General features: G+C 39.1%; 1 protein-coding gene across 1 annotated transcript; it reads right to left on the reverse strand.

Annotated features, from left to right (window-relative positions):
• Positions 1-15,902: 15,902 nt before the first annotated feature.
• On the reverse strand, positions 15,903-35,492 carry LOC124254593 (transcription cofactor vestigial-like protein 2). Its single transcript, XM_046688426.1, has 4 exons — positions 35,354-35,492; positions 34,811-35,069; positions 17,498-17,920; positions 15,903-16,364 (listed from the first exon to the last, which is right to left on the reverse strand). Exons 1-4 carry the CDS (start codon positions 35,426-35,428, stop codon positions 16,318-16,320), a joined length of 804 nt encoding a protein of 267 aa, XP_046544382.1. The 5' UTR covers positions 35,429-35,492; the 3' UTR covers positions 15,903-16,317.
• Positions 35,493-72,089: the final 36,597 nt, after the last annotated feature.

Genomic DNA, 72,089 nt, shown 5'->3' on the forward strand with positions numbered 1-72,089 from the left:
AATGTGTTATGGTGGGCTGGTACCATATAACTGATACTAGTCCAGACTAGTGTTTGTTTGTTTGTTTGTTTGTTTGTTTGTTTGTTTGTTTGTTTGTTTGTTTGTTTAACGCTGCACTGAACAATATTCCATATATATGACGATGGTGTGTGATTAACATGACAAACAGTGAATCACCAGATCCCGTTGGTCGAATCTTTCGAGGAGTTGTTGAAGATTAATTCTCACCCGGGTCTCCAGACACAATCTGAAACATAATGTCAATAACACAGCAATCATGTCAACATTGTAACCATACACAACGTGGCAAGTCCGAATCTTATATCCCTGCTGCAGTTGATGGAAAAGCGTGGTCGGAAAACGGAAACGAAAAGAAACATTAAAACACAACAGTGTTCACCACTGATACCATCACGTTCGTTTTTCTCTAACACGCTAGTTTTGACATATCCTGGCACTTAGTTTGTTTTTCCTATGATCTTTTCTGATAAGGGTCATACAACGAGTGGTCGGTTGGACGGGATCTTCACAATTACTGTAAACAATCTTTTCTGCTAATGAACTCTAATTGAAACGGTAGGCAAGCTTATATTCACAGCTTCGCAGTTTTTACGAAAGGAAACTGAAAATCATGTTAAAAACTTATCCATCACACTAAAACGAATCGGGATTATATTTTCTTTGTTTCTTGTTTTTACAGTCACCGATATCAGTTGTTCCGGCTTATTTACTCCAGAGACCCCGAAGAGACGACTGGGCGTTCTGTCATCGATAGAGACATCCATACTATCATAACAAGCTAAGTCTGTAATGTTGAAATAATTACCAAAGTTAGCTGTTTATGTGGAGACGAATAGAAAAACCACAGCCACTCAGGGAAATGCACGTGCGCAGAATCGATCCGTGTGAGCTGTAGTTTACTTGAAAGATATGATGATGTTTCTGTTTTAATTACGTATATGCTGTATGTTGATTTATGTTTTGCAGATTGATTATATGTTTTGCATTATAAGTTATGTTTTGCATGTTGATTGTACGTTTTGCATGTTGCAATTGATTGTACGTTTTGCATGTTGATTGTATGTTTTGCATGTTGATTACGTTTTGCATGTTGATTGTACGTTTTGCGTGTTGATTGTATGTTTTGCATGTTGATTATGTTTGCATGTTGATTGTACGTTTTGCGTGTTGATTGTATGTTTTGCATGTTGATTATATGTTTTGCATTATAATTTATGTTTTGCATGTTGATTGTACGTTTTGCATGTTGCAATTGATTGTATGTTTTGCATGTTGATTGTATGTTTTGCATGTTGATTATGTTTTGCATGTTTATGCATGTTGATTTGATTGTACGTTTTGCATGTTGATTGTATGTTTTGCATGTTGTTATTGTACGTTTTGCATGTTGCAATTGATTGTACGTTTTGCATGTTGATTGTATGTTTTGCATGTTGATTATGTTTTGCATGTTGATTGTACGTTTTGCGTGTTGATTGTATGTTTTGCATGTTGATTATGTTTTGCATGTCTATTGTACGTTTTGCATGTTGATTGTATGTTTTTCTTGTTGATTGTATTTTTTGCATGTTGATTATGTTTGCCATGTTGATTGTACGTTTTGCGTGTTGATTGTATGTTTTGCATGTTGATTACGTTTTGCATGTTGATTGTACGTTTTGCGTGTTGATTGTATATTTTGCATGTTGATTATGTTTGGCATGTTGATTGTACGTTTTGCATGTTGATTGTATGTTTTTCTTGTTGATTGCATTTTTTGCATGTTGATTATATGTTTTGAATGACAATTGTATGTTTTGCATGTTGATTGTATTTAGAATGTAAGGAGAGGCAGAATGGGGCTTGATGTCCGATCTAACTCGATATATTTATTATGCATATGAAATGAGAGTAAAGCTAAAAAAAAATAGAAAATATTATTGAAATTTGTTGTTTGGGTAGACAATAATCCATGCAAATAGACAGGTAAATTCTGTACATATGGAGTTATCGTTTCCTTTTAGGTTGACACACGATAGATTGTCGATAATACCTGTTTGGAGTATGTATATTTTTAGGTATATAGGCTTATGTCCTCCATACGATGTCGCGTTCAACTTATATAACGTCGTGTGTCTGTATGTAAGTTTGTGACTGTATGTGGGAGAATGTATGTGTCTGTATGTCCGTCTGTCTGTGTCTGTAGGCTCCTCCGGACTTACCGCAGTGCTAGTTTGTTTTGTTTTGTTTTGTTTTGTTTTGTTTGTTGTTTAACGCTGTATGGCAGTGGTCTGTAATAATCCAATCTGGACCAGACAATCTAGTGATCAACATCATGAACATCGACCTACACAAATGGGATATGATATCCTGTTAGTCACCACTTACGACAAGCATGGGTTGCTGAAGACCAATTCTACCCCGGGTCTTCACGGGTGTATAGTGCTAGTCTATCGAAATGCCTTGTCCCAGCTTAACACGGATACTCCACTCCAAGCCTACCATTTCTTTCACCCACTTTATACCATGTGCCAGGAAGGTAAACAACAAGTACCATCTTTTAACATATTGTGATAGGCTCGACCCCTTCCTTTAGCTGTCCAGGCAAACGCTGTATCCACTTAACCATGGACAAGTTTATCCAAACATTTGCCAAAGGTTCTTGTATTTAATTGACCTTGTGCATGCTTTTGAGTTTCATTTATTTAAATACCAGTAAAAGTCCAGATCAGAATTTATCTTCAGCAACCCATGCGACTGACGGGATCGGGTGGTCAGTCTCGCTGACTTGGTTGACACTTGTCATCAGAGATCGATCGATCGATCGTCATTGCGAAGATCGATGCACGTGATGTTGTCACTGGATTGTCTGATCCAGATTATTATTCAAAGACAGGCGCCATATAGATGGAACAATAAACAAACAAAACAAAACATCCAAAGCGCCCTGGGTTCACTCTAAGACCCTAGTGCTATAAAACCGTTATAAATACGGACTAGTACTAGCAGCCACACACACACACACACATGCAAGCATATCGGCATATAACGTTACATTAAGACCCATTAACATCGCCAGAGACCATATAACGATATTGTCTCTGACCTCGCCTTGTACCATAACATTGTCAGTTACAAGATCATAAGACAACATACTCATTTCACGAAGTCAAATCGACATTTCATTCCATCTGAGTATAACTTGTTATTTTTATTCTTCGTGATGCCAAGCCCAACAAACTTGATCTCCATTTAATCTACAAACGCGCAACCTATAATTCAAGTAAAACACAAACGTGTATCAAGCCCGATTTCAAAATGACAATTTCGGCCATAATGGACCTGCAAAAAGGCATTATGAAAATTCAAAGACGTTTAGCACCGCTCTGTTATTGTAAACATCTCACAGTGTATTAGCACGGAAACCAACCCTGTTTTTGTTTTCAGACATAATTTCTCTTCAAAAATTTGCTTCTTGACCCTTTCAGTTTCCAGCCTTTAATGTCTTTCCCCTTAAGCCAGAGGAATGTGTAATTTCAACATATGGTTTGTTTAATCTCACAAACCGCTATGTCTATGGCTCCTAAAGACTAGGTGTATTTATTGTTGAACAGTCGGCTCAGGAAATTTGAATTTCCCCTAATATATAACATTGTGTATTACTTTGTATGGTGATAGCCGAGCTTAACAGATATTTGAACATAAATGTTTCTGTTGGCTGGAAAATGTATTTGTATTAATATTTGAAAGACGTAATGTTGTTTGGAACAACATGATTGTAAAATGACATTCCTGGTTCGGATTAAAATTTAATACTCTCCTTTTTGTTACAACCCTCAGTGTCAGTTACACCAAAAATGGACATGGATCTAAACTCAGTGCACCTGCCTCACTATAACACCAACAAACTTCGGTACACTGTGTAAGCTTCAGGTTCCTCGTTGTTCCTTCTGTTGTTCCTTTTGGTTTTATTATTTTGTCTGCTTTGTTTGTTGCTTCACGTCACACTCAGCATTATTGCAGCTATATGGAAGGTTTGAAATTTATATAGACTTAACAATCCAGTGATTGAAAATTATGACCACCCATCTACGCAACTTCAATGACATACACCCGATCCCCGACCACCTCTTTCATGAAGCGACCCGTGAAGATCCGGGCTAGAATTGGTCTTCAGTAACCCATGCTTGTCGTAAGAGGCGACTAACGGGATCGGGTGGTCAGGCTTGCTGACTTGTCTGACACATGTCATCGTATCCCAATTACGTAAATCAATGGTCATGCTGTTGATCACTGGTTCAGACACGATTATTTACAGACCGCCGCCAAAACGCTGGAAGACCGTTAAGTGCTAACAAATCTTTCATGAAGCACATTGCTGTAAACCTATTCTAATACAGATCTTGGAGGCGTATGTCTCTCACATATACCTAAAGATATTAAACATCGCATACATACCAGTCCAATGCATTTAAGGTGAGTAATACTAGGCCAAGGATCTAAGTAAAATGAAATCATCCGTCACTTTCATTGCATCGAGTGTACTGAGATTGCATTTTATCATTAGCCGAAAAGGTATTTCCCATGATGCAGTCGAGACTTCCGCTGAATATTAAATCATCTTTGTTTAGCATCTTTCACCCAAATTAGCAAATGCATAACAAATCTTCAACTAGTGTCAATGACACTGGGTGTATTGAGTCTAAATCTCTGTACTGGACACCACCTGTTCCTTGCCAACCTCAAGATGCGGTGATTTGAGCTGATCTCTCTGGTAAAGACCACATAAAACCAGCATGACACTTGCACCCATGAAAGCATGAAAACCCCAACTTCGACAAGGCTCTCATCTACCAATATTGGCTAATTCCAACAACGCAACAAGTTCATTACAGTGTTTTGCCACACATCAAGACGTGAGGTCACGGCTGAGATAAGTTCAATGTAAAGTGCAAAGAGCTACTCTTTCTAAATGTCCTCTAGACCTGTTTTATTGAGCGGAAAATTCACAGAAATAATTAGAATTTATATCTCTAATTACACCAGGGTGGTAGAACGTGAACGGCTGACGGCGGGGGTCACGTCTTGCCACCTGTCCCCCCTGCGAGATTTGATGGTTTGTACAAAACACATGGTGGGAGGGATAGATTGGTCCCCCACCGAGTTAAGAGCAAAGGAACTCGCGAGACGAATGACAAAATAATGACATTGAAATCTGTTCACTTCAATTTCCACCTTGAAATATTTTAAGGGTGGGGATCTCTTACTATCGCAGATGTGGATGCAAGGATTTTCTGTTCAAGTATAATGTGTTATGGGTGTGTTTGACATAAAGACAAGCAGGCACTTAAGACGGGAATAGTTAACTAATTTCACTGTCAATGTTAATGTCATACTGGCAGGCGTATGTAAGAGCATTATGGTTAAAACATGACATGATAATACTGCTGATAGTGAGTCTGGTTTATGCTGATAGTGAGTCTGGTATATGCTGATAGTGAGTCTAGTATATACTGATGGTGAGTTTGGTATATGCTGACAGTGAGTCTAGTAAATGCTGATAGTGAGTCTGATATATGCTGATAGTGAGTCTGGTATATGCTGATAGTGAGTCTAGTATATGCTGATAGTGAGTCTGGTATATGCTGATAGTGAGTCTAGTATATGCTGATAGTGAGTCTGGTATATGCTGATAGTGAGTCTGGTATATGCTGATAGTGAGTCTAGTATATACTGATAGTAGTATATGCTGATAGTGAGTCTAGTATATGCTGATAGTGAGTCTAGTATATGCTGATAGTGAGTCTAGTATATGCTGATAGTGAGTCTGGTATATGCTGATAGTGAGTCTAGTATATGCTGATAGTGAGTCTAGTATATACCGATAGTGAGTCTGGTATATGCTGATAGTGAGCCTGGTATATGCTGATAGTGAGTCTAGTATATGCTGATAGTGAGTCTGGTATATGCTGATAGTGAGTCTAGTATATGCTGATAGTGAGTCTAGTATATGCTGATAGTGAGTCTAGTATATGCTGATAGTGAGTCTGGTATATGCTGATAGTGAGTCTGGTATATGCTGATAGTGAGTCTAGTATATGCAGATAGTGAGTCTGGTATATGCTATGCTGATAGTAGTGAGTCTGGTATATGCTGATAGTAAGTCTGGTATGCTATGATATGCTGCTGGTATATGCTGATAGTGAGTCTAGATATGCTGATAGTGAGTCTGGTATATGCTGATAGTGAGTCTGGTATATGCTGATAGTGAGTCTGGTATATTCTGATAGTGAGTCTAGTATATGCTGATAGTGAGTCTGGTATATTCTGATAGTGAGTCTGGTATATGCTGATAGTGAGTCTGGTATATGCTGATAGTGAGTCTGGTATATGCTGATAGTGAGTCTGTATATGCTGATAGTGAGTCTGGTATAGGCTGATATTCTGATAGTAAGTCTGGTATATGCTGATAGTGAGTCTAGTATATGCTGATAGTGAGTAGTATATGCTGATAGTGAGTCTGGTATATTCTGATAGTGAGTCTGGTATATTCTGATAGTGAGTCTGGTATATTCTGATAGTGAGTCTGGTATATTCTGATAGTGAGTCTGGTATATGCTGATAGTGATGGTTGTAATGATGACGTGGATTGTATGTGGATAGTGACTGTTGTGAGTGAGTGAGTGAGTTGGCTTTTACGCCCCTTTAGCAATATTTCAGCAATATCACGACGGGGAACAACAGGAATGGGCTCCACATGTTGTACCCATGTGGGGAATCGGACCCGGGTCTTCGGCGTGACGAGCGAACGCTTTAACCACTAGGATACCCCACCGCCCGTGTTGTTGTTGTAGATGGCAGTGACCACAGTAGTTGCTGTATCAGCAATAGTAGCATCAGTAGTAGTAGTAGTAGTAGTAGTAGTAGTAGTAGTAGTAGTAGTTTAGTAGTGTAGTAGCAGTGACGCTTTCGAGTGATTACAGTGTAGAAGTAGAGGCTGTAGTAAAAGTAGTAGCAGCAGCACCAATAGTAATAATCATAGTAGCAGTAGTAGTAGTCGTAGTAGTCGTAGTAGTAGTAGTAGTAGTAGTAGTAGTAGTACTGGTAGTAGAAGCAGTGGTGGTGGTGGTAGTAGTAGTAGTAATAGTAGTAGAAGTAGTGGTGGTGGTGGTGGTGGTAGTAATAGTAGTAGTCGTGGTAGCAGCAGCAGCAGTAGCAGTAGTAGCAGTAGTAGCAGCAGCAGCAGTAGTAGTAGTAGTAGTAAGTAGTAGTAGTAGTGGTAGTAGAAGTAGTGGTGGTGGTGGTGGTGGTAGTAATAGTAGTAGTCAGTAGTAGTGGTGGTGGTGGTAGTAATAGTAGTAGTCGTGGTAGCAGTAGTAGTAGTAGTAGCAGCAGTAGCAGTAGCAGTAATAGTAGTAGCAGCAGTAGTAGTAGTAGTAGTAGTAGTAGTAGTGGTAGTAGAAGTAGTGGTGGTGGTGGTAGTAATAGTAGTAGTCGTGGTAGCAGCAGTAGCAGTAGTAGTAGCAGTAGTAGTAGTAGTAGTAGTAGTAGTAGTAGTAGTAGTGGTAGTAGTAGTAGTGGTAGTGGTGGTAGTAGTAGTAGTAGCAGCAGCAGCAGTAGCAGTAGTAGTAGTCGCAGTAGTAGTAGTAGTAGTAGTAGTGAAGTTTTGTAGTAATCACAATAGTTGCCGTGTAGTGGTAGAAGGAGTACCGTTAGTATTTTTTCCATTTCAATTTGTACATTCCCATACGCCTTCGTGTCATTATTTGTCGTTTTTCTTCGCTGTTCGTGTTAAAAAAGTGTGTGAGGTCGTGAACCGCCATTCGTCAAGGGATTTACTGCCAAATTGGAAAATGAGCCATGTAAAAAGTAAATTATGGGCAAGTAGCCTACATGTCTTGAGTGGAAATCTGACAAAGGTTTTGTTGGGAAGGTAACCAAGCCTCACACCTTTTTTTGTCAGAAAAACAACAAAAGCATCGTTACTTCCTCCAAAATATGTTTTGCAATTTGCTTGAGTGGAAGCGGTTTGCAAAAGCTTTCCTTTCTTATGCCGTTTGGCTCATCACCCGGCTTCAAGACTTAAGCTATGCTTCATTTTTATAAAATGCGTTCATGTATTTCAACACGTAGTTTCAAAACAATGATGATCTTATATGTTAATAACCAGATACTTTTTCTGTGAGAGGCAGAGCTACAACCTTCCATAAAAATAAATTCGGTTATCTTGGTAACCTACACATCAAACCTACACTGCCCCAAACAGCTGAGGGTTTACAGTGCGATTTCATTTCACTAAATGACCGTTGCACCCGTGAAGATCCGGGTTAGAACTGATCTTCAGCAACGGGTTCGGGTGGTCAGTCTCGCTAACTTGGTTTACACACGCATCGCATCTCAATTACGTAAATCGATGCTGATGATGTTAATTAGTGAAATGTCTGGTTCAGACTCGATTACTTACAGTCATATAGCTGGAATATTACTGAGTGCGGCGGTAAACATGTCCGCTGCACGTTATAGACTAATGTGCAACTATGTCGACGTGGACGTTTAATGAATCAATTAGTAATTTTGGAGAAATTGTTTGGAAACAATGTCCCTTTACACAAATTAATTAATTATAATCTCGGACCATTGACATATATATCTGTAGAAGCTGGGTAACAACGTTTGGCCAACAAATACAAAGAAAAGCAAACACAGCATTCTTGCAGAAGATATTCAGCACAGCAACTTTCCACGCACTCTAACATCCTCTATATTCCCATCCTGCCCCCACAACACGACGGACAATTCATCTTCATCAAAACCCACAAAAATCAGCTTCGCACGTAAAACGGCAGAAAAGACATGGTCCATTTCCATAACATGGCAGTTCATTTGCAGAACACGGAAATGACTGTTCTGCTGCGATGTTCCAGGCTGGGAACAACAGTCTTTGTACGGAAACGTGTAGGTGGTTTGTGTGAGATGGGTATCGCGACTTCTCCCAGGAATTCTAAACAATGAATCAAAACTTTCATTTGGTTTCATAACAGCCCGAATCCAAAGACAATTAAAGCCAAACGTCACCCAGGGCTGAATTCAATGTCTTCGCTGCTCCTCGCTTCCTGGCCGGAAAGATGGCGCCGCTCACGTGACTGGCAGCGAAAACGACCCGGATGTAAGCAAACGTGTAAAACGTGTGAACAATACAGTAACTCTTTTGTATTTTATATATCTATTGAATCTAACTGTTGTTATATTAGTGGCGACATGCTTGATAAATTCAGATCGAAGGCGTTTTAAAAGAAAATATTTACGTTTATATATTATGTTCAAGAATATCTGACAGTGTAATGTTAATTGCTGTTTTATATACATATTTACTGTATTTAATCCAGTTTCCAGTATTGGACGGTCATGTGCCCGCTCAGCTCTTTGGCGCTTTTCGCAGTGCGTATAAGTGACGTTCCTTCGTCGTTCCAGAATCCGGCGATCCATTCTTCGAATCCAGAATCACATTGCCATAATCATAAGGGGTGGCGTATGGTCTCTCTAAGACGTGGTTCCATTACCCGTATAGACGCTTGCTCACACCGCCATGATATGGAAAGGAAATTAATTAAATCGGATCTAAACAACAGAATGATTAACCAACGATAACGTGGTGTTTTGAAAGGCATTTAACTGAACACCTTGTGCCTTGGATGTCTTCAGCTTACGACAAATGAACCACATACAAAACGTTGCAATGTATTAGAAGCAGGGGGAGCAGGAAAGATAGTTAAGTGGGTCAGTTGGTGTTGAAAATTCTGGTTCGAGCCAAACAGGATCCGTCTGTTGTCATCATTTGAGTGAGTGAGTTTAGTTTTACGCCGCACTCAGCAATATTAAAGCTATATGGCGGCGGTCTGTAAATAATCAAATCTGGACCAGACAATCCAGTGATCAACAGCATAAGCATCGATCTGCGCTATTGGGAACCGATGACATGTGTCAACCAAGCCAGCGAGCCTGACCACCCGATCCCGTTAGTCGCCTCTTACGACAAGCATGGGTTAGTGAAGGCTCATTCTAACCCGGACCTTCTCGGGTCTATCATCATTTGAAGTGATAGGGCAGTGTTGGTTCTGAAATATTGAGCTCTTGTAGAAAGTATGTAGTGCTAGTTTCTATCTGAAATAACCTAGTTGTTTGACAGCCCGTTATCGACAGATGTTATGAATTAACTTTATTTATTACTAATGTACAGTGTAAGCTGTCTAAACAGCACTCGTCGGGACTAAAGAAATAATCCGGTTTAGGCAGATTAAAATGTCTTTGTCGGCAACCATGTAGTTTCAACGCAAGATTAATTGGTGACAATACACATCCGGATTAGACAGCGCTGCCGGATTGCAGAGCTTTTAAATGATGATAATTGCACTAGCCACGGACGGGTTTGAGATTTTATGCCGGTGTTGACAACTTGCCGGATTTGACAACGGCCGGTTTTGACAGCTTCCACTGTATATTTTGTTTTAGTCACGATATAGCTGAAATATTGCCGATGTGACTCTGAATCTTAACTCACTCACTCACTCATTTTGGTGGGGTGGTATTGTTGTTGTTTTAGTGTTAGTGTTAATGTGGGTGGGGTGGGGGTGGGTGTGCTTTTGTTATAATCAATCTATAATCAGCAATGTTACAATGACGTACAACACCTTTGCGAATGATATCACAGAATCAGCCAGATCAACATTGTAACCACCTAATCCTCTTAAATCGGCTCATATGACAGGCATTGTGAACTAGGAACCCGTTCTATCACGAATACCCCAATCAACCAGAGGTTATGCAGTCCACAAAGACAAAAATGTGTGCAGTATATCTCTCGTCATACAACATCAGCTTTATATCTAATGTCCCTGACACCTCGATGGAACAGTGTGCATATCGCAATTTATTGGAAATGCTTTACCCTTGACAACTTGATTGTCAGTGACAAACGTATGTTGGGGAATTTTATCAAGTTGTTCCGTGAAGACTCTATGAACTCTGAAGTGTTTTTATTCCGGAATCCCACTCCTGAAGTATATGGGATGTGCACACTCAAACAAATATCTTCCGAGCTTTGGCTGTAAAAAGGACATTGCTGCTTAATGTATCGGAAGTGTTCATCTGTGGATTGACAAACGAATAGAAGAGAACAGGTCCCGAGATAAAATGTATGTAAAAATAAAGGATTTTTGGCCTTATGTTTAACATGCCAGTATAATAATAATCAGTATCACGATAACAGACTCACGCAAACCTCCGCATAAAAAAACACAAAAACATTTGTCATTTATCATGACCCCGCACAGTGTTCATGCTGGAAAGTCATGGCGCCTCTTTTTCAAACTAGAGGATTGTTGGGTCCCCTTTTTAAAAAGTATCTTATGTAGATATTGCGCAGTGCATTTAAGTTTCACACTTCAATCTGAAACAAAAGTGATGACGCATGTTGTTATTTCTGCTGTACTTGATATCTCCCCCCCCACACCTCCCTCCTCCCCAAGTGTACGTTGTTTGTCATGATATCCTATCCTAGTAGTTAGTCAACGGTTATGTTTCAGTGAAGAACCATCAACGGTAAACTGACGGTAAGCCCAAGAAATAAAGTTATCAAAACTATTATTATCAAAAAATATATTTATGTATTGCATAAATCCAAGTTGAGCCCAGAACAATCGTTAATTTCTGGCCTTAAGCTGAGGCATTCCAGACTAGCCAAATCATTCTTGTTCCAAATGGCGATTGGGTGAGTGAGTTTAGTTTTACGCCGCACTCAGCAATATTCCAACTATAAGGCAGCGGTCTGTAAATAATCGAGTCTGGACCAGACAATCCGGTGATCGGTACCATGAGCATCTGTCTACGCAAGTGGGATACTATGGCATGTGTCTGACAATCTGATCACCTCTTACGACAAGCATGGGTTGTTGAAGACCAAATCTAGCCCGGATATCTTCACAGGTATAAATGGCGAATGATCATAGTCGTCTATCACAACGTGTTGCCCGGCTGGTTGTGAACTGGTGGTCATGTTGTCAACCTCTGACTGCCTGATATAGATTCGATTATTCACAGACGCCATGACAAAAATATTGATGACTTTGGCGTAAAACGACATTCACCCATACCAAATCAGTGATAATGAATACTGATCTATGAGGTTTGAAAGAACAAGTCTATGTGAAACCGTTTCATCATCATGCTGGCTCAGTGGTAGGGTAGCGGTTACAGCATTAGTTCGTCACGCCAAAGGCCCATGTTCGAATCCACACATGGTTCAAATGTATGTGGGGGCGGGGGCGTAGCCTTGTGGTTAAAGCGTTCGCCGAAGACCCGGGTTCGATTCTCACATGAGTTCAATGTGGGAAGCCCATTTCTGGTGTCCCCGCCGTGGTGTTGTTGGAATATTGCTAAAAGCGGCGTAAAACCATACTCACTAAAATGTATGAAGCCTATTTTAAGGTGTCCACGCTGTGATGTTGCTGGAATATTGCTAAAAGCGGCGTAAAACCATACTCACTAAAATGTATGAAGCCTATTTCAGGTGTCCACGCTGTGATGTTGCTGGAATCTTGGCGTAAAACTCGGCAACTCACTCTTCGGAGCTAGAGGAGCGTATCTGATTTCTTTGAATATTTTATATTTTAAACCAGTATGTATTGTTGCGTACGTTTTGATTCGTCAAGTATTGTTTAGTTCATTTCATTTGGTCTGTTTTCATATGTAGTCGAAATTATAGAAGAATATGAGCGAAAAGTGGCGAAATTACTTGAGAAGTCCCGAGTAAACTGCAGGTGGTTCCTCGCCTGTTCCCTCGCCCTATAAAACCAGCTCGTTTTCTCTTTAGCAAACATTTAGTTTGTTCTCCATGGGGAATCCACGACATAAGTTTTATTCCATCCGTAGACTTTGTACAATATTTTCTATTACCCGTAAATGTTGTTTTATTTCACTCCAGCAAGAGAGTCCCACACTGAATACGCCGTTTAAAGAGAGCTTGTTTGTTTATTTTCATCTGTGAAGCATATAATGACACGTATGCAAAAAAACACAGGAAACAAACTTCATATTCTTAATCAATTTCACAACTGCCTAGCCCCTGACCTGCCGTTTGTGAGGCGGTGATAAATTCCGGCTCTGAAACAGCGTCGGTTCAGAGTGTGGTGCGAGGAGTTTGACTTATGGGCAGCAACTGCCGCGAGTCGTACAATGATTTAGTTGATAATTTGAGAAATTGTCATCGAATCTTGGTGTAAGAAAAAGGGTTGTGTACTTTTCAACAACTGGTGCCTTGATTGTTCAGATAGCAGAGAGACTGTCGCTAAAAGTTGTGGGAAACAGAGAGTTGTGGGTAGTTTAAAGCTCCGAACTGGCGACAGTGTCGGGAGCCTGAGACAGGACTTGAATTGCGTGAGCTTCCAGTTCTCATACTCCTGAGGACTCGCGTCTGCTTGTTCCATCGAAGTTCCATTGGGTGAAATTTTAGCTAAAAACACCCATATGTTAACATAAGTTGCATCAACAGTGAAATGTTTAAATCAGTATTACGCAACGAAACGACAGCCGGGACTCACGATCCGTCAGCGCCATATCGGAACATAAAGCTATTAGCGTAATATTACGGCTGTGATTTTGGAGTGACACCCGCTGATACACATGTACCACCGTTGACGATCACGTTCCCTTTTTGTTGATGTTCACTGCGCATGTCTAAAAATGCTCCGTCGTATGACTATATCTCAGTAACGTTAATGTGACAAGGAGTGAGTGAGTGAGTATGGTTTTAGGTCGTTTTTAGCAATGTTCCAGCAATATCACGGCGGGGTACGCCAGAAATGGGCTTCACACATTGTAACCATGTGAGGAATCGAACCCGGGCCTTCGGCGTGACGAGTGAACGCTTTAATCACTAAAAACGTCATATGGCGTTATTATGACGATAAACGTCATAATGCCCAGAGTTGAAGACGATTACATTTCAGTATATAACTTTATTTACACATGGCCAGCTTTTTATGCAGTAAACAACCGTTATAACGAACTCAAAGGGAACACTGATTTTAGTTCGTTATAACCGTAGTGATATGCATTTCGACTAAAATATATATAGTTTCATCTGGACACACAACACAGGGGTCCGTTTTTCCTAGAACAGGGGAGGTCCATAGATTCAACATTGAGCCCAAACCGCGTTCTTTACAAATTTGTTACAGGAAAAATATATCCACAACCAATGGAGATCAAAACTAAAATTTATCACCGAAGACGCTTTTGGATGGAAACATTTTCTGAATTGTTAATTTTGAAATCTTATGAATATGGTAAGGGACCATGTACCTCCTCTGCAATGAGACAGACTCGAATCGCTCAAGTTACTGTGTGTTAATGCTTTCCATCGACAAAAAAGTAATTGTTTTAAAATGTTTTGCTTGTTTCGTTAAGTTGTGTACTTAAGACCGTCTGTTGTTGCTGTTTGTGATTATTTCTAGGCGTCTCCTATACACATCTCCGGTAATTGTTGTAGGAGGATGAGGTTTGTATTTTTCTGCCCTTGTCAGCTTCCCATGGGAGGGAGGTATTCTTGGTTTAAGGCCTCTTCAACCAGTATCTCAGCGAAAGTGAGTGAGTGAGTTTAGTTTTACGCCGGTGTTAGCAATATTCCATCAGAATCACGGCGGCGGACACCAGCAATGGGCTTCACTCATTGTACCCAAGTAGAGAATCGAACCTGGGTCTTTGACGTGACGAGCGAAGGCCTTAACCACAAGGCTACCCACGGTCTCTCAGCGAGACTGAGACAATGAATTCATGGAGTAAGAAAGCCCATTCGATAATCCCCGTTTTGCTAAAATGGCACAAGTAAAGGAATTTGATATTTCGCAGTTTATAAAGTTGTTTATTGTTGCCGTGGCAAACGAGCTTGAGTGAGTGAGTGAGTGAGTTTGGGTAAACTTCGCTTTGAGCAGTATTCCTGTTATATCGGCGTGTCAGCTTACGTGGGAGGGAGGCCAAAGTGATGCAAGTCTTTGAGGTGAGGTGAGGTGAAATTGGGTTTTACGTCGTGCTTGAGAATATTTCGCTCATATGACGACGTGCATGCGTGTGTATGTGTATGTGCGGCTGCTTGTACTAGCCCAGACTTATGCTGGTTTTATAGTGCTAGCCCACTGAGATACCACGCCGCAGTGAAGCATGAATACCCCACTCAGACTTATCCGAGCCGACCAGTCCTTGTTGTACCCATTAATGCCGAGCGCCAGGCAGGGACCAACAAGTACCATATTTTAACATCTTTTGGTATGACGCGGCCGGGGATCGAACCCGCGACCTTCCGCTCTCCGGGCGGACGCTCTAACCACTACACCACAGAGGCGGTCGCAAGTCTTTGAGGATAGGCTTTGATGGAACCCAGCTCGGGATGGTATCAACAGGCATAGAAACATAAATGAGGAGAATCAGGATTCGACCCCACGATCAAACCCACCATCAGCGCATCCTGGAACACATAGGGGGCACAACTCTTTAAACCCGATGTCAAACCGTGTCCAATGAAAGGCTTGAAAGGTCAAACCTGGGCTTAATATTAAACGTGTGAAAACGCGTAATTCCTTTGTTTGGTATTTGCAAACACGACCAACCCTGACTGTACATTCTTCACATAAAAACACACGGACAGTGTGATGGTAGTGGCATTTCACAATACGACATGTTTGTGCACTATGAGCTGACGCTCACACCTTAAAGGCTGGTTTGTCCCGGAAGTTTAAGACCCCGGACCTTGCATCAATCACGGCTGTGGCATAAATATTGCAAATGTTAACAGAATTAACCAAAAGAGCAAATGTCGACCAAACAAACATATTACGATACCACACACGTAGTAATGAATAAAAATAAACCCGGGCGTTTATTCTCAATTGTTCAGCAGTTTATACAAGTGCCCATTCATACAATAAGTGGAGCATATATACATATATAACATGCGCCCTTTAGGCCTCGGGCGCTCTGTGATGTAAGTCATTAAAATCCCTGCACGTGCGGAGCAATCTTTGTTGGTGCAGGTTGTCTGCATGAGGATCAGGGCGTCCGTCACTGTCGCGTGAATTATTTCAAATGCCATTCGAACCACTGATTTGGCGCGGAGCTAGTCGCTGGTGTCACGTGTCTTATAAAGGGAAATAACCCCGACTGCTTCTTCCTGCAGACCACAAATCAATCTGTCACTGCCGTGAAGATTTGTTCATCGGATGGCGTTGGCAAGTCATTGATCGGTATGAGCTGATTACGTCATCATTGTCACCAATACATCTCCTTCTTTGTCTGTTGTAGTGGCAGATCCAAACCTGCAAACAAATAGCCAGATAAAATATTAAACTGGACGATACACAAACATCAGCAGTATTTACACGGTACCAACTAGACTAAGGCTTAGTCTCTGAATATATATAATTTTGATAGTAACAAACAATCCCATTTATATTGAAAAGGAGCCCTAGGGAGACAAGAGATCCTGAACCTGAGGAAATCTAGACTTACTTTATTTAGGGCTTTAGCACTGCAGAGAGAGCTTGGCAGTAGGGAAATTAATGTGGTTCAGGGACTGTGAGACAGACTAGGTACCAACGTTCCCAGGTCGTTTTAAGGTGGCGCAATTCTTTCTGCGTATCTTTGGGTGAGTGAGTTAGTTTTACGTCGCACTCAGCAATATTAAAGCTCTATGGCGGCGGTCTCTAAATAATCGAGTCTGGACCAGACAATCCAGTGATCATCAGCATGAGCATCAATCTGCAGCTATTGGGAACCGATGACATGTGTCAACCAAGCCAGCGAGCCTGACCGCCCGATCCCGTTAGTCGCCTCTTACGACAAGCATGGGTTACTGAAGATCAATATTCTAACCCGGACCTTCACGGGTGCGTATCTTTGGAATCAACCGTTGCTTATTATGGGTTCGAATCCCGATTCGCTCTGATTATATTCAGAGGTTTGTCAGCACCTTAGTGTGCTCTTGGGTTTCACGAAACATGGGAGACCTGCATCACTTCAGGCGTTCCTCCAACATCAAGTTGACAGGCACATACCCTTGGAATACTGTTCAAAGGGAACTCCCTCGTTTACACGTATTTGTAGGGTTTTGTTCCGAATCCACAGTGATCGGTATTTCTTTCGTTAACGATTGGGCAATGTTTATCAGAATTATAAAGATCGTTATTTGCATTCATACCAAAATAATTAACCACTCATACCGGCCTGTCTGTTGAAATGTTGACATTAAGACAATGAAATCGTCGAGATATGTTGAAAGGGCAAGGTATTGTGTGGCATTACACACACTTCAACCCACAAGAACATTCCAGCTTCCTGTCTCAGATACGCAAGATTTTATACACAGACGGATATGAGTTTACAAACAATAGACAAACACAAAATATAATTGTAGGCAACCCTGGTAACATTTACGAGACGCTACACCAACCTGAGATCCCCGAGTCGACGCCAACAGTTGAAGCAATGTCTGACCCGAAGCGCCCCATTGAATAGTAACCTGCGGCTGTGAAGGCGTCCGAGCTCTTGCCAAGATCGTACTGCGCATGTCTGGAATCCATGCGTCCACCGATTGAGGGGTTTTGCATCATAAGGGAGTTATAATGTGAATTAAGACGACTTGCAGAATCCATGCTTGAATAGGAAAAGGCATGAGGTCCCTGGTGTCCGTACGTATGGGCTTGTGTCGTATAATACGGCCAGTTCTTATGAAGCCCGTACAGTGATGACGAAAAGTAGGAGTCCGCACTGAGTGGGAAATTGCTGTGAGCGGAACCGGAAGCTGATGGCGGCGGTTGATATGAACTATTCCAAAATGACGGTGGTAACTTCCGATTGCACATTAAAGATGTATCTGAAAAAGAAACAATGGGAATAATTCTTTGATGTTTTGATAAAGATGTATCTATTATATCTGTATAGTCCTGCACTCGGCAATATTCCAGTTGCCTGAAGGCGGTATGTATATAATCAAGTCTGGCTCACACAAACCAATGAATAATACTGCGTATAAGGTCCCCGGCTAGCTGGGCACGACCTTACTGAAACCACCAAAAACGCGAGTTCGATTATCCGATGCAACCTCGCCTCTGAAGATCAACACACGTCAATGGGGGACATCCAACTTATGTGTGTCAACTTAGAAATATACCTGTATTCACTTAAATCAAAAAGCGTAACTCCACCAAAATTATAGAAGTTAACGAATTCTGGGTTACAAGGATAAACGCAAAGTGTTTGCAGAAAGACAAATTTACATCCATCCAGCATTTGTTTATTACGTGTGCATTGGAACCCTTGTATAAAAACAACAACTTTGCAACCCTTCCCGAAATTTTGGTCAAAACGCTGTATCCGCGGATGCAGTTAAGAACATGCAGATGCCTTACCTCATGGTCATGACCCTTGTTGCAAGGTATCTCAGAGTGGTCAAGCCATATTTTTCTCGATAAAACGACATATACGTGTACAAGACACCTATCAAAAGGTCGTTGGTTCATTTTAACAAAATTGAAAGGCAATAATTTAAAGGAAACGACCCGTCAGAAGAAGGTATACACACATGTATAACATGAAACAAACACGAAATGATAATTTGACCGTGACACGGCATAGTAGTTTTGGGACCTTAAGTGTTTTGATAACGTTTTATAAGTGCAGTTATTCTTTGCCAGGTATAGGAACCTAGACCCAGAAGTTTACAAAGACATCAGACTTTGGACTATGTAGACAAGATGTGCGCTATGAACAAGAGCAATGCAGTATGTGTCGTCTTGGATTACATAAAAGTGACGATCCTACATACAATCTGGGCGGTATTCATCACCTGCTCTTGAAACTACTGTTTCACATCGAGGTGGCATGATAACGCTATGATTTCTTCGGCATCTGTTTTCACATTGGGCGACATTATTTGACATGACCAATATTCACTTCTTTAAATAATTGACCTTTAGAGCTCGACTCTCCTTTCCCATAGAGAAGAAATATGAATACCGTTTGATATTCAGATATCAAAATGAGAGAGGCTACGCAGTGTTTACATTTCATTGAATGCAAATTATCTCTTGTTTTAAGTCTTGGCTTTGGTTAGTTGATAAAACATTGCAAAATGGTTATACGGTGTGAGTTACACGTGAACATTCCGCCAAACTAAGAAGGCAAATCGGCCGAGGGAAGTCGAATGCGGAAAATGTAAACAAATCCTCAGCGCTGTATTCGTCCCACGTGGAAATAACAGTAGCGTACTGCATATGATTAAAGTCTAGTGCGTCCTATTCCGCGTTGGAAAAAGGAAAAACATAGAAATACTGGTAAAAGATGCGGACAAGATTCTCTACTAGAATAGCCCACCCCGGATCCCCTTTGATTTCTTATATGCATGCTGGTCTGGTTTGCTGAGACTCCCATTCGGCGTGGCACAATGAGCATTGGGAACACACGATGGCGTTCATTTCGTGCCTCGTTGTGGGTTGTGTGGTCTCTGATACGGCTGTTTCCCAGCCAGATGACGGCCGACACAGGGCTCACGTTACCGTATTTAAATCAAATTCTGTTTTTGAATATCATCACTGACTGGGACCTCGTGACATTTTAACACATGTTTCTCTGGAATAAGGAGATATTACATCCGTGGCAACAAATTTTATAACACTTTGTGACAACATTAAAACTCTCATTAAGAGATTTAGTTATTTTCCGGAGTTTCGCCAAAGATTTAAAACGTCTCAGACAATTCAGGCTTTCTTCAAACATCAAACTGACACAGTGATTATTGAAATATTGTTCAAAGTGTGGACTAACGCTTAGTCTCTGAATATACATAATTCTGAAAGTAACAAATAACCCCATTTCAATTAAAACGGAACCCCAGTGAGATGGGTGATTCAGAACCTGAGGAAATCAAGAATGCTTCATTTCGGGCTTCAGCAGAAACGGCAGACAAGAATATAATGAAGTTCAGGAACGTGAGACAGACTATTCAAAAGGGTGTTAAACTCATGTTCCTTTATATAACCGTTACCGCCCGATGGAGAAGTACAAGTCTCTAACGAATAGTTTAAATGATAACTTCTAGCCTTTTCAGACTTGCTCTTCGAAGGATAGAATTACTATACATCCATGGGCTCAGTATTCAGTACAGCCTTGGAGCAAGGCTATACCCTGGTGTCTTCATCGTATTATTGCTTGAATATTGCTAAATGCAGCCTAAAACCCAACTCACTCACTCACTCACTCACTCGCTCGCTCACAGCGGATGGTTACACTACAGCTTAAAGTATCCCAACCAAAACAGGCGTCAACAAACAACACAAACACACTGACCACCGGAATGTCCGCCTTACGTCATTGTTTCCATACTAAATACAAAACTAACCAAATGCCAGAGAGGGTTTTCACATGTGTCAGTATTCAGCAACATGCTGATCCAGAAATACTCGTATGGTGTGACCAGTCATTGCACAACCCGGGTGTGTTGACCCACTGTTTGTGGAGCGTAACACCCGAGTTCGCTGTAACCAAACATTGCACAAGACCAACTGTGGGATTACCAGAGGGCATGCCTCACATTGATACATCACCAGTTTACACGACTTCTGTCTTGAAGAATTTAACCTCCATCATTTGGACACTGGTGTTGTTGGCATGGCATTGTTTCTGGCGGGGCTAGTGTACAGAATTGTATAATACCCTTGAATTTGAGACCAGTTATGGTAATTTGACATTTGTACAAGAAGACGTAGAAATACTCAGAAACATTTCAGATAAGTTTTGTATTTCATTTATTTTATTATTCTGTTTGATTCATACATACAAAGAAAGCACAGTTGCGCAAGTTGTAACTCGACCGAAATATTGATTTAGTATTTAGTATTAAAATAGTGCTCGACTTGATTTGTGGTGTTTATAGACTTGTGTCTTCTTGTTTTGCTTCTTTAGAGGTTAGATTCCAACTCCAATTATAAATAGATTGATACAAAGTGTACAACTTTGACGTGATACTCAATTTTTGGGTGTCAAAATGTAGCAACTCTGCAGAGGAGTACCTTGCATCTATTTAACACATTACCATCTCTTGAAGTCGTCTCTGATATTTAATTAATAATATAGTCATCCATCGACAAAACTAGCACAGTCCGTCCTCATATTTAAGCAAGGACACGTAGAAATCATTTCATTTACCATAAATGTCCAATTTTGGAAGCTACAATTTAACGGATTTGAAATCATTTCTTCACTAAGACCGCAAAACTGCAAGAAACTTCTTTCACGAATTGTCTATCAGAAAGAAAGATTTTCGATGTTTTTGGAATCAGCAACAACTCGTTAATGCAGAAATTACTGAGTACTATCGTCCGGATAAACGAGTGGCGGGTAAATCATAATGTCACGTTTACAAATACAGGTTTTAACAGTACTCTACTGGAAAACGTGGATTCCGGTTTAACGAGATTTCATTGTACATATTAATCTAATGCTGTATAACCATTGCATCTCATCTCTAACATCCGTTAAACACAGCTCTATCGTCCGTTGTTTCGTGATCCTTCTAATCCCGCAGATCGTCAGTTTATGCCTTAATGACAGGAATGTGGGCTCGTGACGCGCGGTATTTAACTAATGTCAATGTTTAGCTCATCGCTGATATTGACAACAAACACTGGACAACAGTAAGGCTATAGAGAACCCAGGAATGTACATTTACAATGGATAAGTGGTCACTTTCTCATCGATTTCAAAAACATCCAAAGCGTGTAAAATGGCGGGAAATATTTAAGGACAAATTGCTCCTCGTGTTGCCAGCAGCGGAACAGTGAGAAGTGGTGGTCAAGTCTTGACAAACTTTGTCATGTAAATATACACCATGAACAGTAACACATTGCGAGATGTGGATTTGGCGGATCTAAAACAACAGAGCTAGGTTATCAGTTGTTTCTCTTGGGTAACTGACGAGAACATATATATTTCAGACAATAAATTATCGGGATTTTATTGTTATTTATATTATTTTTATCCTTTTGCTTTTTTAAGATAAGGTACTAAGAACTGAACATAGCGTTCAAGAGTTTTGCACTTATATAGCTTTCATGCGTGCGTGCGTACGTGAGTGTTAGTGTGTGTGTGTGTGTGTGTGTCTCTCTCTCTCTCTCTCTCTCTCTCTCTCTCTCTCTCTCTCTCTCTCTCTCTGTGTGTGTGTGTGTGTGTTTGTGTTTCTCTCTCTCTCTCTCTCTCTCTCTCTCTCTCTCTCTCTCTCTCTCTCTCTCTCTCTCTCTCTCTCTCTCTCTGTGTGTGTGTGTGTGTTTGTGTTTCTGTCTGTCTACATGAACAAGACGGTTTTGATGTCGTTTTTTATTGCAGGCCAACCGAAATACCATCCATCGGTTTAACAAGGATACCTCAGAAAGTAACGGTACATAAATGAACACTATCAATATGAATCAGTCATTAACAACTAAAACATATCACATTTTCCAACCACCAAGTATTTGGACATTAACGTCTGTATCCCTATCACAAACGCTATCAAGATAATGAAAGGTCTATACAGATGGTGATCAGATTTCGCTAAGCATTTCTTGAAGCCTAATGCCGCAAGTTCCATCTCCGTGTTTTCGCCATAGCTTCACAGAAGTGGAGGTATTTTGTCTACTGCATGTTTTGTGGGTAAAACAATGGAGATCAGCTTACCCCACAGAACATGGGAAAGAGGCAGGATCAAGGTCAGACTCGCGAGAATATTTTCGACACAACAGATTGCCGTGGTTTTGTGATGTAAAATACTTATGTTGTATTCGCGACATCCGTGACACTTGAAATGATGATTATATATACGTTCATATGGATAGCAATCTTCCTAATAACAATATATGATGTTATCGTCACTGTTTCAGGTAAACCATGAATACATGTTCATGATACAGTGGGGTCAGTACATTTGTCTTTGACTCCTTTGAGTGGCATGTTTAGAAGTTGGAGAGTCTTCTAAGGACAAACTTTATGAACAACTTCTTTATTCAGGTACAGCAATACAAGAATCTGTATCGATACGTCGCATCACCTGAATAAAGTTGTTCATCCATAATGTTTGTCCTTATCAAATGCCTTTGCTGTAAGCAGAGATTTCCTTCAAATATGAAGATGCTTTTGGTGGTTGAGCTATTACTATATCTGTGTATGTATTCTGTATGTATTCTGTATATTGTATGTAAGTGTCTGTGATGTTCATAACGTCTCTACAATGTTTATAAATAATAATGCATGTACACGTGGCATATGAACCAATCTAAAATACATATTCCAGTGCATTACTCTGCGAACTATCTACGTTATTAGACAAATTGAAAAAAGGTGTTTAACAAACTTGCAACGCTCCATTGATTCTGTTTATTATTTTTTGTTAAGTGATCACCCATCTCTTGCCTCACAGACCTACAAACTTTAGTACGACTTCTTTTCGTTATTCTTTTGAGTAAGAACACGAGTTTTTTCTTATTAATTTAATTATGGTTTTAACGTAAAATAATGTTCCAGTTTGCACATTCCGATACACGTCTGTCGCTTATTCTCAGAGGTGGTACCTCTTGTAGTACCAGCAAAGTGCGTGTCACTTCAGTGAACTATGCTTATTTAAAGCCATATTTTGAAGACATTTCAAGGTTTCTCATCCATCCAACATTTTGAAACTAAACTGTTCTACTGTCGGGATCGCGGGAACCAAATTAAGATAACATTTAAGCGTGAAACTCAAGAGGTTTATCGTTTCTCTACGTGCAATAATTGTCTATTTCCCCCAAACTGACAACATGCCCCTCAGCGCGCGTCAACATGTGTCAACCAATCAGATCGCCTCCTGGAGCGAGATCACGTGCGATAATATTTCACATGATGTCTCCTCGCGCTCAATGCAAATTAATTTGGGGTTGCAATAATACCCCCTGGGGATTCGAAGCACATCTTAGGGGCTATGTAAATCTGTTTAACGGAACTGAAAACTTGTTGATATCACTCAATCAAAGACAAATAGCACCAGTTGTCTACCCTGTCAATGTCAAAGAGTACACGTGTCTTACTTTGTCTGGGCTCAAACTTTACATTCCAAAGTTCTAGTACTAGAAAATCTACTACTGGCATGTTTCTGGTACGTATGTTCTTTGTTATATATACTTTATTAGGGAACAAATATACGTTCCCTGATTGTGAATAATTAATAAACATAACTCGCTGTTTTGTTTCTATTAATAAACGTGAATGCTATAACAAAATCGACAAAACATTTTCTCTGAATTTGTGTTGCCTTTCACTTTGATTTTTCCTAAAACCAAATAACGTCTTGTCCTTTTTATTCAAGTGCTCCGTACGAATTCTAATTCACACAATGCTTCAGTTACGGATGAGAACCAAGATTGACGCTTTCTGAAATAATATTCAGGACAAAAGAAATGATAAACTAAAAGATTAGATTTCTCTATAAAAAAAAAAACTTTATAAAAATAACATAAATGCAAAATTTCAGTCAACAACACCACTATGATACTTATATCTTATATATACTACCAAAAATTAATCATTCCATTTTCACTCATATTTAGGCCATTAAACTTGGGTATATGGTATTCGTTTGCCTATAGGCTACTTGCAGGAACAACCAAAATCAAACAATATTTCTGGGTTTTTTCTTTCTGAATTCACCTGTCAGGTGAAGAGAAATATACAGAAATGAAATTTCAAAATGGAGGTACTCTTATATATCCTATTTACCAAACCACTAATGATCTAACAGTTATAATAGCTTCCATGTGCGATCCGAACGTTCGTTTGAAAACCACCGTCTTTAAATCTCCTTCCAACGAGTGTCGGGGGATATACTGGTGTTAAACAGCGATTATTTACGTGATTAAATGATATATAAAGCAAATTATCGGTTCATATTTCCTCCCGGAAGTCAGCGCAAATTCAGTAATTGAGTTACTCAAGGCGGGAACTGAGTTAGAACTAGTTGCGCACGTTGAACGAAAGCAGTTCCATCTGTGAAACAAGCGTGTCAGATTTGCTCTTGGTTTGAAGTTAAGAATGTCTAATTCTAGATTTCCTTTAATGACTTTTTTATAATTATTCTAATTAGCACGCGACAAGCTTATAATCCTTACGGGGGCTGAGTGTTTTCCAACAACTTGTCAAACTAGTTCGACGTTTTGTAACTTATTTAGCAAACCTCGGCCAAGGTTTACGCAAGTTTGTTAAGTCTTAATTTGTAGCACGTAAAGGTTATGTTCAGCGGAGCCCCTAATTATGTTGATGGGTTGCAAGAATTCAGAAGATTGAGGAGGATTTAAAAAGGCAAAACATTCAGCATGAGTTTAATTATAAAACACATGACATACGTTGAGCCTTAAAAAACATCTTTACTGATGGCTATATAAAGTATTTAAAAAGCGTCATACTGGTTTGAAGCTTCATGCAAAAAATCCTTATTTAAAAAATGATAATGTTATTCAGTACCAACCGTCCAACTAAAACAGTTCTAGAATACTTTCAACTTCAACTCTACCATTGATCCATCTTAATGTTTACATGACATTGTTCTCGCTCTTTTCATATGTTTCGCATCATTCGCTGTTATTTATCTAAAAGTCAATTTACGATCCGGACTTGTGATAATGTTTGATTTGAAAAAATAAATCTAAAAGCATCGTATTCTTTATCGAGTTCTTTGAAAACTGTAACTTAAAACGTGTCCAACAACACCGTGTTCAGCTCGACAACAAAGCTCAAATATTTATTAAGTTTAAATACAATATTATCAAATATGAGAATATCATCCAAAATTTGGCAACCGATTTTTTATTCCGTATCTATGACCATGAGAAATGTGTAGGGATTTCTTCGTTTCACTTTCGATTCTTTATTTCTTGCACGCTGTTGACAATGGATTACCACAGTAATGCCCGTGCAAATACCTGCCCTTAACGACAACAAGCACAGGTGTGTTAGTTTGACCAAATTCAATGTCACCTCTCTACTACAAGGTCACTGTTACTCGAGAACTCGGTACAGTTCGGGGTCGTAGTTTACTCCTCGTCTCTGAAGCATTCTTACCGTGATACCACCTTCTCTGTGTTTGTGTGCAAGTGGACTTAAAGAAAGGCGGACTACCCCATCCATTTAAACAGATCGTTGGCTATATTTGGTAGAAGATCTCAACGTTGTAAAATGCATGGCTATATAAAATTAATAAACCACGAGGAGAAATTTTGGAAAGTTATAACATATATGACAGCTATGGTCGGTGCCAAAGAAAGAGTTACAGTGAATGAGTTTAGTTTGACGATTCTTTAAGCAGTATCACAGATGGGGACATCAGAAATGGTAACCAGGCCCCCGTCTAACCATCAAGCTACCTCACCGTTCTAGAGATTCCTTGACAAATATTATATTAATTTCTGTCAAGATGACGGAGATGATCTATTCTTGTAGATTTCAGCAAATAATGATGTTCAAACAATGCAAAATATTGTTCGCTATTCTTACATTTTCAAACAATAATGTACCAATTTATATATCGAATACCTCTCATAATGTGTTTCCTTTTCTTCTAACAATATGCTCTAAATGATACAGTTCATGTAAACTGATTGTGTTTATGTCTATATTGGCTCCGTTCAATGAGGGAATGTTTTTGAAATACATAAATGTATTTTATCTTATCATATCATAGTTTTCTTTAAATATCAGAAATTACTTTTTCGGTTGTGATGCTGTTTCCATTGCATTATGCATTATAGTATTACCGTAGGTTATTTTGTCATTAAATTCCGTTGTATCACAAAGTCTCTGGTTAGGGAATATGTCATGTGATCTCATTCCGGAGGGTGTTTTTATTTAAGTCTTACTATATCCTATGACGGGTATATATTTGTTCAAAATTATTCTCCATGATTTCACAGATGGTCAGGCAACATTGTAAGTCTCTGGGTCTGTGTTTATAAATATATAAAATACAAAGCCTCCCGTTATTGGGTATATTAATGCCGGTTGGGCCGGATACCACGAATTTTGATACCAAATATTCCGATATGGGAATGTATGCGCGCGGCTTTAGCTAGTTTGTTCGGAGGAAGAGGTTTATTGAATCACAAGTGGTCCAGCTGCATGGACGGCTCTCGTCATGTCCGTGCAGTCAGTTCGGTGGGAAACGGACCCTCGTGACGTCAGCTGTTGACCATAGCGATCACCACATGGCAATGAACGGACGTCTGTAAATATTTGCCTACTGTCTCAAACCATAATAATAATGATAATAATAGCTGCACTTTTATTTTAATCAGTAAATAATAATAAAATAAAATAATAACAATAACGCGTACAGTGATAATGCGGATTATGATTATTATGATTCTTATTTATCTTCTGTGATTTGCGTTTAGAAGTTGGTCTTATGAAGATAGTTCTATGGTTACATACAACTGCTATATTACAATATATGAGACGTTTCGGTGTTGATGTTAACTCTTGCTTGATAACGGAGTTCGCATCTACACCGAAACGTTGCATATATTGTAATAAAGAAATTGTATGTCCACAGGATTATTCCCACTGTTCATCACACCAACTTCCAAATGCCACTCAAAGAAGTTAAATATTAATGATAATCGGAACCTGCATTATCATTGTATGCATTTTATCAGATTAACAGTACATGCAGTAGCCATCCCCTCTCGTACAGACTGTAATACTTTATATAATGGAAAATATAAGTTAAAGATCAAACGCTTTATGATTTAATTTTTCAATGAGGAATTTTCGTATAAAACTTCAAAACACGTATTCTACTTTACACTTTCTTTTCAAACACTTCCATTTTTTTTCGTTTCGTTAAAGATGGTCTACTTTTGGAGGCCTCGCATGAAAAAAAGAGCTCGCTTAGCAATCCATCATACAGAACCAGGAACATTTCTTGACAGGGAACAAAATTTTCTTATAAAACTGAAATTGTAGCTTTACCCGAAAAGCATAATGATACACAGCCGCCTTTCTGCTCCCCGTAGCGGCCAAATCCTGCGATTAGTACGGTGACAAGCGAACAGATGGCGAATTTGAAACGTCACTTCCCCGGCAAATCAACACTTCAATGACGAAGTGAGAACCATGTTTTTTTCAAAGTACACATGCTCTATATGTTTTTCCGGACATTGTTTTGTGTCTGTTTAGTAGCTATGCCCTTTGGCATAACCTTGTTTCTTTTTAATCCTAACTATCGTTGTATTTTAAGTGTGTTACTCGTACGGAGATAGTCAGCTTGAGTGTTTGATGTGGCATGACGTGCATCTTTGAGTGCATCATCATGTGCATCTTTCTATGCATCCTGTGCATTTTTTGTATGCAGTTATGTTTGCATTTATACACAGTTTGATTTCAAGTCATGAGGTTTAAGGTGAAATTGACACGGTTACCCTTTTTGTGAACACCTGGCGACTTTCAGTGATCCATTCATTTAATTTCCACCACAATGTTTTCTTGTTACTCCAGTGGAATATGTTACGCAAAGAAATATTCATGTGTACAACATTATGCAAACTAAAACATTAATATTCGGTTGTGTTTAGGGGAATATACCATCACGTCGAACTGGGGAGATTTGACACAACACTGTCACCCTGATAACACAACAGTGTTGTGAATACTGTCACCCTGATAACACAACAGTGTTGTGAACACTGTCACCCTGATAACACAACACTGTCACCCTGATAACACAACAGTGTTGTGAACACTGTCACCCTAATAACACAACAGTGTTGTGACCATCAGGGCGTATCAAACATGGTGACACAGTTGCCCAGAATACCAGGTGTTTGGACCGACAAGGTCTCACTATACGTCTCAGTCAACGAACGTAGTTTCATTTGAGCTGAGGTGATTGCAAGCAGGGTTTTTTTCAATATTTACATACATTTTTCAATATTTGCATATTTTTCATACTAATTAGTAAAGTAATGTCGAACCCATTGCAAACTAGAAAGTCAGGTGAATATTCGCGGAACTTATTTCAGCCTGTCGTGCCTGATGCATATATTGTTTGAAACTATACGGTTTCCACTGGTTTGTACGTCGTCATCAAATATATACTGCTTGAATGAAGCGTAACGCGCTACTCTATACTACATAATGGTGTCAAACCAACACTATAATCCGCTATTGCATGTTACTGATATGTACATATATAACCGGGAAAATCCATTAAAATACGTAGCTTCAAACAGCGTAATCGATTCCTAAGTTCAAAATAATGCTGAACTATTAAACCACGGGCACATCCTCGGCAACAGAGATTTGTTCCTGTTCAGAAAAAGTGGAATGATATGATACTTCTGATTTCTCTTTTTGTAGAAAGAAACACCAAAATCCGTTTTCAATAACCAAACTACCCTAATAAATATTAACCTCCTCAATAAATACTACAGTTTTATTTTTGTGAATTAGGCACATGATCAAGGATCATCTGACGTATTTTGTAACCTTCAAGTCAACCGAACCCTCCCAATGTCGCTGGTGGCTAGCACGGTGGGTGTTTTCACTTGTGGAGGTAGATGTATTTTCACGGGAGGGGGGTATTTTTCTATTCCCCTGTCTCCCCATCTCGTGCCCCGAGATTCAAGCTAAGATACGACCCTGCGAAAAGACGCAGTCAGCTCCGAGCCTGCTCGTATTGTCTGAAGGCCTCCTGTTGAAAGGGCGAGGGTGAAATAAAAACTGCGACTGGATCAGATATTACGAATACGGAATCGTCCTGTCGTGTTTTGAAAACGCGCCAATTTATGTACAAGACATCCCGACAGTGATAACATGAAATATTGGAAAACATTGCCAGGAAATGTTAGATATGTCTAAAGGTTGGATGGCATCTATAATTTGGAAACATGTTTTGTTCGTATGCATTGATCTTGATGGATGCGATGTATCTTTGAAATAAGTACATATTTCTGTGCGGTATCAGTGTGTTGTGTATATAGCATGGAAAGCTAAACACAAATCGGGTATTAAATCTGAAAAAGAATGATAACCTAACCGAAAGATGAAAGGCGTATCACAATTTTGAAAAATTGGGGTTCTATCTCAAACACTTCAACATCTGATGCAGCTGCACGATATATAAGAATAACTTGCTACTTCAAAACAAGATTTACCTGAAGTCAGACGTGTATGAATGTACGGAGTGATGTTTAATACATTCTGTCATCACGCTTACATAATTACACAGTGTGTTTTAACAGTAAAGGCAATCACGTTATCACCGTCTTATATTATTTATTTTGCATAATCCATTAAATCATATAAAACTATGGATCAAAATAATGTATGCACGTGAAAACTAGACCAAAATTTGTCAAAACGATACAGTAGCCGAAACAATGCAAACTTTAAGTCCAAAACACTTTCGAGATGGCCGTATCAATAGATCACCATAAAATATTCATTTGTTGTATTTTAAACACTTTCAAACACGGGTGTAGACATTTTTAGCCAATAACGTATCTACTAAACTAAAAAAAATGACCCAAAAAGTACAAAGTCTACAGTTTATTAGAGTCAACACTTTATCATAGTAGTTATATAGAAAGTCATTTGAATGCGCAGGTATAAAATATTCAATCAAACAGAGCAGGATCTTCTTGTATGTGGTGTCACGGACTAGTATACTAAGTTCGCATGTTAACATCCGGTTGTACAAACACACCCTGAAGCTCCTTCCTAAACCTACAATCTCTCAGCTGACGGAGACAGGTGCCCGGCGAGGTAGTGGTCAATCAGCCCACAACAGATGAGCAGCACGTGCAAGACTGACCACTGACATGGAGAAATAGCCCTGTTGAGGTCAGCAGACAGCACGTGCAAGACGAGCGGAGTACTGATAATGAAGGAGGGACTCGGTCTGTCTGGCAACTAAAGAATTAATTGCTCTAATTCCGCGCTGCCTCCCAGTTATATTGGTCATGTTGGTTAGTACCTTGTTCCAGTTGTTGGGTGAAAACTACTTTTAATTTGTGTGAACATGTGTCTGTCTGGGTTGGAGCTGAATGGTGTGGGGGTGGGGAATGATGTGGTGGGGGTGGGGATGTTTGATGGATGTCGATTTGGATGAATTATAGTTGGTTGGTCTGAGTATGTGTCTGGCTATTTGGTAACTACAAGGACACGTGTAAAAAGGTGGCTGAGAGGCTCTTAAACGTGAGTGTCTGATGGATATTTAATATAGTCTCTTAAATATTCCGCAATGTGTTAATAATAATAATGTGTCCATTAATATAGCGCCAAACTCCAGGTATGCTCATAGCGTTAACGATCAATAAGGCATTATTGAAGTCCATAGAACCTTTTGTAGAGAAAGGTTTTGAGGTGATGCTTAAAGTTTACAAGGGTTGGAGACAGCTTAAGTTCATCAGGGAGAGAATTCCAATTGACCGATGCCATGTTCTGGTTTTACAGTATGCCATGTATTCTCTGTAAGACGTTACATACACTGTGTAATCGTAAAGTTGGAGCTTAATTTCTATATTCTTAGTGCTTTGCTGTACATTAAATATATGATACATTATTAACAATGTGGTCGCGATATTCTCTATCATTGGGATATTTAGAGATGATTAATAGGTTTAAAATGCGATTCCAGATCAACGCAATAATGAGAGGTTCAAGAGCTGCATCTATATGAACTGGACACATAATTGTGACAAACCAGGCTATATAATCTAAAGAACTATCTGCTAAACTCGGAGACAGTTGTACAATTCCGATTCCATCATAGTCATGCGTTTAGGAATCACTACCCAACAAATCATTATAGATATTCGCGAAATGGTAAGCTCATCTTTCCTATCATCAAATGCTCATATTCTATGCCTGCATTTATACTAAGTGTCGAAATATATTTAAAGTGTTTATTTTGTATACGATATATGCATCATAGCAAACAAATAGAGCAAATCTAAACCAAGATAGTATCATTCTGTTCATGACGCTGGACATGTCTTTATTATGCAGTACTGACAACAATTGTTCTCCTCCTAAGTAGATCTCACTGATTCTCAATGCACTGACATACCCTTTCGGAAAACAACAACCGCAAATTTATTTGACAACCTAGTGTGTCAGCGTTACCAGAAAGAATTCGGGCATCCAGGACTGGTGCCAGCATATGCCAAGTGGAGTACTGTGTGTTCTTGTAACAGATCCGGAGAGCAAAACCCTCTTTCGGATACTAACCAAACTTCAAACAGAAATTTAAACGTTAAAGATATTTTTCAAAAATTAGCAGAGAAACATAAAAAATGTTACTTTGAGCCATGTTAAAATGCGAAACCTTGAATGGAAGTGTCAATGAATTTGAAACTACCGTGTTAAGGGAACACAAAAAGTTGGGAAAATAAAAACGAAACGAAGCCTGTTCGGGATATGCTCCGGTTGCAACAATCGCCGATACAAGATAACGACGGCCGTTAAAAAATCGTAACTAAATTCTGCGCCAATGACGGGCAAACTAAAACACACAGAGAAACGATACGATAAAAAAGTGTTTTTTTCTAAAGTTGTAATTTGAATGTGAAGACATATGCTGTATATGAGCCAGGGTTTAATTCACGGAGGACGGGTTGGGGATGGTATACTGGTATTGTCGACAGGACGGGTCTTTGAGCGTTGATTTCGTGACTTGAAGATCTTTATACTTTTGTTTAAGAAAACAAAGACTTTGTTGTTGTTTTATGGCGTAGTTTTGTGTTCTCACATTTTATTAAGAAGACACATAAATAACTCCTTTCAATTTTTATATTTTGCTTGCTTTCGCAAGTGTAACAGACTGTAAACGTTTCAAAGCTTATTGTTTCGCGATAAAAATCAATGAGCGTTGTGTAGTATAAATAGGCGAGTATGTTTCAGACAGGGCTTCTACAAGGACCCATTTTGTATCGGGTAATCTGTCTTGTACTATCATGTTTACTCAAAGCCTCAAAATGGGGAAACTTGAGTTGTTTTATTTCAAGTAGAGGTCAGTCAGTAAAGTTTTGTGTTATAAAACGTATTAACAAAAAAGAGTCACACAGAAAAGATCAGGAACTGATAATCCGTTTTTAAATTTATAGGATCAGATGAGGCCATGTATGAAATCCTAACCTTAAGATAACAATACATTTCAAGGAGGTTATGAAAAACACAGAGAACAATGCCATGAGGCAAATGTAATTGATCTGAAATTGACAAACCGTCATCACACACATATATATATCATCAACTGATATACCATATAACATGGGACCCTACAATTAACGTGTGTTATGGAGTCATCTAATCACGAACTATGTGAAATTTATCTCAAAACTAGCTGGTGCTGATTTCATAATGACGTGTACCCTGAAATATATTACATGGTTAAGGGTGGGTTGTTGAAGAGTTGCTGGCACACTATAGGTAATCCCCACTTAATATGATTGCATTTCCTTAACGGGTTGCTGTTGCGGGCCTGGGAAAGTAATTGATGACGTCATCTTGCTGTTACGTCACATGTCAATTCCACAGCTGATGATATACATATTTGTGGAGGATGGTTCACGAACGCGTATTGAAATAGAGAATACACCAGATTTGCAACGAGTCTGTCTTTCTCGACGTATGGACATGTCTTTTTAATAAATATAAAAATGATGTATTTGACTTTTTGAACATTTCTGACTCCGAAAGAAGTGTACTCGAGATATGCTGGGGTTGTTAACAGTGCGAGTGTAAAGTTCATAACATACAGCACTTGGTCTCATTACGCAGATTATTTATCATGGTTATTATGTCTTTAGTTAACTGGGTTGCCATTAAAGTAGGATTATGCGAACTGGAGCATGTTTGCAGGATCATTCAATTAATTAATACTGGCGTAGTGTAAGTGGGTAACTAGTGTTAACTACGCCAAACCTAATCAATCTCGGTTGGTTATTTCCTAATATCTGACTTTTTTATTTGAATTATTGTGGAAAAGCCTTACTTTAGTAAAGTTACTACCTTCTCTTCTGGTAAATATTTGGATTTGCGTTTTGAAATGTTTCGTTTAGCAACTACACCATCTATGAATTCCCTGTGTAGGTTGATAGGTCACGTGACAAAGTACAACCTAGCTCTGAGCCAACACATGATCTATACAATTCATGTGTGACTGTTGTACTCATGTCTCGTTATGATAATGCAGAAGTATAATGAGACCGAAGGAAAACAAATACCACTGCATGTACAAGTTTGTTCTTTGTCTGGACAATAATAAAATACTGTCGGTGCTTTTGTCATCATGTAAAATGTGAAACCCAAATATATGCATTACTGCATTAAGTAAGTGATCGTACGATCATGTGTTTTCTCTAAGTGATATCATGTATGGCACATATTACAATGCATTTTATGTTAATTTGGATCAATTCAATATTGAAATCATATGATATTATCTATAATAGTTGAATAAGAAAGATTTGACATTCACTGAGATAATGACCAGTGGTGCTTCTAGACCTTTGACAGTGAGGGCTGAGGCACTATCTTCAATCACCAATAATTCGACAATTGAAAATCAATTTCAAATGTATTGAAATATAGCATTAAGTGTGACACCTCAAATGAATACTCAAGACCTCATTTAAACAGCCATTGACTTAAAATATCATTTCAATAAACTTAAAAAACATAATTTCAGATTGATGGAACTTGCACTTACCTGATCTGGAGTATGTCTTGCTCCCTTGTCTGTCTATTGTATAGCTGCTTGGTTGACTGAGAGCTCGACTAAAATGTTCGTCCACAACGGAAGCAATATCTCCCGTGAAGTATGTAAGTAGGAGACAGTTTGGGTTCAAGTACTGAGATCCTTTGGGTTGATTCTCCTTAGCAGGTTCCCCTTCCCGTTCGGATCCAGGACTGCTTTCTACGTAATGTCCGGCATGAGGACTCTCATACATCGACGGAACGCCGAATTTCTGAAACGTGCACATTCGTATTAAACATCGGTGGCAGCGAATTTCTAGCAATGTGATGTGAGGAGTATTTGTGAGAATGGAATTTATAGCTTATAGTCTAGGCAGACAGGGCAAGAATCACTGGTAATGTCGGGAGCGGGAAGTATGTCAGAGAATCCCCGCTGGTATGCTTCCAACCGCGACTATTTGTCATGCAATTATGCCCTTATCGAAAGATACAATTAAAGTATTGCTAGAATTCAATTACAAAAATTGTCAGCTTCTTCAAGCCCTAGCCCTCTTACCTGATTTTCATCGCTGGCTGATTTGTACGGAAAATAAGGTGAATAAAACTGATACATAAGATCGACGCAAGTCATTCTCCAAACCCCACACACCGTTATCCGTTGCTACCATGAGACGATTTCACCACTGCCATGAGTACGTGGAATTGTATTTCTTCATGTTCGGAATTTGAGGGGCGGGGCGGGTTTGTAACGACATCTAGAACGATTGCCTCGCTGGGCGGTTGTTTTCTCCGACGTCCGCCCCAGCCGTGATTGACAGCTGACTGGGACCAATCAGATCACAGCAGAGTTCCCAGACTTTGCGACCAGCGGTTCCTAAGGATGATGTAGCTACCCCGGTGATCGGGACTGTGTTATATTTGTGTTTGGTCTCAAATTTCGCAAATCGGCCAGCGATGCTTGGGGAAGAGAGTATCGTATTGTTCTCGGACCCCCAGCTTCACCAACACGTGTTAGATACGGGCGCTCACAATACCTCCCCACCTTCCCTTACAGCTTTAGCGTTTCGTGGAATAACGATTCCTTGCTATGGCCAGCACTTGAATTCTGCAGCGCTTACAAAACTGCACCGTTTATTAGTACCATAAAACACTAATGTCACCAATACAAGAAGTTGTATTGTGCAAACGTCCCAAATAAAACAATTCACTTTACACTAACAATTGACATTCCGTTAAAATAGATACAGAGATACTTATTAATGACCAAAACAAGATATTATAATAATAATAATAATAATTGCATTTATATAGCGCATCATTCACTAATAAATGCTCTGTGCGCTTAAGATGGAAATTGACACTTGAAAAGAAATGTTTTTGAGGCCAGTCTTAAAAGTCTTAAAAGTCAGTCTTATTTCATAATCATCTTTAATACGTATTTCACATTTATTTAATGTTGTTTATAATATAGCAGATTATTTCTATGCTACCTGATTAATTATTTGAAACAAGAAGGTGACATGTTTCTGTAATGGGAAGGTTCCAAAATAATAGTGTTGAGTGAAGAAAACTATTTGAATAGGGGAGGATATTACATCATAATATTAACTACAGACCATCAAATAGCTTGAATTGTAAAATGGCCCATTTCGATATCGATTCATTTGATAATATTTCAACGTATCTGGATTTAGTCGAGGTATTGTTCTTAAAAGAAAAACGTAATTGTCTTGGAATCATACAGCATTTGACTGACTGAGATTGAATGGCTTTATGCAGCAGAAAACACAATTTATGCAGAGTTATCAACATGCAAATGATTAAAATACGTTAAATAAAATATAGACGCTGGAATGCTGGCAGGAGCGTTTTGGTAATCCACATGTCCATACAAGGTATCAATTTTACCGTTAATATCGTTCATCACTGACGCTTACAAATGTCAACGATGTTACTCCTTTTCAATTCATTCTGAATTCGCCGTGCTTTTCTTGTATATGCCTGGAACCGTAGCTACCTTGCATTGTGTACAATGTATATTGAGTGCAGCTAGTGAAATGCTATTCATCTGTAAATCATGTATATCACCACAAAAGTGTCACTTCAGCACCTATCGGACTCAGATACAATGGTCGTAAAAGAGTTACATGACCAGTTCAAGCTACTGTTTTTGCGATTCCTCATCTGGAGTGCAGTTTCTGTAACGAGCGCCTTTGGAAGTATGACAAAACGTCCTATCCAAGCCTCTGATCGAGAATATCATTACGCTGATAACAGAACATAGAACATCATAGAACAAACTCTACATCATAAAAACTAAGGTCCTGAGGCTGTTAATATATATGATAACCTACCACAACCAAAAGAATTATGTGCTTAAAGCAAAGTTGATTTTGCGATTCCTACTATAGCATGAGGATGCGAACACCCGGTGTCAAGGGATGGCATCACGTATCTTCAGTGATCGATTCATTTAGTTTTCAAAGCTTTCTTACCATTTACACCCAATGGAACCAGTTCCGGCAGATAATGGCACCAGTTATTCTCTGACGCTGATGTTGTATATAGTATATATGTGGATTTCTTTTAAGCAGATAATTTACAGACCGCCGCCATATAGTTTGAATATTGCTGAGTGCGGCGTTAAACAACAACCCAACCAAAACCTATCAAGCAGGGATAATACCAGCTCGCTGCGAAAGGGATTGTAACCTGCATCACCAGTGACACCCATCACAAACACACTGCAAAGGCAGGGTAATTGTTCATTTAAAAACATTTGGCCACAATGTTTGTCACTGATGCCTCAAGTATGGAAATGTTCCGTGTCTACCACAAAACGTTTTGAAAGGCTTGTAAGTTGTGACACTAATCAAACGACGTTTGGGAAAAAGAACGCGCTCTTTGAGATATTCCCCAAAAGAGCTCGATTCTCCCTCAATAGTTGGAAAATGTTAACACCAAGGTGTTGGAATGATGCTCGCCATAAAGGGGAAGTTCAGTGTAGCCAACATGAGATTAACTATTCAACGACAGTCCCATGAGCACCATGCCGCCATTAAGCTATATTAAATCATGTGATGACAATTCTAAATAATCATGAAATTCATGCTCGAAAAAATCATCATGTGTACAAAAAGTATTGAACAACTTCTTTGATAAATTCGACATCGACATAAAATATATTAGGTTATGAAACAGTCTGGCCATTTCCACATTTGTATTCTTACCGTTTAGTCTGTTAAATCATGTAATGACAATTCTAAATAATCATTGACATTCATGATCGAAAATAATCATCATTCATGACATTCATGATCGACAAAATCACCTATATATAATAAGAATTGAACAACTTTTATGATAACTTATCGACACAACATGTATTAGGTTATGAAACAGTCGGCCATTTCCACGTGTGAAGTCTTACAGTTTACACTTGACATACTGATTTACATTAAAACACGTCACCTTTCCATTACTGGATTTATTTACAATACAGTTTAGAATATATATCGCCAACGCCAATGAATAATCAGTCTCGATTCTCGTCCGACACAGATTCGTTTAGGCGCAAAAGGCGAAACAGTGTTGAAAATTCAGTGCTAAAAATGATAAACGTGTCCCGCTCTTTCGAAAATGTACCAGAAAAAGTATTTCACCATTCTCTTGTATTCTACATGTAGGCCTGCACTTGTCGCCTTACATTCTCGTATCATCTTGTATAAATGTATTGCTTCCAGCTTTCCTTTGCGTCTTATGTTCTGTTGTATTTTTGTCTGTCCTCAGATGTCCGTTCGTAAGTGTTTTATGACTTATGTTGTCTCTAGTTTTAACAATGGAGGAATTTACTGTGAACTACAAAGATTGAAAAACGTCCTTGTTGTCAAAAGGAATGACTTCACTCGACAGGTATCGTAATAATGTTAATCTCCCACATGATCATATAAATAAAGGTAGAAACGTATTTTCTTAAAAAGATTTGTATTTGTCCTCTCGCGGATAGAAAACACAATATGACGGATCTCTCCAGATATATACATCCTGCTATCTTCCTAACTGCTAACATTGCAGGTGTGAACATATTTACATATGCAAATATCGTGCATATTTACATGTGTTAATGCATCGAAACTGTGATTCAAGGTGTTATTTTTCACAAGATTACATAAATTGTGTGTTTTTATATTATTTGGCGGTGTGAAGTACTTCAACATCAAGGCAAATCGCAGCAACAGCAGGCATCAAAATGATAATAGGCACTGAGATGTGCATGTCTATAAACTCTTCCGCGCGTGCACGCAAGCATGTACTCTCTCTCTCTCTCTCTCTCTCTCTCTCTCTCTCTCTCTCTCTCTCTCTCTCTCTCTCTCTCTCTCTCTCTCTCTCTCTCTCTCTCTCTCTCTCTCTCAGATGGAAAATTGTGTAACAAGTTGATGATTGGATGCAATCTTTCTCTCATCACATATATATCATGAATAATTCGTTCCTCAATCACGTTCACTTCTTGTAAGTAAGGTGTCAAATGTAAATCGCAAAAAAACGTGATGGCAAATGCTTGTTGTAATTATTTTGTATGTTTGTCTTACACACATTGAATAAAAGAGTTGGCAAGCGTGGCTTTGTCAATCAAAATGTTTTAAACATTCTATCCAAATTAAAGATATATCAATAGTATGAAATTTAAGTACTATTAATATCTTCGAAATCCATCTTTCAGCCTTCTCACCAAGATTTGTAAGATCTGCCTTGCTGTGGATGTATTTTGCTCTCATTTCGGTCAGTAAAACGGCCATAAAACATGTTAAACATGTTGGCAAAAACAACAGAAATTGAGAAGTGCTTTCGTACTAGATCTACGAGACCGGATTTCAATAGTGAAGTGTTAATTAACTTAATTGATGCGGTGAAACACGGGAACGTATGGCCGCCACGTGTGGCAGGTATTAGTCCCGTGGGGTGAGGGAATGGTGGGGAGAGGGCTTCGTGGGGAGAGGGCTTCGTGATGAAGGTTCCTTGAACAGTGTAATAAATGTCTTAAATGAAAATGCAAGACACGACTTACAGAATTACTTCGTCGGAGCAAAATTGCAAAGTATTTTTTACATTTCTTTGTGTGTAGATGAAGTACAAAGTGTTAATTATAATAAACCTTTTGTGAGAATGAACACTTATTTTTTAAATGTATCTAACTACAGATAGTAGTCCCTAAATACACGTAGAATGCGTGTATATCGGCGATAGGCAACAAAATGTCCTCAATAAACCAATCTTATCAAACCAAAAGATTAAAACAGCATATCTAATACAAACGATCGAGACCCTGTCAATTACAATTTAAAGATAACAGTTAAAACAAACCATAAGATGGCAAAATCATAGCCAATAGAAAATTTGAGTGTATTATGTCCTACTCTCGAAACTGTAGAAGTAACAATGGTTTCTGGACGTCATTGTTACCAATGCATGCACTCCTGCATATTGTGCATGTGGTCAGTGCAAGGCGATCTCGGTCAAGGGGAGATAAGTATGTATTAAAGGGTTAACGATCGGCGCCTGGTTACGTCAATAGTAGACTTGGACAAGTCTCTAAGGTAAAAATTATTAGTTTAAATGATAATTTCTAAAACATAATAACAGACTGGGGTTCTTGTCCGCTTATCTAGACTTGCCTCTTCGAAGGATTGAATGCATCCATGGGCTCAGCATTCAGTACAGCCTTGGGGCAAGGCTGCGTCCATAGAAACCGTGTTGGTTATATAATTTCATGCTTCTCATAACTGTACAACTATTGCGGTTTGGAGTTTTAGAGTAATCCGAACATTTTAAACCTATACTAAATACAAGGTTCATATGAATAAAAATCAACTGGTTATTCTTTACCAGGGGCGGAACACAAGAAATAAAAACAAATATTAAAATACAAAAAATTGAATACTTATTTTAAATCTGAATGACTTATTATACGCCATCTTTATAAATATAGTCATCAGGTGCAATCGGCTGAACCTATCACAGATAACTGTATTTTTCTGCATGTCATTTCCCAATATTTCATATCGTGTATTTTATATTTTAATTTACTGTGTTGTAGAAACGGGGAAAACAAACATACCGCAGGTATTACGTACTAAACCGTTTTGCTGTATCGTTCAATTTAAATCAGGTAAATACAAGACATACGGAATAGGATCTTTTTCTTCACAGTGACAGTGTAACGGTATGACGCAGACAATGACGTCATCATTCAAAGGGAAAGAACTGTTAGTAATTGGTCGTCGCGATCTGTTTGTTTCTTTTCACTGACTTTGGTTGGTTGGTTGTTTATCGCCGCACTCAGCAATATTCCAGCTATATGGCGGCGGTCTGTAAATAATCGATTCTGGATCAGACAATCCAGTGATCAACATCATGAGCATCGATCTACGTAATTGAAGTGTGTCTGCGTTGGTGTTTGGTTTTATATGAATTCGAGTTGAGGGTTAGTCAGGAACATTGAGGGAAATGATATTTTGTCGGCATCAAAACAGTCATAATATACAAACGTTATTGTTGCGTCCTCACGAGGAATAAATGCCTACTGCCTCGAACACTATCCTACTTTCACTGTTAAATATTTCACTAAAATCGTATCGGTTATATCGAACTGGAACTAGTGGTCCCTTCAGTTCGTTATAACAGTAAATCGGTAATCGACTGAAACATACGGCAAGTCGCCGAGACAAAGAACAATAGTTCGTTATATCAGTAAGTTCGTTTTAAGCGCGTTCATTATAAACGTAGTTTAATGGGGTTTTCAGCCTTTACGCCAACAGGAACTAATTTCGGCTGATATTCTTTGGCGGTGACTTTTTATCACATGCCACTTTTACGTTCGACTGCAGGTAACGTGATGCCTATTCTGGTAATTTTGCAAAAGGTCAGTTTTCTCTGACAAATCAATATTTACCATGTTATTATATTTATATCCGGCAAATTGTGATGCTAATCAGTTACTCTGCTAGGCTGTACCGCGATGAAGTCTTCACGATAGTCTATAAAGAAAGTGTAGATCCTTTCATTCAGTATTATCGCCGTCGTTGTGAAGAAACGGCACACACCTGGATGTCGGTGTCATTAACCACGATAGTGAATGAGCAACAAGCAGGAATTGCCAATTTGTCCTCACTTTTGTCGGCATGTTCTGGGTCATTTTTTCTCCAGATTTGTTTAAAGAGTAGGGTCGATTAACCTTTCAAACATGTCAGTTGTTACATTGTGAGTTCCTTGGTGTGAAACATATAACCATCACACAATGATACCACTAACCTCTGATATTATTTAGTGGCTGTGGGGTAGCCCAGTGGTCTAAGCGTTCGCTCGTCACGCCGAAGACCCGGGTTCGATTCCCCACATGGGTACAATCTGTCAAGCCCATTTATGGTGTTCCCCGACGTGATATTGCTGGAATATTGCTAAAGCGGCGTAAAACCTTACTCACTCTAATAATATTTTGCATTCGTACATTATTGTAGAGCATTAAACAATAATGAATTGATTGGGTCTCTTTAAAAAGCCCAAACAAAACACAAGCGTTATTCACAAATGTAAAAGCGACAAAACGATTTTCATAATCGTATCATGCGATGAAACCAAAATTAACAGAATATATTCTGAAGAAGGTAAAAAACAGTCATCGTGAGATGTGATAACACCACATTCCTGACTCACTGTTCACAATCTGGGAGACAGTATAGACTTAATACATTCTTCGCGGAAACGGAAATAACAAATTCGTTGTTTGTTTCACGGCGGAATATACATAATAAAAGGATTAAGTCGTCACGTTCAATCGCTACCATAATTGTTTTCTGATTACTCTCGTTATAAGTGTTCCTTTTAAACCGAAATTGCAATCGAATCTTAGTTAATCGACATTTCCTAAGCGTTTGTCGAAAAACGAAATTGACATTTCCGATCTTAAAACACACTGGGGATATTTTTTGTTATACAATGTATATTATGAGTAAGTATCAAATGGTGTAAAAGAAACTGAAAATAAAAACGTTAACGCCGAAAAACAATCGGTCCCTCTATCTGCCGATACACATTCTATGGGGTTTGAAGGACAAAGTAGTGATGAAATTGTGTAAATGGATCAACAGCTGAATATTTCGCCTTTGTCTAAAATGTCGAGGAATGGTAAATGGTACTGCAGGGTACTCTGGGATAAGACAGTATTGCTGATGTTTATGTATTATGGTGACCTTTGACATTTTCTAGTTGTCAGAGAATACGCCGTCTCTTCTTAACACTCTTCGGCAGTTCATGTGAAGCTGCATCGATATATGATGTGTTTGCGAAGATTGTTTTGGTTGGTTGGTTGGTTGGTTGGCTGCTTGGCTTGTTGTTTAACGCAGCAATATTCCAGGTATATGGCGGCGGTCTGTAAATAATCGAGTCTGGATCAGACAATTCAGTGATTGACACCATTGGCATCGATTCACGCAATTGGGATACGATATATGTCAACCAAGTCAGCGAGCCTGACCACCCGATCCCGTTAGTCGCCTCTTACGACAAACATGGGTTACTGAAGATGATGCGATAACCGTTCAACAGGACAGATATGAGTAATGGAGTTCATTTGTCGGCTCCGCTGGACACCACGACGTTGCAATTCAATGTTTTCAAGATATTTACGGAGCAAATATAGGTGTTGGCAGGCACCGTAATTAGAATGTCGTGTCCCTGTGGTACAAAGCTCCGCTGGCCATACGCTGAAATCTCAGATTCGCCCCAGTTATGATCCTTGGCTTGCGGGTTAGTTTCATCGCAATGGTAAATGCCATTTATGTTTATTATACATAAATTCGGATTTGAGTGAGTTTAGTTTTACGCCGCATTATACATAAATTCGGACTTTTCTTCCATATCAGCTGAGATGACTTTATGTAACTGAACTATACTACAAATCCCGTTAGTGACATCATAGTCGCCTTTTATGACAAGAATGGGTTGCTGAATGGATCTCAAACTAGTAAACTGATTTGTACCTGATATACTACAAAGTGACATCCAGCTTAATGATAATGTATGGGTATTTGGCTTTATTAAATGATAAAATAGCAATAATAACAATGTATCATATTTAGTAAATCAGCGAAATGAATGTTGTCAATTATTCACTGCAAACCTAATGAGTAAGTTGAAAGTAGTAAGTGTCATGTTTAAGACTTAACAATCGCAATTGTAAAAAAGAACGTCAGTGCAAAATAATCCCAGTTTTGACTACAGAAACAGTATACTCAGAAACAAAAATACCGTTTGGTTTAAAGGTTTAAAGTGAAAATAGCTGTGAAAATGATATGAATGGATCACTGAATATCCTTTTGACACACAGATGCACGTTTCATACAGCAGTCAATAGAAACGTAAGAAGATCTTGGTGAGAATTGATCTCTAAATACCGAGTTGTAAGAGACGACTAAATGGACTGGATGGTCAGTTGACATAGCTCAAACACGTCATCGTTTTCCGGGTATCTGCGATGTTCATTGTGAGAATCATTGGATGGTTTGGTACAAAATTTACAGACCACCATCATATGACTGGCATATTGCTGGCGTTACACAACAAGACGTCAGTTAAATGGAGGTGAGGTGAGGTGAAATGGGGTTTAACGTCGTGCTTGAGAATATTTCGCTCATATGACGATGTGCATGCGTGTGTATGTGTATGTGCGGCTGCTTGTACTAGCCCAGACTGAAGCTGGTTTTATAGTGCTAGCCCACTGAGATACCATGCAGCAGTTAAGCATGAATATCCCACTCAGACACATTATACTGACTCCGAACCGACCAGTCCTTGTTGTACCCATTAATGCCGAGCGCCAGGCAGGGACCAACAAGTACCATATTTTAACGTCTTTTGGTATGACGCGGCCGAGGATCGAACACGCGACCTTCCGCTCTCCGGGCGGACGCTCTAACCACTACACCACGGAGGCGGTCTAGTTGAATAGAAGGAGCCTATTAGGTCACAGTAGCGCAAGGATGGTTTTGTGGAACCCTCCAGCTCTGTGGAGGACTGTTTGAGTGTTAAAAATAGTAATGTGTATTTCAAAGTTGGTCAGCTACTAAATATTTAGTACTTACTATCGCTTGAATGAAAGCACAGACGAAACTGTTTCAAAGATGAGCCCTCCCCCTAATATTCTGGGAAATTGCTAAAACGGCGTAAAACAAACTCACTCACTTCAAAGATCCCGATCCCGATTCCTGATTAGAACTGATCCCTAGCAACCAATACCTGTCGTACGGGGCGACTCAATTGGTCCAATAAGCAGGGTTGACCTGGTTGTCACTCATTCACTGGTCATGACTATATTACTATATTAAAATATTTGTGAGTGCGTTCATATCATTTATCAAGGTAGGATGACTTCCATTCAGTCCTCTTCACTTACCGGTTAAAATAATTGTGACTGCGTCAATAAACAGTATTATGTACAGAACTGTAACCTTCAATCAATGTATTGGCGGTTAATCCTTTGAAAGAAGGACATTGTTTTCACGCAGACACAGACACGACAGAGTGTATTCAGTATAGATTAGTAAATCTACGTACATAAACACTACCTTTTGACAAATCCGCTGTGTAAGATAAAACTTCGTGGATAACCTTGATTCGTGAATCGCGGAAATTATCATGCTAGCTCGTAAATTCAGTCTTGACTGACATCAAGAAGCGGTACTTTTGATCAATGTAGGATGATACCCGATCAGCGAAGTCATAAATCCTGATCACCCTGTTTTTAATGTCGCCTCGAACGGCAAGCAAAGGTTCCTGGAAACCAAACCCGGAATGCCAGAATCCCCACTGGGCCACTCACTCACTTCACACACAGACAACACTACGTTCATTTAAGCATTGGCAGGAAGGTCGTCCACATTAATACAAACCTACTTATTTTGGTCTGGTTTGAGTAATCGGTTAAAATATTTGACGTAATATTTGACGACATTCATTAACGTTGACATTTCACTGATTTATGAATTATTCCACATTAGCATTTTAACTGATGCTAAACACAATGTCTCCCTTGATATGTGGAATATACATTTATTCCATATTCGACACTGGTGATAGGTCTGGATATAAGTCCATAACCTGTTAAATGAAACGAGTTTCACGAGTATTTATCAGTACTGATCACCATGATATGATTGCGGGTACTCAACAGTTTAATAAATTTAGATTGTCGCTTTTGATAATATTCCCCGAAGCAGGTATCACACTGTCTGTATCTCTGAAGTACGGAGGATTGACGCCTGACAATATAATATAAAACGTCAAAACCAGAGAATAACCAGTTTCGATTATCAGATGAAACAGATTCTATAGTGAGTGAGTGAGTTTAGTTTTACGCCGCACTCAGCAATATTCCAGCTATATGGCGGCGGTCTGTAAATAATCGAGTCTGGACCAGACAATCCAGTGATCAACAGCATAAGCATCGATCTGCGCATTTGGGAACCGATGACATGTGTCAACCAAGTCAGCGAGCCTGACCACCCGATCCTGTTTGTTGCCTCTTACGACAAGCATTGGTTACTGAAGATCAATTCTAACCTGGATCTTCACGGGTCAGATTCCATAGGGCGTATGGAGCAAAGAAATTGGGGAAATGTATGAATGAATGATTGAAAATACGTAACGACACACAGAGTAAGTATGTCCGATCTGCCCTTCCTGTAGCTCCTGTAATTCACACAAGTTACATAAAAATGTATGTGTTTGAAATAAAGAAATGCCAGAATACATGAATGACAGCAGGAGACAATATCAAATAATGTCAACACTAGACAATTCAAACTGATGTCAGACAACATCAGATAATGTCAATACCAGACAATTCAAACTGATGTCAGACAACATCAAATAATGTCAACACTAGACAATTCCAACTGATGTCAGACAACATCAAATAATGTCAACACTAGACAATTCCAACTGATGTCAGACAACATCAAATAATGTCAACAGTAGACAATTCCAACTGATGTCAGACAACATCAAATAATGTCAATACCAGACAAAATCAAATAATGTCAATACCAGACAAAATCAAATAATGTCAATACCAGACAAAATCAAATAATGTCAATACCAGACAAAATCAAATAATGTCAATACCAGATCAAATCAAATTGAGTAGACAATGTCAATATTTGTAAGTATCACGTAATGCCAATAATAGTCAATATCAATAACGTCAATATTTGTCAGTATCAGTAATGTACTATTGTTAAGTGCATGTTAATAACACGCGCGTCTCTTAACATACACGCGCGCGCACGTGTTAGTGTGTGTGTGTGTTAGTGTTAGTGTGTGTGTGTGTTAGTGTGTGTGTTTGTGTGTGTGTGTGTGTGTGTGTGTGTGTGTGTGTGTGTGTGTGTGTGTGTGTGTGTGTGTGTGTGCGTGCGAGAGCGTTTATTGTGAGGTATTCACACTGGCTCCATTGTACTTCGCTGCACTGTTTGTATTAAAATCCATTTCCAGATTACTACCATTCTTTAAAAACAAAGACCAAAGAAATATACAATGCGTTTCGTAGAATTTTAGTTATGTGTCGCTGAAAGAAAAGATAGCAATTAACTGCACAATGATAAATATGACAGGTAATTATTCATAATGATCACGTGTATAATTTATGAAGAAACACATTTACCTTAATATACAAGTATATCTTCCTTGTTTGAAGTATACAATGATGTGAAACATTTAAAGATGCATACAACGATGTGTACGTCGAGATACCAACCCACTGATTTAGATTACAAATGATTTGAAGCTCAGGTTTCAAAAGTTTGGATGCAGTGACACATTGGAAATATCAAATCTTTCACAAAAGTACACAAATTAATATATGTGCAGTAGATACACGCACTAGGTGTATACTCAGATAGATTGTAAATGGCTTAAATAAGAATAATTTCAGACAAATTGAATCTTAATTGAATACTATACGTATGCCAAGATATTTTATGTAGAGAGATGTCTGAGAGATGAAAATATTCCCGGTGTGGGGATAGGAATTGGTACAACATGAAATGGGTGGTTTGTAAACTTGTATGACAAAGTTATTCTTTGATTACTCTTCATTCGTCCTGTACAATGTTTAAGTCTACTAACAGTACAATTTCATGCCATATTTGCGCCTGCTTCTTCTGTCACTTACATAATATTCAGTGGATCCTAAATGTTATACAATGAACACAGATATATTTATTCCTTATGTGTAATGTTTTATAAGTATTGCTTATGCCTAATATAAGTATTGCTTATGCCTAATATAAGTATTGCTTATGCCTAATATAAGTATTACTTATGCCTAATGTTGTATTGCTTATGTCTAATGTTACATAAATATTGCTTATGTCTAATGTTAATTAAGTATTGTGTATGCCTAATATGGCAGAAGTACGTTATTATAGTGATATCAGAATACAGATTTATTTATGAACTAGTTTAGCAAGCTGTCAATGTCACTGGAAGCAGTCGCTTGTAAGTATAAGTAAATACACTTTACCATCAATCAGTGTTCCGAGATTACGAGGCGTGAAATTGTTTGAACAAAACTCAATATTTCAAAACAGTTTTTATTTACACGTATACAAATTATATATACCGCATCGCATAATATGGAAATGACAGAAATATTTGATTGTAAATGTGTGTTCGTATCTTATTGAAAAACTGAGAAAATTGTGTCAGCTGTCTGTTCACTATTGTCAGTGCGTAACACAAATGTCACTTCCAATTCAGCCCGAAAACGTTTGTGGATTGGCGCGAAAACTTGTATTTGCATAACCCCAGAGTCGTTTCATTTCCCGCACAAATTTGTAGGTTAACTAGGGCGGTTTTATTTAAATCTGTACTTAAATCATATCATCATGTTGAATTTCGACATTTAAAGTATACATATATTAATGCTAATAATTTTAGTTATCCCTGTTTAGTGCTTGACAATAATTACGAGCATGGAAATATATTGATGCCGTTCAAATCGTTTCTTAAGAATGAATATTTTAACAACATCGTTATCTCCTGATATGTTCGTATATTTGTAAATATAAATATGTGTTTATATCCATATAAATGTAAGCACCAAACCTTCCCAGAACTATGACAATGATCTGATAAAAACAGAGTCCTTTCGTTGCACAAATCCGACTACATCATGAAAATGCGTTAATGAATCAGTGTCATATAGCAGTGGTGCTCACGAAAAGGTTAATATCTAATCTAAACTGCTTATAATTTAAATTTACAAAGTGCATATGAAGAAGTTTATACTGCTTTCATTTTATTGTTCATAAATAAATATGCTACGTATAATGATAATAATGAATAAATAGTTTCCGATATAATGAAAAACGTTTACCTATTACCCGTACATACCCCAACTTCAAGCCCACGACACAAATCATTAAAACTGTTGACCTTTCAAATAATCACTTAATCCATAATCATTGAATGAAATTGAAGCATCAATACAAATTTCATAAAGTAAATAAACAGAACTGCTTTCAAAGGCATACAAGAGATTAAACAGCATCCTACACCCCAGCCACGTGCACCCCTGCCACCCCAGCTATCCCGACCCCAGGGTGACGTAACCCTGCCCCCAAGTCCCCTGATATCCCGTTACAGCCATGCCTCTTACCTTCATAGAGTACATAATCCCGATCATTCTCAGGCCTGTTTGTTCCAGCTATCGTCAACCCTCTTCTCCATGTGGTCCATGTGGTCCATGCAACGTGGGTTAGCCACAGACTACTGTGAGAAGAAAATTCGGCCACATTCTTGACGCTGAAATCAATATCGTCACACTTAAAATATCCCTTTGATCTCATGCTATTTACAAGGTATGGTGGCCAAACATGGCGAAATGTACAAGGTGTTTTTTTATATCGACAAACATCATAACGGAACACCCAGAATATGGGAAAATACTGTGTTGACATGGTTATTAACTAATTTAACCGTTTCATTTGAAGATAAATTTATTTGTTTATTTATTTATTCATTTTGAAACAAACAAAATGAAATAAATACAAGAGTCAGGCCTGAGAGTGTTTATAAGACAAATATAATAATTCTTCCTTTAGATGTCATTACTAAAGTTTCTTTCATTTATGTCATGCATGCATGGTGAGATTTGACTGAAACAAATGCAATGAAATATGCAAGTGCTGACAAATGTCGTGACACAATTATTCTTTTAAATAAAACTGTGTCACATGTTTGTGAAAAGTGGTTTTCTGTCTGATCCTAGTCAACGTTAATTTGCACACCTCAAAAAGAGGCTAAACCTATTATTCGTTAAAATGGCTTCCCTGTTGATAGATGTGTGAGTCAAAACATGTGTAACATCTTTGAATGGCATACACAGAAAGAGTGCAAATTTATGGATGTCAACTTCTGTGATATGAGGGACTCGACGTGTCGGAGTATATTCTTAATCACCTGATGAAGGAGTAAGAATATACTCCGAAACTCGAATCCCTCATATCACAGAAACTCGACGTTTCGGAGTATATTCTTAATCACCTGATGAAGGAGTAAGAATATACTCCGAAACTCGAATCCCTCATATCACAGAAACTCGACGTTTCGGAGTATATTCTTAATCACCTGATGAAGGAGTAAGAATATATTCCGAAACTCGAATCCCTCATATCACAGAAGTTGACATCCATAAATTTGCACTCTTTAAATTTAAAGTCTTTCAAAAGCGATACATTTTCATATGCCGCTACAACACAATCTCTACATGAGGAAAGTATTATCAATCTACCAGTTCCCTGAAAGATCAACAAGTGTGAAATAGGGATTGTTAACATTGTACGCACATATACGCTTGAAGCACTGTCAAATGAAGCAAATGTTTCACCTTTTTAATTTTTGAAACATACATTTGTACTAATCGTGTTGACGGAAAATAAGATCGATATCTCAATGACATGATTTTGCAAAATATGATTAATAATGGATACATGTTTGGATACCATATGCAGTTTCTTTCCTGAACAAATCTGCAGGTCAAAACGGTATACACTAAAATTGCATTTGACCAAACAATTACAAACGTTGCTTAAACGTTACTGGACTGAATGTGTCTGAGAACCAACACAAACTGACCGTGACAATTCCTGTTTCACCCTGCTCATTGCACCACTATCGAACAAAAGGTTTGGATTGCTTCATTTTTGTCCCCTTCAAACATGATTATATATTTTCATTTAGGTCGGCAGTTTATTTCCATTTATGTGTCCATATGCATGTCAACCAACAGTCATATTTTGTTTAAGTTGTAAAGGCCATGTTCTTAATTATTATTATTATATGTACAGATTGTATCATCTATCGCTGTCAGGATACAAACACTGTCAGTTTAACCCTGTATTGCATTTAATAAATACAACAACTGTCCAGATTGTATTAAAACTATGAACAAGTGAACCATTTAAAACAATATACATAGGGACGCAATGAACACGTTTCTCTTTGTTAAAAACCACGGTGTTTGAATTATTTCACTAAATCTCCACGATTTGAATTCACCTACTAAAATAAAATTAATGAACTTTTTATCCAGGAAAACGTGTGAAGTATTCATTTAAAGAAACTAATTTTAACAAAACGACATAAATATTTAATGTTCATTTGAAAATGATCCCGAAACTACTACTTTCTATGTTTCTATATTCCTTTAACTTTGCACTTTGTATCAATTTTGTGTCTGCCGATATGTCTCTCTCTCTCTCTCTCTCTCTCTCTCTCTCTCTCTCTCTCTCTCTCTCTCTCTCTCTCTCTCTCTCTCTCTCTCTCTCTCTCTCTCTCTCTCTCTCTCTCTCTCTCTCTCTCTCTCTCTCTCTCTCTCTCACACACACACACACAGACCACCCCACCCCCCCTTGTTGCTTGAGAATCCACGAATAATATTTTTGAATTCACATTTTTCTTGAATTTATTAACCTCCAATCATCTTCTCGCATACGTTTTACAATATCACACTGACTTTTAGTTCTTTGGCTTATAATACAATCCGAATATGTCATGCTTGGGGAATATTAAAATGCTACTTGCCTTTCGTTGTTTATCTGATATAATTATGTCATCAGATAAATACGACTTCGTGAGGAAATGAACAAAAAAACATTTCAAGAAGGTTTGTATTCAAATAGTTAATCGTCGATAATCATATGTTTGTGCTAATGTAGAAAGCAGGTTAGCAATTTACGTATCATCGAAAACACATTGAATCAATGATTTCATGATCCAAAATCATCCGAAACAGCTCATATGTGCAGCTTTGTAAGAAAACCACATTTAGGTCAGTAATTTAAAGGCATAGCATCCTGTTTGTTTACACAATAATACTAAGTGTGTGATCGAAAGGTCAACACAAGTATCAAATACACATTTTCATTCCTTGGAGAGTTTCCCTGCAGATAGGTATGACGTCTGAATTTAAAAGAATCCAATGCTATGTGAAATTTGCAAGCATGTTGTGAAAACGGAAATTCATGTTCATTTCATAGCATTGGTAAAAAAAACTGGTCAATCTCACAATAAAACAGTGTTTGAGGAGCCAGTTAAAGATGCTCAATAGCTTTAAAAACTTTGTTCTTTAAGGAAATAGGGACACAAAAAAGACCCCCTAAACAAACTAACCACGATTGTCGTCCAGGTAAGTATCTCTAGAATGGAGACTTGTATACAGAGTGACTCGGGGGAGTCAGAGAGCTTAAACTGGTATCAACTTTGGAGATTTACTCTGACGATAAGAAGTACGTGTAGATGCATTGCAAAGAAAGCGTCATAGATTTATCGAAACCTAAATAAATACACTTCTCTTGCCCATGTCTCTATACCTATTGTAATTGCTTTATCAATACACTAGATGTTTATGATTACACCTCTATTGCAGGGCCCTTGAGAGTAAAGAGGTCTCAATATACCTCTTCAATCTCAAGTACAACGTATTGTTGTAATTACAAAAGTCAAAACCATTTGAACATTTAGGCGTGATACATATAAAGAGGCGAATTTATGGATGTTCACCTTCTCTATTTTGAGGAACAGCGCGTTTCGGGGTATATTCTTACACCTTCATCAGATGATCAGGTGAAGAGATTCACATTTCACATTCCATGTCACCTGATGAAGGAGTAAGACTATACTCCGAAACGCCCTGTTCCTCAAAATAGAGAAGTTGACATCCATAAATTCTCGTCTATAAAACCATTTTAAATCAAAACATATCTCTCCGAAAAGTCCATTGTACGATTCCGACAGTATCATTGTGATACGAAAAGTCTATCATGTCTCATATGAAGACACCTTGGATGTCGTCTACGACTACGTATCCCTTGAGGAACTGTGTGTCATAAAATGGACTGTTTCTTGTCCAATATTTAATGGTGATATAACGTGGTAACATGACTGCTTGGACAAAGCATTGATCGCCCATTTGCTCTTTTCGTCATCAATGTTCAGTCCTGTCACTTATGTACGATATTCAGGAAGTCATCATCATGATACATTGAAGTATGCCTTATGACGAAACACTCTCGAAAGATATTCGAGATTCCATAGGTATCTTATGACTAAGGGTCATTTGCATGAAAAATATAGAATCTCAACAGATGAATATGCAAATACAAAATGCCAGAGCGAACAAATGCCCATTGTTGACTATCCTAGAGTTGGTGTAAAGGATAACATGGCTGTGAAAATCATATAAATGGACCGCTGAAAATAATTGATGACACTGGAGGGTAAGCATATCCTAACCTACGTGAAGTACCCGCCATTCACATAACAAAGATATCATACCGTTTATACGAGTGAGGAAATACCCACATGTATGTTCGTTTTATGTGACTTTTTACGTTTTCAATCTGCAATAACTGAAAATACTTTTTCTGCTAAAACATAAGAATACAAATGTATGTTACCTGTTATGAATACAACTCTAAAATTTCAAAATATTTTCAAAGACAACAATCTTCGTAAACAATAAGAACACACATGATATTTCAACAGAAGGGTTTTAAAAAAGAGAAATGTGCTTCATACATCCCTACCCATACAATAATGAAAATTCCTGTAAATACTCCAGCATTGGAGGTTGCTAACAAGGCGGGTCAAGATAAAGTGGTATTGTTTTGTGTATAGTAACATTGATCCCCTCCCTGATTATTGACAGAATGCGAAACTTAGAGAACCCTACCCACAGGTGCTACAGAATTAGATACAAATCTCTCAAATAACACGCTAGACAGACACATCGGAGTAAAATTATGCCCTCGACGTGAGAGCGCACTGCCAAAAAGTGTTACTTCATTTCTCGTGTTTAAAGTGAGTGTGTATTTTGGAAACTCGATTGAGAGGGATACAATGGCTGTCTTGTGTTTTCTGTGGAAGGAGGCTCGAGCAGAGCAAAGGGGAAGAGGAAGAGTGATATTGGAAGCACTTAAAGCACGCCTTTGATGAGCACGACAGGCCGCCGCCATCTTGCCGTGGCGCTCTGTACGTGGAGAGCGAGGGTTAGAGCAAGGCGATCACCTCTGCCCCTTACTATTGTTTTCGTGTGCGCTCGTCATGCAGGTAAACATTCAGAGAGAGGTAAACATGTGGCAATGTTTAATGATCATCTCACTCAATAGCTTATCCTGCCATCCTATTGTTCCACATCTTGTCTTGATTTTGACGTTAGATGACGTCGAGGGGGGATCCCGCCCTTAACTCTCTGGGGGTCAGACCTTCACGGAAAAACCATGAAAAGAAATAACTCTACAGCCACCAAAACACTCGTCCTCCAATTGTTCTCTAAGCGTTTTTATTTACCCTTGTTCTTTCTTGTTGAAACAAGTCGATTTCATTAAAAAGCGGCTGGGTCTGATTGTGGGCCCCGTCCGAGTTGCGAGACATTACAAGGTTATAGATGATGAAGTAACAGTTCCTCTCCTAATGCATGCTGGGAAGGCATAAACAGCATGGATGATGAAATCAAGACATATGATATTTTAGACAATGTCTGCTGTCATCAAGATATCAGAATAATGCAATTTGTGACACTTATACATCGCTTTGCTTGGTATATTGATTTGTTCAACGTTTAACCATAGACCAAACTCATAATTAAAGAGTTGATATCGCAGTTGATAAAAGCAGCAAAGAAAAAACGTTTTACGTGTTATTAGATACAAAATAATAAGACATATTCATCAGTTTATGAATATAACACTCTCCTACCCATAATGTGTCCACTGTCATTAATGTATTTTCATAGCGGGAAAAATATTTCAAATTGTGAACTACACATTCTAAAAAATACATATGCCCTGTTTAAACGTCATCAGTGCATTGAACTAATTCATAAAATTGTCCAGATAATCAGGTAAGGGCAAGTAAAATTCAGTATCATGGTTCAGCCCTGGGTTTCATGCAGTATCACACGTCAGCGCCATGTACACATCCACGGTAGCTATTCACAATGACACTATGTCACCTTCACAAAGTCAGCTTTTAGAAAAATGCAAAGATATCTTTCCATCTGAACATGATCTACACGTGCGTTCTGCAAGTGATAAAAGCATTTTCTTCATTTTCTGAAATTTTGAACTTTCAGTGTTTGTTTTATGTCTTATTTTCTCAATAGTTCTGCCAAGACGTGAAAGCTTTTTGCAAGTGCTCATCTTACAAATGACAAAATATTTCACGACTTTTTGCCACAAGATGCTTCAAAGATTCCGCCTCAATTATTCCTTGATTCTCTCCCACTACCAGCAACGAAGAAAATGCAAACATTTTGAAAAGAAGAAATATAAGTAAAAACACAGAAATATGACGTGCTAATATAGAAGTCTAGAAATCTGTGGTATTTTTTCACCAGTATCTAAGTAAACATTCCATACGCGAAAAGACACTGTCGCATAATTAATATGGAACTTCTGGCAATGCGGTACCGTTTGCTTCAATTTTTATGCCCCTTTGAGCGCCGTAGGGACAGAGCGTTTCAGTTAAAGGCTTTGTTTCCCCTTCAACTTAATTTGGAAAGGCGGACATCTTCTAAGGCTGAGTATCTTTTATGAAAAACATGTGTAGCAATTTGCTGTTTGGTCTGTCAAGATGCTGGTTGGCGCTGATGAACGCTAGCTTCTATCTTACAAGTGCAATGTCCCGTCCTTGTAAATTGCTTCTCAAATGAAACTTGATTCGCGAATCCGAGTAAAGTGTAACATATTAATGTGGTAATTGGCTAGCAAATTTCTCTACTTTTCAATAGACGACATCCGGGTTTTAGAGCCGAAAGACCAAATTGGAAACGTTTGTGGCAAAAGTAAACACGGTGCCTCCTTTTTACGGGAACCTGCAGATGTGCACGTAAGTGGATTAACAGATTAAGGAGGCAACTGTGGATTAGGTATCTTAATATCAGTTGTTTATTTCATGTGGTAACGCCAGCGAAAACCAGACCTGTTTTCGGCATAGTATTCATTACAGCTTGAAACGCTCCTGTTGTGTAGGAAAATGCTTCTGAGCGTGTGAACTGTATTTACACAGGAAACATTTTGTCTTCTTTAAACAAGATACATAAAGGGCTGCATTTCACTAGAATTAGTCGTCCTGAAATGAGTTTTATTTTTTCGAATGACCCTGCAACAAACAGATTTGAAACTATATAACAAGACAAAAATACTTTTCAATTACTTGTAAATTAACAAGCAGCGGATGGCAAGAAGAAGGTATTGTATGAATGTTGGATCTTAAAATGCCCGATGCCTATATGTCTGTAAACTGGCTTATTTGGTACTGAAATATTTCAGTACCAAATACTTAGATCTGCAACATGCACGTTTACAATCATTGCATTGCAATAAATTGATAATATATCAGAACAGGTGACAAACAGTTCACCCACAAGGAAACAGATTCGTAATGATGACCTTATACTGAGAGTTACCGGCTGCATACAATAGTGAGTGAGTGAGTATGGTTTTAGCTTTTAGCAATATTCCAGCAACATCGTGTGTTTGTGTGTGTGTGGGGGTGGAAAGAGAGAAATGGGTTTCACACATGTGGGAATTCGAACTAGGGTATCGGCGTGACGAGCGAACGTATTAACCACTAGGCTACCCTTTGTACAAATAGGCTTCCTATACAAATTGGGCGAGTAATATTGGCTGTCAGTAAGGTAGAACATATTTATCCTTTTTTCGAACACCTGGTGTCATTGACTTGCAATGGCTTATTCATATATGTTTCACCTGTATTGGCTTTTGTGATTGGGCAAATGAAATTATGAAATTATGTGTTATATATAAACTAATTTCCTATTTACAGTGATAAAAATGTTAAACTAGTTACGGAATAATAGTTACTGAACTTTGAAGGCGTGAAGGTGTTTTAAATTCATTGTCGTGAAGGTGTTTTAAATTCATTGTCGTGAAGGTGTTTTAAATTCATTGTCGTGAAGGTGTTTTAAATTTTCATTCTCGTGAAGGTGTTTTAAATTCATTGTCGTGAAGGTGTTTTAAATTCATTGTCGTGAAGGTGTTTTAAATTCATTGTCGTGAAGGTGTTTTAAATTCATTACATCCACAATTTGACTCGTTATATAAATCCGGAAACTTCATTCTACAACATAGATAGGTTTCAACTGTAGCATTGAAGAGCATGTTGTTTGTGTCCCACATGGAGAAGTAGTTGTGTCAGATGTCCTTCTGTATGTAATATGTCGTTATTAACAACAAGCCGGCCAGTCGCAGAACCATGGCGTCCCAGTTAATCACTGAATCCTGGCATGTGACACCAGCTTGTGACAGTGACACTGGTGGTTTGGGAACACGGAACTACATGCAGGCTGACAGAATCACGTTTTACCTTTCTATGATGAGATCACTGTTTTGTGTGATTTGGGATTTATGTTAATTCATCCCTTCTTTACAACGAACACCAAAGTTGTTAGCGTGTATATCACGCTTGAACTGAGAGTATGACATGTTTTATAAGTAACTAACCGCATTCCGGGTGTGCATGCGTGCGTGCGTGTGCGTGTTTGTATGTTGATGTGTGTGTTTTTGTCTGTCTATCTATCTGTGTATATGTGTGGGCTCATCGACACTGGTGTGTACTTGAGGTTTCGAATAAATCTAATAAGTTTATAGAGGCATTTAGGTTGATGTGTGTGCACCAGACTTGTTCGTCAATATTCAGCTCAGTGTGCCAATACGAGTACGTCATGATGGAGCTCACTGTATCAATACTGGTTAGTCAAGATACTAGTTAGTCAAGATAAATCTCTGTGTGTAAATACTAGTTAGTCAAGATTAATCTCTGTGTACTAGTAAATACTAGTGTAAATACTCTGTGTAAATACTAGTCAAGATTAATATCTCTGTGTAAATACTAGTTAGTCAAGATTAATATCTCTGTAAATACTAGTAAAGATTACTAGTTAAATACTAGTCAAGATTAATATCTCTGTGTAAATACTAGTTAGTCAAGATTAATATCTCTGTGTAAATACTAGTTAGTCAAGATTAATATCTCTGTGTAAATACTAGTTAGTCAAGATTAATATCTCTGTGTAAATACTAGTTAGTCAAGATTAATATCTCTGTGTAAATACTAGTTAGTCAAGATTAATATCTGTGTGTAAATACTAGTTAGTCAAGATTCAGTTCATAAATACGAGTCAAGTTTAAGTTTCGTACATGGACGTAAGTGTAGTCAAGGTGTAGTTTTGTACATGGATGCACGTTTGTTCTTGTTGATCAACGATCGTCCAGGGTCCACTACGTACACTTATACTTTTCGCAGCCCACACCGTAAACAGTGGTATCAGTACTGGAGTGGACGGAAACACTATAGTCTGGCTTGACAGCTTGACCGGAAACGAACCAATTCCGTAGAATCCGGACATTAACTGGCAATATTGGCACGGTTGTAGATATTCTTTCTATTCACTAGCAGATGCCACTTGAAGCTTACAGTGACCATCTGCCTGCCTCATTATCGCGCCCAGCATCCCATATCACAAAATAATATTACGACTCTATTGTCTTTTATATATCTGTTTATCCGGAGACCTAGTAATTAGAACACTACAGAACCACCACCCACCCCTCTCCCCCACCCCACCCCCCACACACACCTGAATAAATAAGATGGCGTTAGAGGACATGCCCTCAGCTTCTATGCAGGTTTGTTGTACTCCATACTCAGCAATATTCCAGCTATATGGCGGTGGTCTGTAAATAATCGAGTCTGGACCAGACAATCCAGTGGTCAACATTATGAGCATGGATCTACGCAATTGGGATACGATGACATGTGTAAACCAAGTCAGCTAGCCTGACCACTCGATCCCGTTAGTCGCCTCTTATGACAATCATGGGTTGCTGCAGACCAATTCTAACCCGGATCTTCACGGGTCCACTTCTAAGCAAATGGTATAGTGGCGATGACCACCGACAGGGCAGGACATGTTCACCATTTTCGAGAACACCTTTTGTAATCATTGATTTTCAGTGATCTATTCATGTAGCTTATAACCGCTTTTGCCTTCTACTTCAAATGGTGTCTGTTTCGGTGGATAATCGACATTGGCTTTTCTCTAGTGTGGATGTCTTATGTTAGGGTCACGTTCTCAAAAGCTGGGCAGTGTGGAGCCGTGACGCGTACATTAACAAGATCACGGGTACAACCCCACTGTGGTGGTTCTGTGGGTCAGTGGATACAGTGTCACTTCGTCTCGCTCAGGTTCGATGCCCCACCTGTGAAGTACATCCTTCATACACATTCTACATCAGTATTGAACTTGTATAGATTAACAGTGAATGAGTATGGTTTTACGCCGTTTTAGCAATATTCTAGCAATATCACTGGATGCACACCAGAAATGGGTTTCACACATTGGACCTGTGGGGAATCGAACCTGCGTCTTCAGCCTGACGAACGGACGCTTAAACATTAGGCTACGTACCCACCGCCCCATAGATTAAGAGCAAAGGTGAACCAATAATGCAATGTGCTACTTGACTAATCTCCTCATCCTTACCCCCAAGAATACGATAACGTTGTCTGATTATAACAAAATGAGCATACATTTCTTTTTTAAAAGCTTGTCCAAAACTGCCGATGGCGGGGACAATAGAAATGGCAATATCGACATGTAGTTGAGACTGAAACAAAACGTACGCATAAACATATATATTGGACAGAGAAGAGTGGATAAGGTTGTTTACCCCTAAAAACAACAGGTGTTGCTTCTCGAAAGGGAGGCAACTCTAGACGCGTGTTTCCTGCCCCGCATGTTGCTTGCCCTACAGGCATACTTGTTGACACCCAGACTGGCTCAAGTGGGCAATCGGAAGAAGATTTACCCTGGCGGCGAGTCTGCAACGTGAATGAATGAAACTTATGAATGAACTTTCTTACCTTTCTCGGTGTGCCGCTACCAGTTCGGAAGACCATTGATGAAGAATTCGGGAATGTTCATTATCCATTTCGACCAACACTGTAGTTGGATTGAGTGAGTGAGTTGAGTTGAGTTTTACGCCGCACTCAGCAATCTTTCATCTATATGGCGCCCTGTCGTTGGAAGAACTGGCTGTAGACCCAAATCTCCGATCCTTGTTTTTTCTTACTGTTGGATTTATAAAACTGTAAAAATATTTCTCGTTTTGTACCTGCACGTACTTGTTGCAGGATCTGTTATTTGTTAAACGCCAGCAGTATTCCAGGTCTATTACATCGGTCTGTACGTACTCGAGTCTGGACCAAACAATCCAGTGATTGACATCATGAACACCGATCAATTTATTTGGGATATAATTACATGCCAGGACGACCCGATCCCGTTAGTCGTCTCTGCGACAAACAAAATCCTTCTCAAAATCCCTGAACTGCATCAATTACCTTCCGCCCAGTCTTTGCTGTGAAGTGAAAGCTCTAAATGAAGTCTTGATTTTCCTCAGGTTCAGCCTATCATCTCACTAGAGTTACTGTTTTAAATTTAAATTGATTTGTTTGTTTCTGTCAAAATTAAACTACTCAGAGACTAAGCTTTAGTCCGAAGAAACACAGTTGGCTGAAGACCAATTCTAACCGAATCTTCACTGAGGACTTATTGCAAGAAGAGTCTCAACATAGGTTCACGAAGAGATTTGCCTCAACATGACCTGATAGTAAAACTAAATACCCGGAGGGTATCGTAAGGTCAGCTAGAATCAGTTATCCCATTCACAAAACTACAAGAGGAACGTGACACTGTTTGCCCTGTGGCGGGTTGGTCAAGAATGATTGACAGACTGGTCGGAAACGGATGTAGATACGTGTACAGTATTAACGATGCTGTTTTATGTGCAGTAAGCCTGTATTATGCGTGTGACATCAACACTATTTATATCAACCCCAAAACATGTCTGTTTGATGTTATTGTTTTCACTGGATTATCTGGCCCAGACTCGATTATTTACAGACCACCGCCATATAGCTGGAATATTGTTGAGTGCGGCGTTAAACAACAAACCAGCCAACCAACCTCTCAACAACACGTCCTGTGCTCCAGGTTCACAACTTGTAACGATCTATAGCGAAACGTCGCTATATGAATAAACATGAAGTTGTTATCAGTAAAGTTGTATGTTTTCGTATTGTCTCGCCAGCCTCTAGAGTACCAATAAAACAGTTAACACTTTCCTCGACTGCCAGACCTCTACTGTACGGAGGGTTGGGGGTTCGTTCAGGGCGTAATCTGGATTAAGCCGTATGGTGCATGGTACGTAGAGTAATCTATTTGGTACGGAGGGTCATCATTACAATCAAGATAACGGTGTACCTAAAACTTTCTTGACATAAGCTGTTTTTCAATGCTTTTATTATTAGAGATTTGATTTAACAGCATTCGGGATTCAGGAGTGTTCAAAGTCCTCAGAAGAGGGTAGTAGCATCCTCATTTCCATGCCTTTTGCGTGTCATTGTCTATCAAGTTGGAACTGGTCTGGAAATATGTATTGTGTAACATCTTTAACTTAAAGGTCAAATGCAACGTAAAACACAACTTTGCAGATTCTGATACCTTTAGATACAAATCATCAAAAATGCAAATTCAACTTATGAAGTTGTAAAATAATGCCTTTGTAGTTCTCAACCCCAACGACAACCCTCAACCACCTGAATTCCCAACATCCCTGTATGCAGTTCACAATGGAAGAAGAATCTGACAACAAACTCCCTTTCCTCGACGTCCTGGTAAAGAAAGAACACAACAAGCTCTCCACTACTGTCTACAGGAAACCCACCCATACCGACCAATACCTTCACTTACCTCCAACCACCCTCTACAGGTTAAGAAAGGCATCATATCCACTCTCACCCGAAGAGCCAAGAACATATGCTCGACAACAGAAGCCATAGAAACCGAACTAAACCACCTCCGCCATGTCTTCGTCCATTATAACCAGTACCCCCAGAAGTTAGTCAACAATGTCATCACAACCACCCTCAACCCAAGAGATAAACCAACCCGCCGGCAATCAGCACCCTTTGTAATAAGTATCCCGTATGTCCCAGCAGGCAGCCACCAGATAAGACGAGTCCTTCAGCAGCAAGCAGGCATAGACGTCCTTTTCCAGAAAGGCAAGTCCATCCAGAACCTCCTCCAAGCCACAGGCAAACCACCGTCAACAACAAAAGATAAACCCGGGAGTGGTCTACCAGATTCGTTGTGAATGTGGAGACTTCTATATTGGTGAAACATCCCGCCCGCTCCCACTACGAATCAAAGAACATAAAGCGTCAGTCCAGAAAAAACTGCTGCAAATCCGCCATAGCCGACCACACCCAAGCCAACCCTGACCATGCCATCCTATGGAACAACATCGATATCCTGGAAATCAATCGACAAGACTACAAAATTAGGAAACTCCTTGAAGCCATAAACATCCAACATCACAACCCCACCATGAATCGTGATCAAGGTTATTCCATCTCCTCAGCCTATCACCACCTAATCAAAGACCACCACCAGTAATGCTTCCATTCCTCCTTTGTCCATCTGGCTTCCACGCTCCCCTTTGTGCTTGCAATCACAACTACCTACTTACTTATCATCATCCCATTGTACGTCAAACTCATCAGTTGTATAAACTCAACTCTAATCACAATCAATCACTCTGTACATCAACCTCCTCTGCTGAAATCACTTATCAAATATCCAATGTACATCAACCTTGTTAATTGTATATACTCACTATGCAGCAATGTATATATTCTCCTTGTTTCAAATTGTTGTATCACTTGCTTGATAACGGTGTTAGTACCTACACCGAAACGTCGCACTCATTGCAATAAAGAAGTTGACTATCCATAGAACTTAGTTTTCCTTCATGACATGTTATGATGTCTGTTGATTGCATAATGTTATACACAAAAAATGAGCATGTATTTACAAAACCCAACATCTCTATATACACCCACACAATGAGCCGTGAGGACATCGGCAAATTAAACAGCCAATGAAAGCTTCGTTACACTTGAGTGCACACCAACCCGCTCGGTATCCCGGGTGCTTCGTTTCGAGGGAAGTAAACCCAAGAACAAAATATTGCACTTTTGATTGCGATTGTACACTCATAATTTTGTTTATATGTTTTTTCATTATCAGCAATGTATATTATATGTCATGAATAAGTGATAATTGTGTTTTAATTATGTTTGATTTTTTGGTTGCATGTGACCTTTAATTCTGGGACAAAACAGGCAGATAACCGACTTAAACAACAACGATTTCCTCAGAAATAGCCTTGGGGTCTAACGTCCCGTTCGAGTGAGTGAATATGGTTTTACGCCGCTTTTAGCAATATTCCAGCAAGGCGGGGACACCAGAAATGGGCTACACACATTGTACCCATGTGGGGAATCGAACCCAGCGTGACGAGCGGCCGCTTTACCCATTAGGCTACCCCACCGCCGCCACAAAATGAGTAATTACCAATGTATACTGAAATACTAAGGATTATTTTCACAAAATCAATGAGTGAAAAAGGCAGCAGCCTATAATAAATTTCAGTGCACTCATGAATGTCGACGTCACAGCGAGGTGGATAGATGTGCCTGGCTATAGTTATGCAGGTTTCATAGCGTTAGACCACTGAGATACCGCAGGTTAACGTGGATATCCCTCTAAGACATAGTTTACTGACTCCGCGCTGGCCAGGCCTTGGCTTATACCCACTATGCACCCCACCAGGCAGGGCAACAACAAGTGCAATATTTAACGTCTTCTGACATGGCGCGACCTTGGCTTTGCACCATCGACTTTGCCTTCTCCGGGCATTCGCAACTACTCGTGTCATTCCGGCAAGCCGGATGGCATCTCGAGTCGTCTTGAAGGTCACGGAAAGAGGCGACTAGTAACGAATGTTCTCCGGGGAGATAATAAACTTATATATACTCATGGAAACGAATAAGGGAACACATGAAAGTACAAGTGTTCCTTTATTCTTTTCCACCCTTTCACCCACAGTGCAATACAATTCTTGTGAAGAAACCTGGAAAACAATAAAGGAACACTTTCATGTGTTCCCTTATTCGTTTCCATGAGTATATATACCCTTGTGCTGTATTGTGATGACACAAGTAACTTGAGTGAATGTATCGTTGTACGCAGAGGAAGCCACAATATATTCACGGAGGCCGTAAATGATCGAGTCTGAACGAAGCAATTCCATCACAAAGTAACGATATCCCTAGTCTGTCTCACAGTCCCTGAACCACATTATTTTCCCCACTGCAAAGCCCTCTCTGCAGTGCTAAAGCCCTAAATAAAGCAAGTCTAGATTTCCTCAGGTTCAGGGCTTAACACGAGGGCCAATAAATGTGCCTTTCACTTATAGCGTTATCTGATGGTTGTATGATGTGACTTCTAATTGGTAATGACCCCAGCATGTGTAGCCCCAATGCAGATGTTCTTAGTCTCTGAATCTCTGGTCTCCCTAGGGCTCCTTTTCAATATAAATGGGCTTGTTTGTTACTATCAAAATTGTATATATTCAGAGACTAAGCCTTAGTCTACGATATCCCCTAAAACAAATGTTTCCCCACCAACACCCAAGAAACCGGACCAGACCATGATAATTCCCTGAGCTACCAACACGACTTATCATCGGTACACACAACCCAGTACCATCAGTCTTCACACAACACACACACGTCCGTGTCACTCAGTGAAGGTACACGGAAGTGATAGCTCCAAGCCCTATCGCGCCATCTTAACACACAACGTAAACTGGGCTTCGCTTCGCCACGCCACAAGACCGTGTTGACATGCTTATGAACACAGACAGATACTCCCGAGGAGTCATGTTTTGTCAGGGATGAAATCGTTTCTTGGGAACTGTCTGTCAAAAGCTCTTTATTTTGTAACGATTATAATAATTCGAGTTGTGTTGATCTGGAGATTAGTGTGTGGAGTTAATGGTTTTCAGTCCGTATCGCTTGGGAACATCTGGTGGGGGTTTTCCCTTTGTATAAATCGCCATACAAACCGTCCTGGAATTTGATGATGGGATTGAATCTCCTTGTATGTAATTAACTAAAGGTGGATCGGCTCTCTGAGGCTTAGCACCTTGGAGTCATGTGCACAAGCCTTATTTCGAGGACCTCAGTCTGTGTGTCGCAACACAAACTTAAAATACATGTATAAGTAATTTAAGTCCAAGGCACCATTTTTTCAGGTTGTTCTCACCCTCGTTTATCCAGATATTGTATGTCCATCCTGACATGACAAATGCCCTGGATTCATTCACGACCATTGCGTTTTGGAGTATGTGAGTATGGGCTCGTGATGCCAAAGGCCGGGTTCGATTCCCCGTGGGTACAATGTGTGAAGTTCGATTCCCCATGGGTACAATTTGTGAAGTCCATTTCTGGTGTCCTCCGCCGTGGTATTGCTGGACTATTGCTGGACTATTGCTAAAAGCGGCGTAAAATCTCACTCACTCACCATTGTATAGTCAGCTACTGATGTCACTATTCAGCACTTTACTTACAGGAGGAACTTCATTGTCCATTTCAGACAACACCTTGAAACTTCTTAAACTCATTAAGCTCCGTATTCACCAGATGTGGCATCGTCAGATTTCCAACTCTTTCCAGTCTTGCATTATGCAAATGACGATGACGTTATTCCTTACGTAAAGGACTTTTTACACCACCAGATGTAAACGACCTTCATTCTGCCACTTGAGTGGCGACCAGCGGAAGGTTCAAGTCGACGAAAGGGTAGAACTAATGTCAGGAAGTAAAAGAGGGGATGCACTTAAAAATTGGATTTGAACAAAACAATTGCAAACGCCTTGAAAACGTACAACTCTGAAAACAGCGAAAGGTATGACACACGTGGATGACACCTTTAGAAAGACATCACCATCGAATAACCACTTCCTGTTTATTTCATTTTAGAGACCAAAACAGAGGGTGTATACTTTCTTTTGCCTGACAGCATAACACTGAAACGATACCGCAGGCCTTGGAGAATTCAGGGAGTTAGTCGATTGTCAAAACAACCCAGCTGGTGATGCTCTAGACTAAAGTTTAGTCTCTGAATATATATAATTTTGATAGTAACAAACAAACCCATTTAAATTGAAAAGGTGCCCCTCGGGAACTAGAGCCTGGGGAAATCTAGACTTGCTTCATTTGGGGATTAAGCATTGCAGGGAGGGCTAGGCTGTAGGGAAAATAATATGGTTCAGGGACTGTGAGACAGTCTTGTGATGTTCATACGTTTCCGGGTTTTCAACTCAAATTGAACAACACGTATGTATACTCAGAAATAAAAAACGCCGTTTAATCTTAAGAACCAAGAGAGAAACAATAAAACAAATAAATTAAAGAACTGTTTCAACTTAAAGGTCACATGCAACCAAAAAATCAAACATAATTAAAACACAATTATCACTTATTCATGACATAATATACATTGCTGATTGTGAAATAACATATAAACAAAATTATAAGCGTACAATCGCAAATCAAAAGTGCAATATTTTGTACTTGGGTTTATTTCCCAAGAAACGAAGCAGTCGGGATACCGAACCCAGTCAGAGCGGGTGGGTGTGCATTCAAGTGTAACGGCTGGTTCATTTGCAGATTCCCTCACGGCTCATTGTGTGTGTATATATAGAGATGTTGGGTTTTGTAAATACATGCTCATTTTTTGTGTATAACATTTTGCAATCAACAAACATCATAACATGTCATGTGTACAAGTATCACACCTGCCTGTCTGTGTAATTACATGATGTGACAGAGACCGAACTCGAGCCATAAATCAATGCGTTTTGTTTATGGTGTATAGCCTGATAGGTGTTAAGTTCAAATTGCATGTGGTCAGTGATCGATGTTGTGTATTGCATATTGTCATTAACAGACAGGCAGGCAGACACATAGGTGTCAATAAAACAGACATTGAGTTTTGTCTGTGACAAATACATATCTATATCACAGTTGGGAATTCTGAATAATGACATTACTTTTAAGTATCGAACTGAGAAAGTGACTCGGTAAGAAGAACGTGTGGTGAAATAGACAAATGAAATTATATAAACAGTTAAATCGGTAATCTACTGTCATAACATATAAAAAGCTCGCGCCTGTGAAATATCAACAAAACATTAGAAAAATAGCTCACACCAAAGCCTTGACCGAGTATTCACCGGACAACCCGCTTCCAAGCTGCGCGAACCTATTTCACTGCGCATGTGCTATGAGCGCAGCGCAGCCCAGCTGTTGAAACCACTTTTTCCCCAGAACGCTGGGGGAAAATTAGTGAATCGTTTGAACTCCGATTTCGCGCGGTTTTTTTCATAGCGTTATTTTTCAACTTTATAAGTTGAATTTGCATTTTTGATAATTTGTATCTGTAAGTCCATACCGAAAGGTATCAGAATCTGCAAAGTTGTGTTTTACGTTGTATGTGACCTTTAAGATAAAGATGTTCCACAATACATATTTCCAGACCAGTTCCAACTTGATAGACAATGACATGCAAAAGGCATGGACATGAGGATGCTACTACCCTCTTCCGAGGACTTTGAACACTCCTGAATCCCGAATGCTGTTAAATCAAATCTCTAATAATAAAAGCATTGAAAAACAGCTTTATGTCAAGAAAGTTTTAGGTACACCGTTATCCTGATTGTAATTATGACCCTCCGTACCAAATAGATTGCTCTACGTACCATGCTTAATCCAGATTACGCCCTGAACGAACCCCGAACGCTCCGTACAGTAGAGGTCTGGCAGTCGAGGAAAGTGTTAACTGTTTTATTGGTACTCTAGAGGCTTGCGAGACAATACGAAAACATACAACTTTACTGATAACAACTTCATGTTTATTCATATAGCGACGTTTCGATATAGATCATTACAAGTTGTGAACCTGGGGCAAAGGACGTGTTGTTGAGAGTTTGGTTGGCTGGTTTGTTGTTGAATTTGCATTTTTGATGATTTGTTTCGGTAAGTCCATACCGAAAAGTATCAGAATCTGCAAAGTTGTGTTTTACTTTGCATGTGACCTTTAACAAAATAATATAGAGTAAACTACGGTTATAACGAACTAAACCGAACCCTTATTTTTTATTCGGTATAACGGTAGTTCATTGTACGCATTCCGATCAACATATACAGCATGTAGCCGGGACAAGAGTTCGTTATATCCGTCAGTTCGTTATATCCGTCAGTTCGTCATATCCCTCAGTTCGTCATTTCCGTCAGTTCGTTATATCCCCCAGTTCGTTATATCCCTCAGTTCGTTATATCCCTCAGTTCGTTATATCCCTCAGTTCGTTATATCCCCCAGTTCGTTATATCCCTCAGTTATTTATATCCCCCAGTTCGTTATATCCCCCAGTTTGTTATATCCCTCAGTTCGTTATATCCCCAGTTCGTTATATCCCTCAGTTTGTTATATCCGTCAGTTCGTTATATCCCAGTTCGTTATATCCCTCATTTCGTTATATCCGTCAGTTCGTTATATCCCAGTTCGTTATATCCCTCAGTTCGTCATAACCCTCAGTTCGTTATATCCCCCAGTTCGTTATATCCCTCAGTTCGTTATAAACGTATTCTTTATAAACGTATTTCACTGTACATCATTGTTCCTTTGCGCATAAAACATATCCACCCACATTGGTGATGTGCATTTAAACCAGACATCACAATATACAAAACCCCGATATATATTTCTCAAAATAAAAGTTAATAAAAAGTTCAAGAACACATGTTTGTGTTGTTTTAGTATGGTTCATGTCATGGCAGATTAACTATGATAGAATTACAAGAGAAATTAGAGTGAGTGAATGAGTAGTTTTACGCCGATTTTAGCAATATTCCAGCAATATCACAGGTGGGGACACCAGAAATGGGCTTCATGGAAATAAGAAAGTTTTGTTGGTAGTACATAAACCAGTAAACCACAACATATACATTCTACAGACAAGGGTAAAGTAACATCCTTGTAGTGTTAAAGACATATACCTGATATTTACGTGAGAACATCACAGTATAAAGGCAACAGCTAACAGTAGTCAGTGGAGTACCGTTGTTAAACCGCCAGCCTACGAGAGTAACGGGAACCCGCGCGTGTGAGTGACAGGCAAACCCTGGTTTATTTTAAAAATCTCCCTCAGGCTTTGCATGTGTTTTTCGCCACAGTCGCTACACGCTAACAAGGTCTTGAATGAAAATAAAATACCCAGTATGCTCGGTCTAGGAAGATGGTTCCCCAAAGTTTATATAACGAGAAGATTTATTTCTGTTTACCCGCGCCCCAGTCGTATAATTGCTCCGGGGAAATTGTTTTAGTTTCCGGGAGTCGGTAATGACTTTTAGGTTTGCAAATTAGAAAAAAAAGATGCAATTGTTGGTTATGCTCTGGTAGAGCAACGTGGTTTAATTTGAAACAAACAGACTGAGGTGTAACCGTTTCGAGATAATTGGTGGAGCTGATAAATTTTTAGTTGTTTATATTGTCCGTCGGAGAGATCATTTTACGTGTCGACGACTCGTTGTTGGAGCGGCGATTGCGCGAGATATATTTCTATTGTAAAATGGAATGGAAATTGGGGGTCGCCTAAAAGAGCGACGATGTTCCTGAAGGGAATTAACGGTAATGGAACGAGAGGGAAATAATCACAACATTTCTGTATATCATCATCATGGCTGTTGGCTTGATAGAATGGCTGTCAGTCTGTTAAGCTAATGCTTGGGTGTATTTGGCGTTTGAACATGTAAAGTTCATAAAACTGTATCTAATTTGGAGAAACTTACTTGGAGTAAAAGTCGCTATAGACAATATATGTCACACACGTCATATAGGTCAGTCAATGATTCAGAAAGGTTCAAAGTGTCGCAAATGATAGACTTTTACCTGTTTTGTGAAAGCTATGAAAAGAACTTCACTGACAAATGTTTGGAAAATATCTGCCCTTTTGCGTTCAGTGCCAGTATGTTACTATACATTTTGTGAGTGAGTGTTTATACTTTTACACCGTTTCTAACAATATTTCAGCAATATCACGACGATGAACATCAAAACGGGCTTCACACATTGTACAGGAACGATGGTGTAGCCTTATGCGTCCTCTCGTCACGCTCAAGACCCGAGTTCGATTCCCCTCATGGGTACAATGTGTGAAGCCCATTTCTGATGTCCCCCCGCCGTGATATTGCTGGAATATTGCAAAAAAACGGCGTAAAATCATACTCAATTACTCCCACATTGTACTAATGTATATATCAGCACAGTTTCAGCACTAGATACACAGCAGACCGAGAGAGAGACGTTTTCGTCAAACAATCAGCATCCAAACACTGACGCTTATGTTCCAGGTGACAGATACGCCCCAGGTTACCAGCGGAAAAAGAAATCTGTGATGGGTAGGACGGCACAAATACGGTCTGAGTGTGACATATATATTAACCATATTCCCATCGCAGCCGTCAATATAGCAATATTCTGGAACGTTTCAGTGCATGTGACACTTTAGTCATACAACAAAGATATCAAAGAAAGAGTCGATAATAGTTGCCAAGACAGTTCTACAGTTTCTGGCCATTGTTGCCAGCCGATCCTCTATTTAGATACCGATCAACGTGATTTGTACCTACAATCCTTACAGGTCTATTTTAGACCCGTGAAGATCCGGGTTAGAATTGGTCTTCAGCGACCCATGCTTGTCGTGAGTGGTCCGGCTCCCTAACTTGGTTACACATGTCATCGTAACCCCATTGCGTAGATTGATGTTCATGCTGTTGATCACTGGATTGTCTGGTCTAGACTAGATTATTTACAGACCGCCACCATATAGATGGAATATTGCTGAGTGCAACATACAAACTTCCGAGACCTCACATGTGCTGTGTCTACTATGATGAAAATTCAGCGAAACGTACGTAAAAGTCCCATTACTCTATTCCACAGACATACTAAGGCTGTCATCCTCACCCTGAAACAAACACATCCAACACAGGTGAGGTGAAATTGGGTTTAACGTAGTACTTGAGAATATTTCGCTCATATGACTCCGTGCGGCTATGTGCGGCTGCTTGTACTAGCCCAGACTTAAGCTGGTTTTATAGTGCTAGCCCACTGAGATACCATGCCGCAGTGAAGCATGAATACCCCACTCAGACACATTATACTGACTCCGAGCCACTTCTTTCCGACCAGTCCTTGTTGTACCCATTAATGCCGAGCGCCAGGCAGGGACCAACAAGTACCATATTTTAACGTCTTTTGGTACGACGCGGTCGGGGATCGAACCCGCGACCTTCCGTTCTCCGGGCGGACGCTCTAACCACTACACCACAGAGGCGGTCACATCCAACAAAGATGTCGATAATGAGTGACAGGTCTAGACATTATAGTTCTAATAATGAAGAATGCCCCTGGGTACCTTTCTCTTATATCTTATGAATATAATTTTGGAATTGTATTTTCTGTAAAATTTCATTTCAGAGACTAGATGTTAGTCTAGGATACACTACACTAAGGTCAGAAATAAAACCCTTGACCACAGTGTGACCACTTTTAATAATCTGTGATTATCATTCACAGACATATTGCAACATACTATTGCGATATGGATGACTATTGATGTGGATATGGACAACTATTGCCATAGCGATATCAGTTGCAACATACTATTGCGATATGGATAATC

Source organism: Haliotis rubra, unplaced genomic scaffold (genome assembly GCF_003918875.1).
Source record: "Haliotis rubra isolate DU_JTF1 unplaced genomic scaffold, ASM391887v1 Scf577, whole genome shotgun sequence".
Taxonomy (NCBI): domain Eukaryota; kingdom Metazoa; phylum Mollusca; class Gastropoda; order Lepetellida; family Haliotidae; genus Haliotis; species Haliotis rubra.

Coding starts and splice junctions, on each gene's coding strand:
- LOC124254593 (XM_046688426.1), bottom strand. CDS start 35,428: ATGACTTGCGTCGATCTTATGTATCAGTTTTATTCACCTTATTTTCCG. Junction 17,921..34,810: donor CAAGACATACTCCAGATCAG/GTAAGTGCAAGT, acceptor TTTCTTTTTCAG/ATACATCTTTAATGTGCAAT. Junction 16,365..17,497: donor CGTCGACTCGGGGATCTCAG/GTTGGTGTAGCG, acceptor ATTTGTTTGCAG/GTTTGGATCTGCCACTACAA.